Here is a 72,089-nt window from a genome sequence, read left to right on the forward strand (position 1 = left end):
GGTGGGACTAGAGGTTCCACGCCAACCAACACAGAACCCGCAGCATCAACAGCAACGAGGGGGCCAATAAGGAGGATTGAGCCTGGAGCCATCTTATCCTTGGTCCACGCTGTCAGCAAACAGGTCAGAAAGGGGAGAAAGGCAGTAGCGACTTCCCTGGACGCATCCCACGATATACTTCAAGTCAGAGGTGGTCCGAAACAAAGGTGCAGGAAGGCGAGTCAGCAGTCATCCTTATATCAGCCAGAGGGATACCTGGTTCCACCTGGTTCATCATAGCATCGCCCGGGTTGTCTCACAACTACCAACTGAAAGTGAGTAAAAACCCTGAAAGACATTGCTGCCTGTGTGTGAGTTCTTCTGCGACCTGTGGCACTACACTCCTACACCCGAGCTCCTGGGGCCAGCCTCACTCTCGGGAGGCTATAACACCAGACTGCATTTACCATCAGCCCCAGACGCTCTCTAAACTGCAGTGGCTGTCACCCCCTGACCGCAATTACCGAGAGTGGTGTCACGATTCCCATTGAAGTTAACCTGACGTTCCTGTTGCCGGAAGATTTCCAGCACGTGAAGACCCTGAGGCGACCTGCAGGTGAGGGGCTTCACAGTTGCGATATCGGTAACGATATCACAGCTTGTAAAGCGGCCTTTTCCATCCACACTGTGGTTTCTCTGGTGCTTCTGAGCTACACAAACAGGCACAGGCGTCGACCAGCTGTGTGGGGTTTTTTTTGTGATCAGGCTGGCAGGAGTTCATTTTTACTAGCCTGTTGCTTACCTCAGGGATCACATGTTGTGGGAAGACCTATCACAGCTACTCCCTGCCTTTTTAAGATGGAGAAATCTGTCTTACCATGCCAACATTAACTTTTGTTACACTGGTCCATGTGCTGTTGTATCCCAGTCCCGCTGGTGATTGTAGTGCTTTATACGTGGACTTTTTGTGGACTTCTCTTGTTGTTGTCTCCCTGTTCTTATTTTCCTCCTTATCACTTGTTGTCTAAAACCTGTGTGTGTGTGCGTACTGAGTGAAGGAGTTTTGGTTCCCCTGTTTGTTCATTCCTGTCTTGACCCTCCTCTGGGGTGAGGGAGAGGGGATATTAAATCAGAGCTGGTCAGGAGCAGGGCTAGGAAAGTGACCCAAACATCATCACCATCAGACGTATCCCTGGGATCAGGGACAGCTACAGCCCCCCTAGCCTGAGGGCCAGTGTAGGAGCCCCGATCCCCGATTCTCCTATCATGACCCGTGACAGTAGGTTTCTGACATGTTACCATCACCAGGTCAATGAAAAGGTTTTCTTCCTATCATTTTTGGCTTTTTCTGGGAGTCAATAAACATATAAGGAAATCTTCCCACCTTTCTTCCTTACCACTTTGCAAAGATATGCTTAACTGAGTTTATGTATGCACTAAAGAGTAGTGATGGGGAACCCGAACTGTAAAGTTCGGGGTCCGTACCGAACACAGTGTTCGTTCACACGATCCCAAACACGAGTTTTCCTGGGAAGCTCGTGTTACAGTTCAGGTCCAGTTCGGGTCCAGGGGCTGTAAAAAAAGGCACATATGTAAAAAACATTATGATTATACTTACCGGTCCTGCGGCTGTCTCCTGGCCGCTTCTGCTTCCGGGTCCGATCATTAACTTCCGGTGGTATTCATTGCACTGCTCGTCACTCAGCAGTTTTTGGCTTTTTTCGCCCATGTTCATGGTGACGTTAGGGTTCACCAGAGTCCATGAGCTATGGACTCAATTGAACTTTGACTGTGACTGTGCGAGTCTCGCATCGGTATCACCCGGTACAGTGCACACTCCTTACAGGAGCGGGTCGGCTGAATGTATTTCCATGCAGCTGAGGCGCTCCTGTGAGGAGAATGTGCCTCATGCTGGGTGATACTGATGCGAGACTCGCAGGAGTCATACGCAAACCTCAGCTGTGCACTCGGGTGACGGCTCTGAAAGCTCTCAGCTGAGTCTGTGTGAGCAGACCTGTGCTTGTCTTCTCACACAGATGTAGCAGAGCTGAAGATGCTTGCCCACCTTTGGACTATGTTGGAGGGTTTTTTAGGGGTAATATAGATGGAGTCCTAAATATCTTGTGTTTTATTTCTAATAAAATATTTTTTTTCTCTGTGTTGTTGTTTTATTTTACTGTTAAAATAACAGACAATCATAGACGCTGTCACAAAGTGGGCATCTCTGATTGGATGCTGGAGTAACCTGAAACCAGCCCATACATTCTAGCATCTAGAATCAAAGAAGTCGATCCAGCACGGTGCATTTGATTAAAAATAAAAGTCCTTTATTGAAAAACCATTAAAAAGTCCATTATGCCATGCTAGGAGGACGCGTTTCGGACGGGTTGTCCTTACTCAGTCTCAGCACATCTCACAATGAGTCCATACTAAAAACATATGGCACAGGACATGATGTCAGCAATCAGTACAAAATTTACATATGCAGGAAAAAAAAATCCAATTCATTCATTATTATATGTGCAACCAAACAAGGAAACATACAAATAAATTCTCAATAGAAATACATTAGGTCATTTCTTATATTTAGTCCCATAGGAACCCTCGTTTCCATGTCAAAAATCCATTTTATCTCTTTATATTGTAACATTTTTTTTATATCACCTCCTCTCCTAGGTAGCAAAACTTTTTCAATGCCACTCACCTGCAAACTACCTAGATCACCACCGTGGACACTGAGAAAATGCTGAGAGGCTCCTGAGTAGAGATGAGCGAACCGGTCCCGGTTCGGCTCGAGGCCGGTTCGCCGAACGGGGGTCCCGTTCGAGTTCGGTTCGTCGAACGTTCGACGAACCAAACTCGAACGTATAGGCTATAATGGGAGGCAATCACAAACACATAAAAATGCATTATAAATGTACACAAACAGTTAATAAACATTGCCATAACACTTACCGGTCCTCGCGATCCCTTCTGCACTCTGTCTCCTGCCGCTATTCCATCCGATGATCGCTGAATCCTCCCGGTGACCTGCACTGCCAGCAGAGAAGCAGGACCTATCGTGACGTCAAAATAGCCATGTGACCAGTCACGTGGCTATTATCTCATTGGCTACAGACTGGTCACATGACTATGACACGTCATGTAGGACCTGCGAGTGCATCTCTCCGGTACACGGTGCACATATGTGTATCGCCGTGTACCGGCGACATGCTCTAGCACACGGTCGACTCCCCGTTCCGTTAGGGACCGGCTGACACAGCCGGTCATTAACGGAGATCACCGTTGCCATAGCAACGCAGTTAGCGGTGACGTCACCGCTAACCGCGGCTCCGGGAGCACCGTTGCTATGGTAACGCGTCTGTCAGCGTTACCGCTAGCAGCCAGCAGTGAAGGCTGCACGCTGCTTCCCGATTGTAGTGAGCATTGTAGTTAGGATGGAGGTTCCCCAGCCCCAAGTGATGCCCCTCACTACAATCGTCACTACTACTACACTACTACTACTACACTAGAAAGAAAGAAGACAGAAGAGCAGGATCGTGGAGGGCTGACAGGGGTAATAAAGATGGAGTCTCTAATGTGTCTCTAATGTGTCTGTGTATTTATTTCTATTAAAGTATTTTTTCTCTGTGTGGTGTCTTTTTTAACCCTTTATTGGAGATTCTTAATGGCCGGGTCAAACGTGCCTGACATTAAGAATCTCTGGCTTAATACTGGCTGGTAAAACAAAGCCAGTATTAACTCATGATTACCCAACAAGCCACCCGGCTCCAGGGCTGTTGGAAGAGTTGGATATAGCGCCAGATGATGGCGCTTCTATGAGAGCGCCATTTTCTGGGACGGCTGCGGACTGAAATCCGCAGCAGAGGCGCCCACAAACCTCGGGCTAACCTGTGCTGCGGATTCCAATCCCCAGCTGCCTAGTTGTACCCGGCTGGACACAAAAATAGGGCGAAGCCCACGTCATTTGTTTTTTAATTATTTCATGAAATAAGTGAAATAATTAAAAAAAACGGGCTTCCCTATATTTTTGGTTCCCAGCCGGGTACAAATAGGCAACTGGGGGTTGGAGGCAGCCCGTGGCTGCCAGCTGTACCTGGCTAGCATACAAAAATATGGCGAAGCCCACGTCATTTTTTTTGGTGGGCAAAAAACTTCTGCATACAGTCCTGGATGGAGTATGCTGAGCCTTGTAGTTCTGCAGCTGCTGTCTGCTCTTCTCCATACAGACAGACAGCAGCTGCAGAACTACAAGGCTCAGCATACTCCATCCAGGACTGTATGCAGAAGTTTTTTGCCCCCTGAAAAAATTATGTGGCTTCGCCATATTTTTGTATGCTAGCCGGCTGCCCCCAACCCCCAGTTGCCTATTTGTACCCGGCTGGGAACCAAAAATAAAGGGAAGCCCTTTTTTTATTATTTCATGAATTTCATGAAATAATTAGAAAATAAATGACGTAGGCTTTGCCCCATTTTTGTGTCCAGCCAGGTACAACTAGGCAGCTGGGATTGGAATCCGCACCACCGGTTGGCCTGAGCTTTCTGGGCCCCACTGCTGCGAATTGCAGTCTGCAGCCACCTCAGAAAATGGCATTTTCATAGAAGCGCCATCTTCTGGCGCTGTATCCAACTCTTCCAGCACCTGCCTGCTATACCTGGCTAGCATACAAAAATATGGCGAAGTTCACGTCCTTTTTTTGTAGCTTTTTGGCAAAAAAAAAAAAAAATGCTTCCCTGGATTTTCCATTGCCAGTGAAGGTAACACCAAGCAGTGGGGGTTAGCAGCCAGTAGCTGCTTGGATTACCCTTAGCTAGCAATACAAAAAATGCAGTGGGAGCTAACATATATATTTTTTTTAATTATTTATTTAAATAACTAAAAATAAAATGGGCTTCCCTGTATTTTGATTGCTGGACATCACAGTGCTGTAAAAATAAATCTTTAAAAAAATGACGTAGCGCTCCGTGGTATTTTTGATTCTCAGCGCAGATAAAGCAGACAGCTATGGGTTGCCACCCCCATCTGCCTGCCGTTACCTTGGTTGGCAATCAAAATACAGGGAAGCCCATTAATTTTTTCTATTTAAAAAATAGTTAAAAAAAAAAAATTACGTTGGGTCCCCCCATTTTTGATAGCCAGCTAGGGTAAAGCAGACGGCTGTAGCCTGAAAACCACAGCTGGCAGCTTTACCGTGGTTGGGGATCCACTGTGGAGGTCCCCTCAGGCTCTTTTTTATAATTATTTTATAAATATTAATAATTACACAATAAAAGTAGGGGACCCCCCAAATTGGATCACCAGCCAAGGTAAAGCGGACAGCTGTGGTCTGGTATTCTCAGGGTGGGAAGGTCCATAGTTATTGGGCCTTCACAGCCTAAAAATAGCAGGCCGCAGGCACCCCAGACGTGGCGCATCCACTGGATGCGCCAATCCTGGCGCTTCACCCCAGCTCATCCCGTGCCCTGGTGCAGTGGCAAACGGGGTAATAAATCGGGTTGATACTAGCTGTAAAGTCACCTGAGATCAAGCCCAGCAGTTTGTGATGTCATGGCGTCTATTAGATACCCAACATCATAAACTGTCAGTACTAACAAAAACAAAAAATCGACAAAAGAAATTTATTTGAAAAAACAGTCCCCAAAACATTTCCTCTTTCACCAATTTATTGTAAGAAAAAAAATAAAGGGGTCCCACGACGACTCTGGACCGTCTAGAATATGGGGGGGGAGACACTCAGGGAACGTATCCCCCATTTTCTAGGAGTGCGGACCCTTCATGTGAGGAGTGTGGGTGCAATGAATCTGCACTCACTCTCCCCGGGTCCACAGCAGCAGAGTCCATGTCGTAATGGTTGCTACCAAAGCTGCAATGCCCTGCTCATGAGGTAAGGGCATGCCTAATCAGGAGAACTACTGTAGAGGAAGCTCTGCTCACTGGTATATAGGTGCTCAGAGGTAATAATAGATAAAATTAGTGAGTAACCTCGGCACTCTATATCTCCCAGACTAAGTCAGTAAGTCACAACGGATAGTAATGCAAAATGACTCTTTATTGGTCCGTATTAAGAAAATTTTTTTTTCATAAGCATATATGTTTTTGTCCAAAACAAGTTACAAATGACGTTTCGGCCTGAGCCTTCGTCAGACTGGACTTATCTGCATGTAATCATGAAAAATGACAATAATCAGTATCACATAAGAGTGAGAGAACAATAACATAAACTCGAACAATGTAGAGGTACAATTGGGATGCAGCAAAAAAATTGCAACACAGCAAGAAATGAAACACATGATACAAATGTCATAATACAGTACAAGGACAATATAGTAATGACAAATATGGGGTCAGAGTAGGCTTAGACAGCTCTGGTACGAAAAAGATGTCAATCATGAAGTAACATGTGCAGTAGGTGTAGAGCTACACTATGCATGGCAGAGCTAATGGGTAGACCGACCATAGAAAAAGTAGAGAAAAAGTGGAGAAAAAGTGGAGAATAAGTGGAACATAAGAGGAGAAAAAGTGGAGAAAAAGTGGAGAAAAAAGTGGAGAAAAAGTGGAGAAAAAGTGGAGAAAAAGTGGAGAAAAAGTGGAGATTAAGAGGAGAAAAAGTGGAGAAAAAAGTGGAGAAAAAAGTGGAGCATAAGTGGAGAAAAAGTGGAGAAAAAGTGGAGAAAAAGTGGAGCATAAGAGGAGAAAAAGTGGAGAAAAAAAGTGGAGAAAAAGTGGAGAAAAAGTGGAGCATAAGAGGAGAAAAAGTGGAGAAAAAGTGGAGAAAAAGTGGAGCATAAGAGGAGAAAAAGTGGAGAAAAAGTGGAGAAAAAGTGGAGCATAAGAGGAGAAAAAGTGGAGATTAAGAGGAGAAAAAGTGGAGAAAAAGTGGAGCATAAGAGGAGAAAAAGTGGAGAAAAAGTGGAGAAAAAGTGGAGAAAAAGTGGAGAAAAAGTGGAGCATAAGAGGAGAAAAAGTGGAGATTAAGAGGAGAAAAAGTGGAGATTAAGAGGAGAAAAAGTGGAGAAAAAGTGGAGAAAAAGTGGAGAAAAAGTGGAGAAAAAGTGGAGCATAAGAGGAGAAAAAGTGGAGAAAAAAGTGGAGAAAAAGTGGAGAAAAAGTGGAGAAAAAGTGGAGAAAAAGTGGAGATTAAGAGGAGAAAAAGTGGAGCATAAGAGGAGAAAAAGTGGAGAAAAAAGTGGAGAAAAAGTGGAGAAAGTGGAGAAAAAAATGGAGAAAAAGTGGAGAAAAAGTGGAGAAAAAGTGGAGAATAAGAGGAGAAAAAGTGGAGAAAAAGTGGAGAATAAGAGGAGAAAAAGTGGAGAAAAAAATGGAGAAAAAGTGGAGAAAAAGTGGAGAAAAAGTGGAGCATAAGAGGAGAAAAAGTGGAGAAAAAGAGGAGAAAAAGTGGAGAAAAAGTGGAGCATAAGAGGAGAAAAAGTGGAGAAAAAGTGGAGCATAAGAGGAGAAAAAGTGGAGAAAAAGTGGAGAAAAAAGTGGAGAAAAAGTGGAGCATAAGAGGAGAAAAAGTGGAGAAAAAGTGGAGCATAAGAGGAGAAAAAGTGGAGAAAAAGTGGAGAAAAAAGTGGAGAAAAAGTGGAGAAAAAGTGGAGAAAAAGTGGAGATTAAGAGGAGAAAAAGTGGAGAAAAAGTGGAGAAAAAGTGGAGCATAAGAGGAGAAAAAGTGGAGAAAAAAGTGGAGAAAACGTGGAGAAAACGTGGAGAAAAAGTGGAGAAAAAGTGGAGAAAAAGTGGAGCATAAGAGGAGAAAAAGTGGAGAAAAAGTGGAGAAAAAAGTGGAGAAAAAGTGGAGAAAAAGTGGAGAAAAAGTGGAGAAAAAGTGGAGAAAAAGTGGAGCATAAGAGGAGAAAAAGTGGAGAAAAAGTGGAGAAAAAGTGGAGAAAAAGTGGAGCATAAGAGGAGAAAAAGTGGAGAAAAAGTGGAGAAAAAAGTGGAGAAAAAGTGGAGAAAAAGTGGAGAAAAAGTGGAGAAAAAGTGGAGAAGAAGTGGAGAAAAAGTGGAGATTAAGAGGAGAAAAAGTGGAGAAAAAGTGGAGAAAAAGTGGAGCATAAGAGGAGAAAAAGTGGAGAAAAAAGTGGAGAAAACGTGGAGAAAACGTGGAGAAAACGTGGAGAAAAAGTGGAGAAAAAGTGGAGAAAAAGTGGAGCATAGGAGGAGAAAAAGTGGAGAAAAAAGTGGAGAAAACGTGGAGAAAAAGTGGAGAAAAAGTGGAGAAAAAGTGGAGCATAAGAGGAGAAAAAGTGGAGATTAAGAGGAGAAAAAGTGGAGAAAAAGTGGAGAAAAAGTGGAGGAAAAGTGGAGCATAAGAGGAGAAAAAGTGGAGAAAAAAGTGGAGAAAAAGTGGAGAAAAAGTGGAGAAAAAGTGGAGATTAAGAGGAGAAAAAGTGGAGCATAAGAGGAGAAAAAGTGGAGAAAAAAGTGGAGAAAAAGTGGAGAAAGTGGAGAAAAAAATGGAGAAAAAGTGGAGAAAAAGTGGAGAAAAAGTGGAGAATAAGAGGAGAAAAAGTGGAGAAAAAGTGGAGAAAAAGTGGAGAATAAGAGGAGAAAAAGTGGAGAATAAGTGGAGAAAAAAATGGAGAAAAAGTGGAGAAAAAGTGGAGAGAAAGTGGAGAAAAAAATGGAGAAAAAGTGGAACACCCTTTGGTACCTTTCATGTGGCACTAAGGGGTGCTTAGCTTTGTATTTAGCCAAAAAAATGAAAAAAAAATGACATAGGGTTCCCCCTAGTTTTGTAGCCAGCTAGGGTAAAGCAGACGGCTGCAGCCTGCAGACCACAGCTGGCAACCTCACCTTGGCTGGTAATCCAAAACTGAGGGCACCCCACGCTGTTATTTTAAATTAAATAAATAATTGAAAAAAAAAACACGTAGGGGTCCCCCAAAATTGGATCACCAGCCAAGGTAAAGCAGACAGCTGGGGCCTGATATTCTCAGACTAGGGAGGTCCATGGTTATTGGAATCTCCCCAGCCTAAAAATAGCAGGCCGCAGCCGCCCCAGAAGTGGCGCATCCATTAGATGCGCCAATCCTGGTGCTTCGCCCCAGCTCATCCCGCGCCCTGGTGCGGTGGCAAACGGGGTAATATTTGGGGTTAATACCAGATGTGTAATGTCACCTGGCATCAAACCCTGGGGTTGGTGAGGTCAGGCGTCTATCAGATACCCGACATCACCAACCCAGTCAGTAATAAAAAAAAAATACACGACAAACACATTTTTATTTGAAAAAACACTCCCCAAAACATTCCCTCTTTAACCAATTTATTAGATTGAAAAACAAATCCAGGTCTGGTGTAATCCAAGGGGTTGCCATGACGATGCACACTGTCCCAGTCAATGAAGAGCAGGATGTTCCCCATTGGCTGGGAGAGCAGTGCAGTGACCTGAGCTAACATCAATGGGTCAGCCCAGGTCACTGCAGGGGGGTGACAAGTGCTGCTGTCAGTGAGGTACATTACCTGCGCTGATCTCCAGCACACTGACAGCCCCTGTCACTGAGCTCAATGACCGCCCGGCGCCTTCACACCAAGTATCGCGAGAGGTCCGTGACGTCACCGCTAGTCAGTCTCGGGTCGGAAGCGATAGGTGATGTGACAAGCGGCGGCCATGGAGGACAGTGACAGCGCTGAGGTCGGGATGGCGGGACTTCATCACCGCAGGTAAGCCGAGCGAGCGAGCGAGCGGGCGGGCGGGCGGGCGGGGGGGGGGGGGGATGTGGATGTGTGTGTGTGTGTTTGTGTATGTGTATGTATGTGTACATGCCGCGGGCAGGAGGGGGTGGAGCGAGCTGAGCGGGAAAGTGTGGGCTTCCTGCACGTAACTAAGATAAACATCGGGTTACTAACCAAAGCGCTTTGCTTGGATACCCGATGTTTATCTTGGTTACCAGCTTGTGGCAGGCTACCAGCGATGGCTCCTGCTCACTGTAGCTGTAAAAAGCCCTGCTTTTTGCTGCTAGAACCGTTCTCGAACGTATCTAGAACTATCGAGCTTTTAGCAAAAAGCTCGAGTTCTAGTTCGATCTCGAACAGCCCCAAAAATCACTCGAGCCTAGAACTGGAGAACCACGAACCACGAACCGCGCTCAACTCTACTCCTGAGGGACTCCTGGTTGATTTATTTAAGACATCGTACACATGTTCCGCTATTCTTTTTCTCAGTGTCCTAGTGGTGTGACCTATGTATTGCAGTCGACATTTGGTGCAAGAAATTACATACACAACATTTGTAGAACTACAATTTATCATTGTTCTGATGTCAAACTGTTTACCATTAGTGTATGAAATTTAGTAGAGAAAACTGGTTGCACATTGTGAGAATTTTCCCTCCTACTCTGCTTTAAGTATTGCTCTCTAGTTTTGGAGTACACTTTTATTTTGGATTTTTCAAGGTTTTTTTGGGAGTAACCCCTAGCAACAAATCTCTTGTCTATTTCCTTATATTCCTGCTCTAAAATTCTCACAATGTGCAACCAGTTTTCTCTACTAAATTTAGTAAGAATTATTATGACATAATACACATTGTGAGAAAATTCTTACCGGTTCTGACAGCGGATGAAACTCTGAACCACATATTGGAGGGAGGTGTTAAATTTGTTTCAAAGAAAAATGTTACACTGGGTGCAATGTTGTCCCCCAGTGATCATAATAATAAAACCAAAAAAACGGATAAGTCGAACTGGCTTTCAGTAAACGGCTCATATAAATGTGGTGGAAAAACCTGCGGTTTGTGTAAATATGCTATCAATACAAAGAATGTCTCATCATACACCAATGGTAAACAGTTTGACATCAGAACAATGATAAATTGTAGTTCTACAAATGTTGTGTATGTAATTTCTTGCACCAAATGTCGACTGCAATACATAGGTCACACCACTAAGACACTGAGAAAAAGAATATCGGAACATGTGTACGATGTCTTAAGTAAATCAACCAGGAGTCCCTCTCTCAGCATTTTCTCAGTGTCCACGGTGGTGATCTAGGTAGTTTGCAGGTGAGTGGCATTGAAAAAGTTTTGCTACCTAGGAGAGGAGGTGATATAAAAAAAATGTTACAATATAAAGAGATAAAATGGATTTTTGAAATGGAAACGAGGGTTCCTATGGGACTAAATATAAGAAATGACCTAAAGTATTTCTATTGAGAATTTATTTGTATGTTTCCTTGTTTGGTTGCACATATACAGTCAGGGCCAGAAATATTTGGACAGTGACACAAGTTTTGTTATTTTAGCTGTTTACAAAAACATGTTCAGAAATACAATTATATATATAATATGGGCTGAAAGTGCACACTCCCAGCTGCAATATGAGAGTTTTCACATCCAAATCGGAGAAAGGGTTTAGGAATCATAGCTCTGTAATGCATAGCCTCCTCTTTTTCAAGGGACCAAAAGTAATTGGACAAGGGACTCTAAGGGCTGCAATTAACTCTGAAGGTGTCTCCCTTGTTAACCTGTAATCAATGAAGTAGTTAAAAGGTCTGGGGTTGATTACAGGTGTGTGGTTTTGCATTTGGAAGCTGTTGCTGTGACCAGACAACATTGGTCTAAGGAACTCTCAATTGAGGTGAAGCAGAACATCCTGAGGCTGAAAAAAAAGAAAAAATCCATCAGAGAGATAGCAGACATGCTTGGAGTAGCAAAATCAACAGTCGGGTACATTCTGAGAAAAAAGGAATTGACTGGTGGGCTTGGGAACTCAAAAAGGCCCGGGCGTCCACGGATGACAACAGTGGTGGATGATCGCCGCATACTTTCTTTGGTGAAGAAGAACCTGTTCACAACATCAACTGAAGTCCAGAACACTCTCAGTGAAGTAGGTGTATCTGTCTCTAAGTCAACAGTAAAGAGAAGACTCCATGAAAGTAAATACAAAGGGTTCACATCTAGATGCAAACCATTCATCAATTCCAAAAATAGACAGGCCAGAGTTAAATTTGCTGAAAAACACCTCATGAAGCCAGCTCAGTTCTGGAAAAGTATTCTATGGACAGATGAGACAAAGATCAACCTGTACCAGAATGATGGGAAGAAAAAAGTTTGGAGAAGAAAGGGAACGGCACATGATCCAAGGCACACCACATCCTCTGTAAAACATGGTGGAGGCAACGTGATGGCATGGGCATGCATGGCTTTCAATGGCACTGGGTCACTTGTGTTTATTGATGACATAACAGCAGACAAGAGTAGCCGGATGAATTCTGAAGTGTACAGGGATATACTTTCAGCCCAGATTCAGCCAAATGCCGCAAAGTAGATCGGACGGCGCTTCATAGTACAGATGGACAATGACCCCAAGCATACAGCCAAAGCTACCCAGGAGTTCATGAGTGCAAAAAAGTGGAACATTCTGCAATGGCCAAGTCAATCACCAGATTTTAACCCAATTGAGCATGCATTTCACTTGCACAAATCCAGACTTAAGACGGAAAGACCCACAAACAAGCAAGACCTGAAGGCTGCGGCTGTAAAGGCCTGGCAAAGCATTAAGAAGGAGGAATCCCAGCGTTTGGTGATGTCCATGGGTTCCAGACTTAAGGCAGTGATTGCCTCCAAAGGATTTGCAACAAAATATTGAAAATAAAAATATTTTCTTTGGGTTTGGTTTATTTGTCCAATTACTTTTGACCTCCTAAAATGTGGAGTGTTTGTAAAGAAATGTGTACAATTCCTACAATTTCTATCAGATATTTTTGTTCAAACCTTCAAATTAAACGTTACAATCTGCACTTGAATTCTGTTGTAGAGGTTTCATTTCAAATCCAATGTGGTGGCATGAAAAGCCCAACTCGCGAAAATTGTGTCACTGTCCAAATATTTCTGGACCTAACTGTAATAATGAATGAATTGGATTTTTTTTTTTTTCCTGCATATGTAAATTTTGTACTGATTGCTGACATCATGTCCTGTGCCATATGTTTTTAGTCTGGACTCATTGTGAGATGTGCTGAGACTGAGTAAAGATAACCCGTCCGAAACGCGTCCTCCTAGCATGGCATAATGGACTTTTTAATGGTTTTTCAATAAAGGACTTTTATTTTTAATCAAATGCACCGTGCTGAATCGACTTCTTTGAATCTTGGATACTAAGGGAGCGGGCTGACTCCAAATGGATCCCTGCATGGTGAAATGATGGTCTCCTAAAACAAATAGGTGAGCTGGACACACCCTTGTATATATTCTAGCATCTAGAGTATATGGGCAGATTCCAGGTTCCTCCAACAGCCAATCACGAGCGACCATTCTGCGTGACAGAGTCTGAGATTGGCTGTTGGGTCCCTTACACATATATTAGTGTAAAAACAAATAAATAATTACAAAAATGATACAGCACAGTATTTTTGATTCTCAGCGCAGGTAAAGGGTACAGGCTGCCACTTTTATCTGCCTGGCTTTACCTTGGCTGGCAATCAAGATACAGGGAAGCCCATTAATTTTTTTTTTATTCTGCCAGCTCAGATTGGCTTTTGTTTTCAGTGGCTGAAGTGTAGTACAAGCTCACCAAGCAATTACATGAGTAGAAAAAAAAAAGCAAAGAAATAATAATTATTATTATTATTATTATTATTATTATTATTATTAAAAAATAACCATAGTAGTTTGTGATACAAATAGGCTAAATGGAGGAGTCTGGGTTTTGCCTTCAAATAAAGATATTAGAAACAACAGGAAAATTGAATATTTAATTCAAAACATTAGACATATAATTTGTACACCAAGGGTGTACATCCTATGGACCATGGGCAGCATACAGCCCAGGATGGCTATGACTGCGACACAACACAAAATTGTAAACTTAATTAAAGAAGTTGTCCACTACTTGTTCAACTCCTTCTCAATCCCTATGTTGGCCCACCTTAACATAAAAAAAATCTTATACTCACCTACTGTGATGCTGCCATTCCTGCTTTGTCACTGCTTGCTCTCCCAGGGCTCAAATGAGATTTTGACATCATGCGATTCTCTCACTCAATTACCACTGGCTTCATTGTCCTCACCTTTAGACATACGAGTAATCAACTGGAAGTTAAAGCTGCATCTGCCACTCACTTCCTGTTGACTCCAGGGGTGTAACGACCGTGGTCGCAGAGGTCGCCACTGCGACCGGGCCTGCAGGGTTATAGGGGCCCGGCAGCCGCTCTGCAGAGATGGCTCCTCTCTGTGAGAGCGGAGATGCGCTGTGTAGTGGCTGACTACCAGAGGGCCGGCCTGTGAGTAAGGGGGGCCCTGTGTCAGTATAGGGGCCACTGACCTGGAGAGGCCCAACAGGCGTTTCTGACCTGTGGCAGAGCAGAAGTGTTCCTGCACAGAAGACAGAATCCATCCTGCCAGGACCTGCGATGATGTCACGCCCATGTGACTGTGTGGGAGGAGACACAGGTTTGCCGGGAAGAAAGCATCTGAAGATATTGATTCCTGAAGGAGATTTGGCCATATGGCTGGTAATGAATAAAGGGGACATGAGGGGGAGGGGGGCTGCGTTGAGAGTGGCATTTGAGGGCTGCAGACTGTGACAAAAGGATGTGAAGGGGTGCAGAGTGTTTGAGAGGGGTAAGTTGGGGTACAGGCAAGGTGAGATATGTGGGGCAGGGTGTGTGATATATGTTGGTGTAGTGTGTGTGATATGGGGGGTGCAGGCTGTATGGGGAGCAGGGTGTGTGACATATGGGGGCAGGGGCGTAACTACCGTGGTCGCAGGAGTCGGAAGGAGAAGAGAGGTACTTGTTTTTTTACTTTGCTGGCTGCATAACACATAGAGGCCTGGAGGGGCCTGGCTGCATGACACATGAAGACCCTGGGGCAGCTGGCTGCATGACATGTAGAGACCCAGGGGGGACTGGCTGCATGACACATGGAGGCCCTGGTGGGGCTGTCTGCATGGCACATGGAGGCCCTTGGGGGGCTGGCTGCATGAAATATGGAAGCCCTGGGGGGGGCTGGCTGCATGATACATGGAGGCTTGGGGGTACTGGCTGCATGATTCATGGAGGTCTATGGGACTGCATAATAAACATGAAGGACACCTTACACATGGACTATAGGGTGTATTATACATGGAGGTCTATGAGGACGCATTATACAACATGTAGGACACCTTATACATGGACTAGGGGTGCATTATACCTGGAGGAGTATGGGGCTGCATAATACAAAATGAAGGACTCCTTATACATGGAATATAGGAGTGCATTATACATAGAGGAGTATGGGGCTGCATAATACAATAAGAAGATTTATGGAGCTGCGTTATAATACATTTAGGACTATGGGGGTGTGTTATAAAACATGGAGGACTATGTGGTGCAGTATAAAATATGGAGACCTATGGGGTGAATTACAATATATGGAGGACTATGGGAAATGCATTATAATACATGGAGGACTATGGGGGTGCATTCTAACATATGAAGGGTTATGAGGGACCCTTTATAATATATGGAAGGCTATGTGGGGGCCATTATAGTATTTGGAAAACTATATACTAGGGGGGACAAAGATACAAGCATGGGATGGCAATGTTTTGTGTTGAGGGAAAAAGGCTCTTTCCCTCGGCACCCAGCTTTCCCATGCTCTGCTGTACATCTTCTCTCAGCACACAGCTTTCCCATGCTCTGATATGGGAAAGCTGGGTGCTGAGAGAAAGATGTATAGCAGAGCATGGGTAAGCTGGGTGCCGAGGACAAGATGGATATCAGAACATGGGAAAGCTGGGTGCTGATAGAGGGATTTCAGATCATGGGAAACCTGGGTGCTGAGGGTAAGAGCCAAGTGTCAGTGTCATTATCTCGTAACCCGAGTGTCAGTGTCATTATCCCGTACCCCAAGTGACGGTGTACGTGGAGGGGGGCCCCGGTCCAAATTTTGCACCCATCAAACTCTAGTTACGCCACTGGCTGACTCCTTATATGTATGAAGGTGGGGACAGTAAAGCCAGTTGTGATAAGGCTCGTGTAAAGTAATACCCTCTGAGTTCCGAAAATGTGATTGCCAGCACTACTAAACAGCGCTGGCACGGAAGGTGAATATAAGCTTTTTTGAGTAATGGACAACCCCTTTAAATTATGAGATTTTTGTGTTTGCGTGTTACAATATCATATAGAATAAACATGTATACTCTCTATTTGTACGCATGTGGGGAAGTGCAGCTTCTTATGTGTTAGCTTCCAAGCGCAGATAATAAAACTGACTCCATCATACATTACATATGCTCATGGTGATTTGGCGAAGTAGCGATTAACAATAACATTTCAACCTACCATTGCAACATTATAATTTATGAGTTTAATGTTATTTAGAAGTAATTAAGCTTTCTTATTTGATGATTAAGGGTAACACTACAGCTCAGCAAAACTATTCTGCTTCTATTTACAATTAACCATCTATTATGCTAGGCACCTTGATTCTCGAACAGTATCTCAAATGATAAATTTATCTTCCCAAATCTTACTAAAGCCACAATTGTAAATAAAAAAGTTGTGTTGCTCAGTATCATTCTCAAACTGCACGCTGTACAGGTACACACATGCCCCTTTACTTATAGAGCTGAGCGTGTTGTACCAGCCTACATAATTCCTCCTCCTGTGCACTAATCTCCCCAGTTTGGAGTTTAAATTGAATCCTGGTAGGCAAGCCACATGGGTAGGAATCAGAGGAGCCAATGGGAGGTTCTAGATAGCAATGAGTGAAGATTTGGAACAAAGAAATTATATTTCTCATCTGTCAGTCCATACGCAGAGGTTTGGAACTGTCGGAAGGAACAGGGGTGGTGTGATAAGAAGAAAGCACGGAAAAAGAGAACAGACTGAAAATGGATCAAAGAAGTCAAGAAGGAGTAATGACAAGGGAAGTAAGCTGAAAGAGGCAGGAGTCAAGAAAGCAGCTCCATAGGGTATGATCTACTGGGAGGTTGGAGGACAAAAGAAAAGCAAAACCACCATTTGGGTGAGGCTAAAAACAGTAAACAAGCCCCTATCACACCCTTGGCTGTAACCTAAAGCCTGCTTTACACCTTACGATTTTGCATACGATATCGTATGCGATCGTACCCACCCCCATCGCATGTGCGGCACATTCAATTTGTTGAACGTGTCACACAAACGATTTTTTCCTGTCACACGTACTTACCCTTCCAAACGATCTCGATGTGGGCGGCGAACATCCACTTCCTGGAGTGGGAGGGATGTTCGGCGTCACTGCGACGTCATGCGGCAGCCGGCCAATAGAAGCGGAGGGGCGGAGATGACCAGGATGTAAACATCCCACCCACCTCCTTCCTTCCGCATTGCCGGCGGGAGCCGCGGGACGCAGGTAAACTGCTGTTCATCGTTCCCGAGATGTCACACACTGCGATGTGTGCTACCTCGGGAACATTGAACAACCTCACGTTCAATTTTTAGGAATTGAACGACGTGCGTGCGATGAACATTTTAACGTTCAATCGCAATCGCATGTAGCTGTCACACGTTACAATATAACTTCCGATGCCGGATGTGCGTAACTTAAGACGTGACCCCGCCGACACATCGTAAGATATATTGTAGCGTGTAAAGCCCGCTTAACACCGCTAAAGTCCCCCATCCCTAAGAAGGCCCTTTGCAAGAATCTACACAGCATTTGCTCCAGGTTTGGTGGGATCATTACTTGCTCGGCTTCCGGTCTTAAAAAAATAAAAACTGTACTGATAATGCCAGATCTGCATAATAAGTAAGGCTTCCCAGGAAATATGAACCTTTGATGACATCATAGTCACATGACCAAAGCTCAATTTTTGGGCCAAGACAAGTCTTCTTCCAATGTGGCTGAGAGATTTCAAAAGTTTGGACATTCCTGTAGTACACAACTACATTACACATATACATACAACTAAGACACAAATATTTTGTTCTACCTCAACAGATTCATGACAAGTTGAAGAGGTTGTCTTCTCTTTTAACATTGATGGCCTATCCTTAGTTCAGCAGCTGCCTCGTCCTCTGATAGTGGCCGCGGCCGGGTACGGCACATGCACCTCCTATTGATTTGAATGGGAGGCGGATGTGCAGTACCTGGCCACATCCGCTATGAGAAGATGTGGTAGCTCTGGAACTGAGCATTTCTGGCTGCCTACAGATAGAATCTTCTAATCCCATCACTGGAGGCTGGACCACCTAACTCATTAGAGTGACAATGTATAGAAGAATCAGCCGTGCATAACAGCATTTTACATTAAAGTTTGTAGGAGTTAAAGATAATTGAATCACAGTTACTTAATTAGATTGGAAAATAAAAAGGTGCATGCATGCTTATCTACCTCTTCTGATCTGCATAGTATTCTTGAAGAACAACACAATATACAGCAGTATACTGGCTATTTAAACTATGAATGCTAGAGGCATAACTAAAAAATGTTAGCTAGAAAACTTGTAGAGTTACACCGTGTTTTTCCAAAAATAAGACCTCCTCCAAAAATAGGCCCTAGCAGAGATTTTCAGCCTTTATTTTTCGTAAGGCTTAACTATAAGCCCTACCCCGAAAATAAACCCTAGTCGTGGTTCAATAATGAAGTGTCTATGCAGCTAGAAAAGTTATAGAATACTGCAGGACACTTCATTGTAGACAGCAGACACCCTGGAATCATTCTCACCAGATGCCGAGCGGGAGGCCCTGCAGTGATCGCACACCCACACACATCAGATCACACACACAATCACCCATCAGATCGCACACACACACTCATCACATCCAGCAAAACCGATTTCTTCTCTCTGGCAGAATCCTGAGATGCAATGTGGTGGAGCGCAAGGACCTGCGGCTGAGGATAGAATGCTTACAGGACCTGTGACGTGTAACTTTCTCCCATCTTCTGCGACTGGGGAAATTGCGAACCGCCGGTGTGGTGAGTGACTAGTGAGTGTATGTGTGCAATCTGATTAATAATTGTGTGTGTATGTGTATGAGTGTGTGCGCGATCTGATGTATGTGAGAGTGTTGACCAGAAGGAGGTGAAGACAGCATGCAGCATACTTTCTGGGAAGACTGCTGGAGATTTCAGGGAGGACCTGGAAGCCATCCAGACTTTCAGGGTCTGATAAGTATGAGTCTCCTGGGAAGAGGGCTCTGCTTTTTGGGAGGTAAACATACCCCAAACCATGTTTCTCCAAGAATAAGACCTACTCCATAAATAAGACCTTGTGCTTTATTGGGGGCAAAAAAAGTATAAGACAGTGTCTTATTTTTGGAAAAACGCGGTATATGGACTAGCCAGACATTTCAAGCATTGAGTGAGTCACAAGCAGTAAAATACACTTTAACAATTAATTTGAAGATATCTTCTGACCAAAAATGAAAATAATTTAGCTTGAGTTTTCAGTTTTAACCTGGTCATAGAGTTTCTTAAAAATACTGTATTTTAAGATATAAATCTTAGAGTTTGTAATCTCTAATTCATGTTATAAGATTCTCTTTAATAAAAATTGAGAATATCCTTCATATTCAGCGCCAAAGCATCAAATGAATGCTAATGATTTGCAAATTAATAACTTTAATGTTGTGTCTATATGTAATTTTGCATTTGATCTATTGGAGATTGGTCATGTCATCTGGCACTCATCAGAGCCATTGCTATCCATCTGTGGTTATTGCTGAAGATTCCAGAGCATGTTTTCTTCTACATAAGCACAGGATACTATTACCAGAACAACTGATGTTCTGTAAGGGATTCATAGAGTGTCTCAGATCTGACTGCAAGAAAATCTAGGGCACTGCCCTTTCCCATGACCTTGACTAAAATTCCTGTCTACATTGACCAACAGAAAGAAAACATGAATGAAACCTGTTTTTCTTTTAAAATTCAAGCCCCCTACCACCACCCTGAATGGAAGGAATTGGCTATTTCTAATAATTTTCTTTTGTGCACGTGTAGATATTTATTCTTGATCCTAGACAATGATTATGAATATTTCGAAATTAAATATTTTTTCCTGCTGAATATTGTATATACACTACAGTACTCACAAAAAGTTAGGGATATTTGGCTTTCAGGTGAAATTTATGGGAAATATAAAAAGTTCACACTACAGTGATATTTTATTATAATGAAAGTTGGGAATTTAAGTAGAAGCATGCAATGGTGATTTCCTCATATCAAACCATTTTTTGAACCAAAACAACAACAGTGGTAGGTAGTGATGAGCGAACCAGCACAGGAAAAAATAAATTGGGATTGATGAGAGTTTGGGGCTGTAAAATGGCTATAGAAAGTGCTAGAGGGCTGTGGGGGAAGGTAAATTGTAGTAAGAGTAGGATAGTTATACTTGTCGTATTTCCTGGTGGTTCCCGGAGGATTATGCTGCAGTTAGAATCTATTCCGGGCCTGCTAATTAAGGTTCATGAATATTCACTGCTTTCCCGCCCAATCTCTGTGCCAGTGTCTGTGATTGGTTACGGACTGCTATACATGCCCCCTTCCCTGTGTTGCCATCTGTGATTGGTTGCAGTCAGTTTGCTGTATAGTGTAAAAGAGGACGCCGCCCAGTGCTCCCGAGGTCTCGCACATACCCAGTGGCACTATCGCGGGACAGCACTGTGTAAAGCGTGACCGCTGGTGAGGTGATTGTGCAGGCGCGAGATTATGGGAGGCGCTGTGATTGTCATCAGCAGCGTCATCCAAGTACCCACCCATAATCTCGTGCCCGCGCTTTTCCCTCTGCAGCCACTGTTATGCGCAAGCGCTGGCCATATGAACCACGTTACCTATTACCACAGACGCGAGATTATGGGCGGGTACTTGGATGACACTGCTGATGACAATCACAGCGCCGCCCATAATCTCGCACCTGCGGTAATAGGTGACGTGGGTTCATATGCCCAGCGCTTGCGCATAACGGTGGAGGCAGAGGGAAAAGCGCGGACACGAGATTATGGGCGGGTACTTGGATGACGCTGCTGATGACAATCACAGCGCCGCCCATAATCTCGTGCCTGCGCAATTACCGGCGTCCTCATGTATGGCAATGAGCAATGGGGGACGGCGTAAAGCGGCAGGAGGCGAATAACGGACGCAAGACAGCCCGCCCCCGTGACCATAAAAAAAACATTTGCATACAAAAAGGTAAGACTTTATAAAATATTTATTTAGGTCTCAAAGGGGGCACAATAGCAACAGGAACCTTGCTAGAATGCGGCCCAGGAGCTGCAGAAGGGGAATCTTTTTGGTTTATTGCGAAATTTCTGCTGACAGGTTCCCTTTAAATAATAAAACCATGCTGGTGTATTTGTCTATATTATTGGTAATTATATTTGGATTGTAATTTTGCAATCTCCTTTATTAGATACAGACTTTAAGTATAGCATTGAATAACTGGCATCTCAAAAATACTAAATCTATCTATCTATCTATCTACAGAACATTGGATGTCAGGGTACCGTCACACATAACGAGATCGCTAGCGAGATCGCGGCTGAGTCACGGTTTCCGTGACGCAGTAGCGATCTCGTTAGTGATCTCGTTATGTGTGACACCTACCAGTGATCAGGCACCTGCTGTGAGATCGCTGGTCATTGTAGAATGGTCCAGGCCATTTTTTTGCTCAAAGGCGATGTCCTGCTGGGCAGGACACATCGCTGTGTTTGACACTGTGTGACAGGGTCGCAGTGCCTGCTGAGATAGTTATACAGGTCGCTACTGTGACCTGTATCATTCCTGCATCGTTGGTAAGGTCTGACTGTGACATCTCACCTGCGACCTCCCAGCGACTTAACAGCGATCCCTATCAGGTCGCATCGTTTTCAGGATCACTGGTAAGTCATTGTGTGTGACTGGGCCTTCAGAGCAGTCTTGACCAGTCGTATGTGATTTTCATATATACAGTCACGTGAAAACTAGCTTCTTATTCTGCATCTCTTAAACGTAACCTGCCATGTAAAAAAAACAATTATAACCTGCAGATTTATGTTTAATAGCATTTTAAATCTATGCAGCTGCAGCACTGAAAGCCTGGTTACCAGGAAGAATTTAACTTTATTCTTCCTGGCACCCTCTGGCTTTCAGTGATATAAACATGGCCAGTGCGTCTTCAGTCACCGGTCAGTACAACCAGCTCAGCAGTGCATCAGTACAGAACCAGCTGTCAGGATGTGATTATTACAGCCACCACTTAATGCTTTCTGAGTTGTGACTGATCCCACACTGACTGCAACTTCATAACTGAAAGAAGAAAGCTTCCTGGAGGAAAAAAATTAGTTTCCTCTCAGTAGCCAAGCTTTCAATGCAGCAACTTTGCGACTTTAAAACATATTATCTTGCAGATTAACCCCATATCTACAGTCATCGGCGAAAATGTTGACACCCTTGATCTTTTCCCAGAAAGTGAAGTATTTCTCCCAGAAAATTATTGCCATTACACATGTTTTGTTATACACTTTTATTTCCTTTGTATGTATTGGAACATCACAAAAAAAACCTTAGAAAAAATGAAAATTGGATATAATTTCACACAGAACTCCAAAAATGGGCAGGACTAAGTTGTTGGTACCTTTCCAAAATTGGGGGTAAGCAACTCTGGTTCAAGCACGTGATGCTCGTTCAAACTCACCTGTGGCAATGAACGGGTGTGAGCAATATAAACCCACATCTGAAAACAGACAAAAAGGGGAGACGTTGATTCACTCTTTTGATTGTTTGTTTGTTCCACACTAAGCATGGAGAACAGAAAGAGGAGATCAGAACTGTCTGAGGACTACCCAACAAAAATTGTTGAAAAATATCAACAATTTCAAGATTACAATTTCATCTCCAGAGATATTGATGTTCCTATGTCCATGGTGCACAACATAATGAAGAAGTTTACAATACATGGCACTGTAACTAATCTCTCTGGATGTGGATAGCGGAAAAAAATGATAAAAGGTTGCAATGCTGGATAGTCTGGATGGTGGATAAGCAGCCACAATCAAGATCCAAAGAAATTCAAGTTATCTGGCAGGCTCAGGGTGCACTAATGTCAGCGCAACTGTCGACATTTGAATTAAAAGCTATAGCAAGAGACCCAGGAGGACCCCACTGTTGACATAGACACATAAAAAAGCTAAACTGTAGTTTGCCAAAATATATATGGGTAAGCCAAAATCCTTTGGGGAAAGCTTCTTTTGGACCGATGAGCTCAGGATCAAGAGTTTTTCGGTAAAGCATGACATTCTACTGTTTATCGAAAACAGAATGAGGCCTACAAAGAAAACAACACAGTAAAAAAAAAGATAATACATATGTATATTACATAATAAATAGTGTATATAGATCATATATTTATTTACAAGTACTTTACATTTCAACTTATTCCTTTCCCTGTTCTGATGCTTTGGAAAACAATCTACTGTACTGTCGAAAAGAAATATGACTTGGTCACAGCATGAATATGTTTGGATGAGGCATGCAGCCGTGTTACTGTGACAATCCATATTTTCTGGCATTTTATCATTTGCTGTATGTGGAGGTGATGAAGTGTACAATATTATTTTCATCTTGTTTTTTTCCTATGTGTTACACTCATTCAATGGCTACATACCAGGGACTGGTGGAGAATAGTAACACCACAGATATGCTGTGGCAATTTTGAGTTCATGTAGCATGACTAAAAATACAGCATTGAATCATGTCCTGGCTCCATGGTTCCTGGATGTTTTAGAACAGCTGATCCTGATCACCGGCCAAGTGGTCACCCCCAGATGAGTATGAGAAACTGAACAAGCACGTGTACAATTTCTTGTTTGGCAAATTGCGTAATAATTTTAAACACACTAATAAACACACTTTAAATAACACTAATAAAGTATTTAGTGTCAGAACTATGTATCCTGTAACCATTACTACATTTTTTATGTCTTAATATATTTTTTTCTATTTAATACTAATATGGAATTGATCTGTATAATTGTTTTTCTGACAAAATAATTATACAACTGTACTTATAGCTTCACTAGCCTGACTAATGTCTTAGCTCTTCCCTGATATTGATCTATTCCTTTCTAATCTTTCTTAATTCTTAAAGGTTTGTTGTTTTTTTTTTACCAAAATCACAAGTTACCTTGCAATCCTTAAAGGGAACCCGTCACCAGTTTTTTGCCCTATAAGCTGCGGCCACCACCACTGGCTCTTATATACAGCATGTTAGAATGAGGTATATAAGAGCCCAGGGCACTGGCTATAACATAAAAAACACTTTATAATACTCGCCTAGAATGTCGCTCCGGTGTACAACGGTCGGATGGGTGGCGCCGTTCTCCAGGACCGACGCCTCCCCTTTTGGCCATCTTGGACTTCCTTATTCTAAAACCGCGGAGCATGACGCATCTATGTCATACACACACGCTGGCAATGAGGTCCTGCGCAGGCGCAATACAATACTTTGATCTGCCCCGAGCAGGGCAGATCAAAGTGCGCCTGCGCAGGACCTCATTGCTGGCGTGTGTGTAAAGAAAGTTAAAGAATCCTGCTGGACACTCCATTATAGACAGCAGGAGACAAGACGGAAGAGAGAAGACCCTGCGATCATACACACCAGACGCTGACTGGGAGCAGGGGAGCGCATCAAGGTACTGCAGCGGAACACACACATCAAATCACACATACACACATCAGATCACATATATACACACACACATATGAGATCACATACACACACACACACACATACTACAGATTGTATACACACACACTCACCTCATCCAGCGATATTGCTTTCTTCTCGGCAACGTGCACCTGCGATGCTGTGCAGTGGATCTTCCAGGACCTGCGGGAGGATCACATGGCCGGAAGCATGTGGTATCACTGGATGTGGTGAGTGTATGCGCGCGATTATACTGGTATGTGCGATATCGTGAATGTGTGTGAGTGTATGCGATCGGATGTGTGAGTGTGTGTTCTGATGTGTGAGTGTCGGCTGGATGTAGGGGAGGACAGCATGCAGCACATCTGCCTGGAGCGCCCGCCGGAGATCATAGGAAGGAATTATGTGGAATCTGATGTATGTATGCTATCTGATGTGTGCATGTGTTCTGATGTATGTGTGTCGGCCAGATGCAGGGGGGGATGGCGTGCAGCACAGAAATCCCAGGGAGGATTGATATGGAATCTGATATGTGTGTGTGTGTGTGTCTGTCTATGTAAGTGTAAGCTATCTGATGTGTGTGTGTGTGTGTGTGTAATTTGATGCATATTTGTCGGCCAGATGCAGGGGAGGGCGACGTGCTGGGAGATCACGGAGATCTGGGAGCCACACAGACATAACTATGATGATCCTTGGGGGGGGGGTCCTGCTTTTTGTGGGGGGTAAACTTACCCCAAACCATGTCTCCTCGATAATAAGACACCCCCTGATAATAAGACCTAGTGCTTTTTTCAGGGCAAAAAAATATATAAGACAGTGTCTTATTTTCGAGGAAACAGGGTATTTCACAACTACATCAGGTGAGCACATCTGACATTACCTACCAATGTTTTTACGTTAGTACCCTATTAGAGCCTTTTGTCTTTTCAGTTTTCCTTTACATTAGAAAAAGTCAAGTGTCATAGCTGTTTCTGGCAGTCCCATTGACAATCAGTGAAGTGTAGGTTGAGCATGCACACCTTTGCTCCATTCCAGAGATCTGATCACAAGATCCCCAGCGATCAGAAAATAATTCACCTATTCAGAAGATTTAGGCAATAACCCTTTCATCAAATGAAGAATAGCATTTTATAATACACATTCCAGCTCCTGTAAAAACTATTCAAAAAAAATAATTGATTCCAGTAATGCTCCTCCTTCTATTCTCAAAGAATTTCAGCAGCAGCTGTCGAATGCATTTTTTTTTGTATCAGCCTAAAAAATTAAAGTGATAAAAACATCCTTCTACCCATCCTTTCTATGTCTTTTTTATTTCTTTATATCCATCTTGGAAAAAAGAAACACTGTTTCAGAATGATTGTACTTTTAGAAGTCAAAATAATAATATGACTGTGATATATTTATTTGACTTGACTCCGCTGTGCTGAAGTTTGTAGCGGTGCAACAGTTTCAATCACTGGAACTATAAAAAAAATAGCTGACAGTTTATAGTAACAAAATACGTATTTTTCTCTTCAAGTGCTTGTGTGTAATTCACTTTAATGATACTTTAGTTTTCTATAGTTCCTCTGTGCCTACAGGGTAGACACTATTGACTGATTCTCTTTGTACAGTAAGTTCCAAAAACAAACAACCACATAAAATGTCAAATTGGAAAACTGAAATTTCCTTTTCTTAAATACATCCAGTAAAATAAAACATATGAAGAATAAATCACGTAAAGTAAAAGAATGAAGGCCTGGCCTCAGATCATCAGTGCAAATTTTGCACATACGCCTCATGTGACTCAGGGAATGTCATGGACTATATGTTGACCAGAAAATGTAACCCCGCACTTTACAATTACTTTCCAAAGCACCTGCCTCCATTAAAGTCAATGGAGCTGTGAGCTATTAGGTTATTAATAGGAGCTGTGATTGGTTGCTATAGGAACAAAATAAATTGTTAGTATAAGAAGCTTATGTGTGAGGTAATAAGATGTCGGTGGGGAGACGGATAGAGAGAGACAGACAGAGACAGACAGACAGTCAAAGAGACAGAGAGAGGCATACAGGGAAATAGACAGAGAGAGACAGACAATCAAAGAGACAGACAGAGGCAGACAGACAGGGAAATAGACAGGGAAAGATACAGTCAGACAGAGACAGACAGACAGGGAAAGAGACAGACAGAGCTACAGACAGTCAAAGAGACAGAGGTAGACATACAGACAGGGAAAGAGACAGACAGACAGGGAAAGAGACAGAGACAGGGTAAGAGACAAAAACTGGAAAAGAGACAGAGACAAGGAAAAAGACAGAGAAAGAGACAGAGACAAGTAAAGAGATAGGGAAAGAGACAGGGAAAGAGACAGAGACAGACGGGAACGAGACAGATGTGTAAAGAGACAGATGGGGAAAGAGACAGACCTGAAACGAGACAGACCTTGAACAAGACAGACCTTGAACGAGACAGACCTCGAAAGAGACAGACTGGGAAAGAGACAGACTGAAAAAGAGACAGATTGATAAAAAGACAGGCAGTGAAAGAGACAAACATGGAAAGACAAAAACACAGAGACAGACAGACACACAGAGACAGGTAAAGAGACAGACAGAGAGACAGGCACACAAAGATAGACAGAGACAGACACAGAGACAGACAGACAGAGGCAGACAGAGACAGACTGGGAATGAGACAGATTGAGAAAGAGACAGACAGGGAAAAAGACAAACACAAAAAGAAACAGACAGAGACAGACAGGTAAAGAGACAGACACACAGAGACAGACAGGTAAAGAGACAGACAGACACAGAGACAGACACAGACAGACACAGACAGAAAGAGACAGAGACAAACAGACAGAGACTGGGAGAGACACAGAGAGACAGTTACTATCCTAGGCAAAGCCCAGGTACTACAGCTAGTTGCTTATAAAAATATCTACAATATTTTACTGTATATTAACCTTTTAATGACCAATGATGTATATTGCACGTCATGATCAGGTGTCAGTTCCCACATCATGGCGTTCTGTCACGGCCGGGCGGTCGGGCAGACCCAGGAGGTGGATCCACTGGACCGAACTCTCTGAGATGGTGGGAGGGAGTCCGGCAGCTGAAGCACTGATGGGCAGTAGAACAGTCCGTGCAAGTGAAGGCAGCGGAGGAGTCCCAGGGACCACGGAGTCACAGAAGGTGGTCTTGGTGACGTAGCTCAGGTTCGGAGGCCGAGGTGATATCAGGCGGGGTCCGGAACCTCTGGAGCAAGATGACGGGTCACCGCAGGGATCCGGGATGGTACGGACTGTCAGATGGCAGACGGACAGCGTGCGGGGATCAGGACACGGCAGACTGGATGGCGAAGCAGGCACGGCTCTACAAAGAGAGATAGGTGAGTACGAGCACAGTAACACCAGGAGACCTGACTCCTAGCTCAGGGAACACGAAGATCAGGCCCCGCCCCCTTGGACAATGACCCCTTATATACCCTGTACCTGTGCAACCTCATTTCCTGTTAATGGACGCTGGCCCTTTAAGAAAGGGTCAGTGACCGCGCGCGCGCCCTAATGCGCATGCGCGCCGCCCGGGTGCCAGAAGCCAGGGAAGGAGGCTGCGAGGAGGACGCAGGGGAGCCGGCCAGGTCCAGGGAAGCTGTCGGGCGCCGGGATCGGGGGCCCGGAGCCCTGGGACGGACGGAATCCGGTGACTGGGGAGCGGAGAGCGTGGCAGGTGAGCCGGGGAACGGGGGTGAGGACCCGGGGAGCGTGACAGTACCCCCCCCCCCAGGCCCCCCTCCCCGCAACCGGGACATGAAGGCACGGATAAGAGGAGTGCCCACGTTCTCCCTGGGCTCCCAAGACCTATCCTCAGGACCATACCCTTCCCAGTCCACCAGGAAGAACTGTCGACCTCGTACGGTCTTCATGGCCACGATATCCCTTACCGCATAGATGTCATCATCGGCAATAGGAGGAGGGGCCGGACTGGCAGCAGCGGAGAAGGGACCAAGGACAACCGGCTTGAGCAGAGAGACGTGGAAGGAGTTGGGTATCCTCATCGTGGCCGGGAGCTGTAGCTTGTAGGATACCTCATTGATCTTGCTGAGGACCTTAAACGGCCCGATGTAGCGAGGACCCAGCTTGTAGGAAGGTATCTTCAATCGGATGTACTGGGAAGCAAGCCAGACCAGGTCACCAGGAGAGAAACACGGAGGATCCAGACGTCTCTTGTCAGCGTGTTTCTTCATCCGCTGGGAAGCGCGCCCAAGGGACGCTTTGACAGAGTCCCAAATGGTAGCAAAGTCACGAACTGCAGTATCAGCAGCCGGAACATCCGATGAAGGGGATATAGGCAACGGGACGGAGGGTTGAAGTCCGTAAACTACATGGAAGGGAGATTTGGAGGACGACTCACTGATGTGGTGGTTATGTGAGAATTCAGCCCAAGGTAGAAGCGTGGACCAGTCGTCGTGATGGGCGTTGACGTAGTGACGTAAGAAGGAGGTCAAGATTTGATTGACCCTCTCCACTTGACCATTAGACTGAGGATGGTAAGCAGAAGAAAAGTCCAGAGTCACACCCAGATGTTTGCAGAGCGCCCTCCAGAAACGGGAGGTAAACTGAGTTCCTCGGTCGGACACGATGTGGGATGGGAAACCATGCAAGCGGAAGATGTGATGTATATAGGCTTCCGCGAGTTCCTGAGCAGAGGGCAGTCCAGCCATAGGGACGAAGTGAGCCATTTTGGAGAACCGGTCCACCACGACCCATATGACTGTGTGTCCAGAGGATAATGGCAAGTCCGTAATAAAATCCATCGCTATGTGTTGCCACGGAATTGTGGGTATCGGCAGAGGCAGAAGACGGCCATAGGGCAGGTGTTTGGGCGTCTTGTTCCTGGCACAAGAGGAGCAGGCAGAGACAAAAGCAGCGACGTCCGTGCGAAGGGATGGCCACCAATAATGGCGTACAATCGCACCCCATGTTCTCTTCTGGCCTGCATGACCGGCTGTTTTCGAGGCATGACCCCAGTGTAACACCTTTTGCCTGTCAGTCTCAGAGACATAGGTCTTTCCGGGCGGTATCTGGGCCAGGGTGACAGGGGCCACCGGAATAATCTTGCTAGGAGGGATGATAGGCTGGGTAGTCTCTTCCTCCTGCTCCATGGGCATGAAAGACCTAGACAAGGCATCCGCACGTACATTCTTGTCTGCGGGTCGGAAATGGAGCTGGAAGTCGAACCTGGCAAAGAATAAGGACCACCTGGCTTGCCGTGGGTTCAGTCGCTGAGCGGACCGTAGGTATTCCAGGTTCTTGTGGTCCGTGTAGATAATCACGGGGTACACTGCTCCTTCCAGGAGGTAGCGCCATTCCTCCAGAGCCAGTTTGACCGCCAATAGTTCTCGGTCACCGATGGTGTAATTACGTTCAGGTGCAGAGAAGCTCTTGGAGAAGAAACCGCATGTAACCATCTTCCCGGAGGAGGACTTTTGCATGAGCACTGCTCCGGCTCCCGAGGAGGAGGCATCCACCTCCAAGGTGAACTGGCGGTTTAACTCCGGACGGTGGAGTACAGGAGCGGAGGCAAATGCTCGCTTCAGTGAGCAAAACGCGGCGTCGGCCGCAGGTGACCAGTCCTTTGGATTAGCCTCCTTTTTGGTCAAAGCGGAGAGAGGAGCAGTCAGGGCAGAGAAGTGAGGGATGAACTGGCGGTAGTAGTTGGCAAATCCCAGGAACCGTTGGATTGCCTTTAGTCCAGAAGGGGGAGGCCAGTTGAGTATGGAGGACACCTTCTTAGGATCCATTTGCAGTCCAGTACCCGAGATGATGTATCCCAGGAAAGGGAGAGAAGACTGCTCAAAGACACACTTCTCATATTTGGCGTATAGACGATTCTCTCTCAGTCGTTGTAGGACCAGCTGGACGTTCTCTCTGTGGGTCTGGAGGTCCGGAGAGTAGATAAGGATGTCATCCAGATACACTACTACACAGACGTAGAGGAGGTCCCGGAAGATGTCGTTCACCAATTCTTGGAAGACTGCTGGTGCATTACATAGGCCGAAGGGCATCACGCAGTATTCATAGTGCCCATCGCGAGTATTAAACGCGGTCTTCCATTCGTCCCCAGAGCGGATACGAACTAGGTTGTAAGCACCCCGAAGATCCAGTTTGGTGAACACACGGGCTCCTCTGAGCCGGTCGAACAATTCGGGGATGAGCGGCAGAGGGTACTTGTTCTTTACGGTGATCTGATTCAGACCCCGGTAGTCGATGCAGGGGCGTAGGTCACCCTCTTTCTTCTTAACGAAGAAGAAGCCCGCTCCCGCAGGAGAGGAGGATCTCCGGATGAATCCCTTAGCCAGGCTCTCTGTGATGTAGGTAGACATGGCCCTGGTTTCGGCTGGGGACAACGGATATATCCGTCCTCGAGGTGGTGTTGTTCCTGGGAGCAGGTCGATGGCACAATCGTAGGGACGGTGTGGCGGAAGTACCTCAGACTCCTTCTTGTCGAAAACGTCTGCGAAGGACCAATAGGCCGAGGGCAGTTCCGGTAGGTTCTCTGGAACCGGAGGTCGTCGGATGTGTGGTATGGACTTCAGACACTTCTCATGACAAGAAGGGCCCCATCGGGTGATTTCGCCAGTACCCCAGCTGACTGAGGGTTCGTGTGTCCGCAACCAGGGAAGTCCCAGCAGGATTTGATGGGACATGTGTGGAAGGACGTAGAGAGAGATGTTCTCGGTGTGCAGGGCACCGATACGTAGTTCGACCGGTCTGGTGACCCAGGAGATGGTATCAGAGAGGGGTCTCCCATCCACAGAGGCTATCACGAGGGGTTTGTCAAGTGGAGTAACAGGCAGCTGGTACTTGTCCACCGTGGCCTGCTGAATGAAATTGCCTGCTGCCCCGGAATCGAGGTATGCCTCAGCCGTGAACCGTGTCTCTCCCGTTGACACTTGCACAGTCCACATAACCGGGTCTGAGAGAGTCCCAGCACCTAGGGTGGCCTCTCCTACCAACCCTAGGCTTTGGAGTTTCCCGGCCTCTCTGGACAGGCGCGTAGCAGGTGTGTGCCCTCTCCGCAGTAAAAGCAGAGGCCCTTGGCGAGCCGCTCTGCTCGACGCTGTTCAGACTGTCGTACTCGGTCAATCTGCATGGGCTCGTGGACGGGAATCCCAGCTGTTGATGACTGAGGTGCGGAGGGCTTCTGGGGAGGTGAGGAATGCCGTACCGGTCGTCTCTCACGAGACAGCTCTTTAGAGCGCTCCTGAAAACGAATGTCCACTCGAGTAGCCAGGGCAATCAGGGCATCTAGGGTGGAGGGCAAGTCACGACCCGCCAACTCATCTTTGATGCGACTCGAGAGTCCCTCCCAGAAGGCGGCTGTCAGGGCCTCATTATTCCACCCGAGTTCAGAAGCCAAAGTGCGGAAACGGATGGCGTATTGGCCCACCGTCAGTGTTCCTTGACGTAGGCGGAGAAGTGATGAAGCAGACGCAGAGGCGCGTCCCGGCTCGTCAAAGGTACTGCGAAAGGCCTGCAGGAACTCTCGAAGGTTCTTGGTCACAGGGTCCTCCTTCTCCCACAAGGGGTTCATCCACGCCAGTGCCTCGCCCTCTAGGTGGGACATTATAAAGGCGACCTTGGCTTGGTCGGAGGCGAATAGATGTGGCAGCTGCGTGAAATGAAGGGAACATTGGTTGATGAAGCCCCTGCAGGTCTTGGGATCTCCAGAATAACGAGGTGGTGAAGCCAACCGGAGTTGGGAAGCACCCGACGAGGCTGCCACTGGTGCGGGAGCCGTGGATTGTCCATTGGAGGACCTGGGTGCCGCAGGCGTCATGGATGCTTGTAACGTGTACAGGCGGGTGTCCACGGAGGTCATAAATTGCAGCATGCGGGTCTGGACTTCACGCTGGCGTTGGAGTTCCTCTTGCAGGGCCAATAGTGCTGCAGCGGGATCCATGGCCCGATCTTACTGTCACGGCCGGGCGGTCGGGCAGACCCAGGAGGTGGATCCACTGGACCGAACTCTCTGAGATGGTGGGAGGGAGTCCGGCAGCTGAAGCACTGATGGGCAGTAGAACAGTCCGTGCAAGTGAAGGCAGCGGAGGAGTCCCAGGGACCACGGAGTCACAGAAGGTGGTCTTGGTGACGTAGCTCAGGTTCGGAGGCCGAGGTGATATCAGGCGGGGTCCGGAACCTCTGGAGCAAGATGACGGGTCACCGCAGGGATCCGGGATGGTACGGACTGTCAGATGGCAGACGGACAGCGTGCGGGGATCAGGACACGGCAGACTGGATGGCGAAGCAGGCACGGCTCTACAAAGAGAGATAGGTGAGTACGAGCACAGTAACACCAGGAGACCTGACTCCTAGCTCAGGGAACACGAAGATCAGGCCCCGCCCCCTTGGACAATGACCCCTTATATACCCTGTACCTGTGCAACCTCATTTCCTGTTAATGGACGCTGGCCCTTTAAGAAAGGGTCAGTGACCGCGCGCGCGCCCTAATGCGCATGCGCGCCGCCCGGGTGCCAGAAGCCAGGGAAGGAGGCTGCGAGGAGGACGCAGGGGAGCCGGCCAGGTCCAGGGAAGCTGTCGGGCGCCGGGATCGGGGGCCCGGAGCCCTGGGACGGACGGAATCCGGTGACTGGGGAGCGGAGAGCGTGGCAGGTGAGCCGGGGAACGGGGGTGAGGACCCGGGGAGCGTGACACGTTCTATGTACGTCCTGGATTTGAACTGTCACTGTGTGAAAACATACAGCGACAGCTCCATGCCGGCAGCATTCTCTTACAGCTGCCTGTCAGAACAAGAGATGAGGTAACCAATTTAAGTGGTCCTCACTTTCTGATTGAAGCGATCTGCTGGAAGTGCTGAAATATCAGAACTTCCTAGCATGACCATAACAGGAGCTTGGCTTAGCTGACAGACAAGTTCCTTTGGTAACAGGCAGTGATGGTGCCAGTGGTTAATTAACACACCAGAGAGTGATCCATTTAGAAGATTGTGAAAGGGAGGGGTTACCCTCTCTCACCCCCATCGACAACCCCGTGCAGAAATCACGGTGATTCGATGATTGCCATGGCACCCAGAGGTCAAACAATGATCTCCTGGTGTGCTAGGTATGATGACCTGTTAGGCCCAGCCATAGGCAGGGTCTAACAGGCATTCTATCTGTGTAATCTGACAGGTCTCATGTAGTGCAATATATGTCTATTGTAGTGCATGAGACCAGTGACCAAACTAGAAAAAGTTAAAGTACCATAGAGGGACTAAAGAAAAGAGTAAAACATGTAAACAAAAGCAAAAATTATATTAAAAGAAAACCCTATTATACCAATAAATACAAATATTTATGTAAAATCAAAATAAATAAATTAATAAAGTTCACATATTTGCTATTGCCGCATCCAGAACAATATGATATATAAAACTGTCACACTATTTAACTCCTACAATTAAAAATTGGTAAAAAAAACTATGCTTTTACATCATCCCTCTAGAATAAAAGTGCACCCAGTCGTCCTGTCCCTGCAGCTGAAAAACACCCCTATAGCATGATGCTGCTGCCACAATACTGTTTGTACTCTGCTGTAGAAGAGCTATATCAGTCACCTGATCATTTTGTCGGCATTCCCAGTGGGAGGAGCTTGTCCTCCAATGCCTCATTCCCAGGAGCTCACCATGTTATCAGGACGTCCCCTCCATCATCACACTGCCAGTTATAGATATGCTCTGCACCGGGTGGTTCCTGTAAGTGCTCTAGATTTTGTCCATTACCTCCCTCGACCCTTCCTGACTTCCGTTCTCCCTGACCTCCCTGTCTCCCATCCCCTCTGTTTTGTCTTACCTTCCATGCCTCTCTCCTGCTCGTTGTTCCGTACCTGTGCCCCCTTATTCGGCTTGCTCTCCCTGTTACCAACCTCTGGCTTGTCCCGGACCCTAACGCCGCCTCCTCCCTTGTCCTACGCTCCCTCTCTTGGCTCTAACCTGGTTGGTACGACTCCTCTTAGCAACCTTTCAGTTAAATAGGACGCCGTGTGCCTGGGCTCCCTCTAGTCGTTATTCTTGGTACAAACAGCTCTGGTTTCATTTTCTGGTGGATCTCATTACACACACTGTGTGCTGGCTCCCCTAGTAGTGACATCACAGCTGCCACCACCATGTTTTACTTTTGGGATTGTATGGGCAGGTGATGAGCATTTCCTGGTTTTCTCCACACATACCATTTAGAATTATCACCAAAATGTTCTATCTTCATCTCATCAGACCAGAGAATCCTATTTCTTATAGTCTTGGAGTCCTTCATGTGTTTTTTTGCAAACTGTATGCAGGCTTTCATATGTCTTGCACTGAGGAGATGCTTCCGTCAGGCTACTCTGCCATAAAGGCCCAACTGGTGGAGGACTGCAGTTGACTTTTTTGAACTTTCTCCCATCTCCATACTGCATCTCTGGAGCTCAGCCACAATGATCTTGGGTTTGTTCTTTACCTCTCTCACCAAGGCTCTTCTCCCACGATTGCTCAGTGTGGTTGAACAGTCAGGTCTAGGAAGAGTTCTTGTGCTCCTAAACTTCTTCCATTTAAAGGAGTTGTCCGACATTAGCTTAACAAAAATTTTTGAGTTTATCTGTGCTGTATTGTTATATAAATCACACCTACATTGTTATTTTTTGTTTTCTAACTTTTGTTCCTCTTGAATTATCCCTTTATTCTCTGCAGCTCTTGTTTACATTCAGATCCAGCAAACATGACCACTTCCTGTGCTAAACCTCAGTCAGAGCTGTCACCGCCCACCCCAGTGTCCAGCCCCACCCTCTGCCCGCCCCCTGCACACACATTCCCTGTCAGTATTCTTCCCCAGCACCTGACCTGGTATCACTACAGCATTGCAAATAACAGCCCCACATCGGGCTCTGCACCGCACACGCACACATATGGCTCTGCCCACGCACACATATGGCTCTGTACCGCACACGCACACATATGGCTCTGTACCGCACACGCACACATATGGCTCTGCACACGCACATGCACACATATAGCTCTGCACACGCACACATATGGCTCTGTACCGCACACATATGGCTCTGTACCGCACACGCACACATATGGCTCTGCACACGCACATGCACACATGGCTCTGCACACGCACACATATGGCTCTGTACCGCACACGCACACATATGGCTCTGTACCGCACATGCACACATATGGCTCTGCACACGCACACATATGGCTCTGCACCGCACACGCACACATATGGCTCTGTACCGCACACACACACATATAGCTCTGCACCGCACACGCACACATATGGTTCTGCACCGCACACGAACACATATGGCTCTGCACCGCACACGCACACATATGGCTCTGTACCGCACACGCACACATATGGCTCTGCACACACACACACATGGCTCTGCACCGTACACGCACACACATGGCTCTGCACATGCACACATATGGCTCTGCACCTCACACGCACACATATGGCTCTGCACACGCACACATATGGCTCTGCAACCCCCCCCATCCCCATCCCCATCGGGAACACATGTGGAGTACATACTCACCCCTCCTCGGTCCCCACCGCTCCTGCACGTTCGCCAGCTGTCTGTGCTCTGGACATATCAGCACAGTAGTGACGTCACCGCTGTGCTGAAGAGAGCACAGACAGCCGGAGGGACAGTGATGAGAAGCAGCGCTGCGCTGCTTCTCATCAGCACTTTCAAATGTACCGGCATCTGTGATCTGTGATGCCGGTACATTTGAATGTGCGATCCTGGGCAGGGGGCCCGGTGCTGGCGCTGACACCACGGCAGCCGCCGCTAGGCCCCTCCCCCAGGTCACGGACCCCACAGCAGTGCAGGGGGAGGTTACTGGAGGTATGGAGGAATGTGTGGGAGGGTGCAGGGAAGGGGACGGGGCTCATCACACTGTAGACACCCAGCAGGGAGGCGACAAGCTGTTCCACATTTGCATGTCAACATGGCCCTGCCCATGTTGACATGAAATGACCGGAAGCAGCAAAATCGCGGCAGGAGCGGTCACATGACCACTCTGAGCCGGGGGAGAGGGGCTGACAGCAGGGCAGGTAAGTGGTCTCTATCTACTTACCTGCCCCAATGTAGCCCAATAGCGAAATAAAAAAAAAAAATGTCAAATAAGCCGGATAACCCCTTTAAGGATTATGGAGGCCACAGTGCTCTTAGGAACCTTGAGTGCTGCAGAATTTCTTTTGTAAGCTTGGACAGATCTTAGACAGATCTGTGTCTTGCCACAATTTTGTCTCTTAGCTCTTTGGGCAGTTTCTTTGACCTCATGATTCTCATTTGGTCATAGACAGTAGTGTGCGTTTCCAAATCAAGTCCTATCAGTTTAATTAAACACAGCTGGACTCCAATGAAGGAGTAGAACCATCTAAAGGAGGATCACAAGGAAATGGACAGCATGTGACTTAAATATGAGTGTCTGAGCAAAGGGTCTGAATATTTATGAATTCACTGGCTGTGTGGACAGTGCAATAAAATATAACCTTTATTATTAACCCCTTCACCCCCGGCCACTAAAACACCCTAATGACCGGGCCATTTTTTGCAATTCTGACCAGTGTCACTTTGACAGGTTATAACTCTGGAACACTTCAACGGATCCCGGCGATTCTGACACTGTTTTTTTGTGACATATTGTACTTCATGTCAGTGGTAAATTTAGGCCGATATTTTTTGTGTTTATTTGTGAAAATTTATGAAATTTTGCGAAAATTATGAAAATTTCGCAATTTTCAAACTTTGAAAATTTATGCCCAGAAATCTGAGAGATATGTCACACAAAATAGTTAATAAATAAACTTTCCCACTTGTCTACTTTCCATCAGCGCAATTTTCGAAACAATTTTTTTTTTCATTAGGAAGTTAGAAGGGGTCAAAGGTCACAAGCAAACAAAGAGTAGTCATAAATGGTACATTCTCTAAATGGGCTATAGTCAGCAGTGGGGTGCCGCAGGGATCTGTGCTTGGACCGATTCTTTTTACTCTCTTTATTAATGACCTTGTGGATGGGATTGATAGTACAGTGTCAGTCTTTGCCGATGACACCAAACTATGTAGGATATTAAAAACTGACCTGGATAGTACAATATTACAAAAAGATCTGGATAAGATGTCAGAATGGGCAGATACTTGGCAAATGAGATTTAATGTTGATAAATGTAAAGTAATGCACCTAGGACGGAGTAATCCTATAGCTGCGTATACATTAAATGGAAGTAAACTCGGGACTACAGAACAGGAGAAGGACTTGGGTATTCTCATTACAAATAAGCTGAGCAGCAGCACTCAATGTCAGGCAGCAGCTGCAAAAGCAAACAAGATTCTAGGGTGTATAAAAAGAGAGATTAGATCCCGTGATCCCAACGTATTGTTACCCCTCTATAAATCACTTGTAAGGCCACATCTGGAATACGGGATCCAGTTTTGGGCTCTACATTTTAAAAAGGACATTCAGAAGTTAGAGTCAGTTCAAAGGCGGGCAACTAGACTATTACAAGGAATGGAAGGCCTCCCATATGATGACAGGTTGAAAAAGTTAGATATGTTTAGCTTAGAAAAAAGACGTCTCAGAGGAGATCTCATTTATATGTATAAGTAACTATGTCATCAGCAATTTCCCATTTTTCCAACAAAATTTACAAAATATTTTTTTTTAGGGACCACATCACATTTGAGGTGATTTTGAGAGGCCTAGGTGACAGAAAATACCCAAAAGTGACCCCATTCTAAAAACTGCACCCCTCACACTGCTCAAAACTACATCCAAGAAGTTTATTAACCCTTTAGGTGCTTCACAGGAACCAAAGCAATGTGGAAGGAAAAAATGAAAATTTTACTTTTTAACACAAAAATGTTACTTTAGCCATAAAATTTTCATTTTTACAAGGGAGAAAAGAGAAAGTGCACCCTACAATTTATTGTGCATTTTCTCCTGAGTCCGCTGATACCCCATATGTGGTAAAAATCAATTGTTTCGGCGCACGGCAGAGGTCGAAAGGGAAGGAGCGCCATTTGAATTTTTGAACGCAAAATTAGCTGCACTCATTAGTGGACGCCATGTCGGGTTTGAAGACCCCCTGAGGTGCCTAAACAATGGAGCTCCCCCACAAGTGACCCCATTTTGGAAACTAGAGCCCTCAAATAATTTTTCTAGATGTTTGGTGAGCACTTTGAACACCTGGGGGCTTCACAGAAGTTTATATCGTTGAGCCGTTAAAAGAAAACATTTTTTTTTTACCACAAAATGGTCGCTTCAACTAGGTAGCTTTTTTTTTCGCAAGGGTATCAGGAAAAAATGCACCATAAAATGTATTGTGCATTTTCTCCTGAGTGCGCAGATACCCCATATGTGGTGGAAATCAAATGTTTGGACACACGGCATGGCTCGGAAGGCAAGGAGCGCCATTTGAATTTTTGAGTTCAAAATTAGCTGCACTCATTAGCGGATGCTATGTCGGGTTTGAAGACCCCCTGAGGTGCCTAAACAAGGGAGCTCCACCACAAGTGACCCCATTTTGGAAACTAGAGCCCTCAAATAATTTTTCTAGATGTTTGATATGCACTTTGAACCCCTGGGGGCTTCACAGAAGTTTATAACGTTGAGCCGTGAAAAGAAAAAAATTTTTTTTACCACAAAACGGTTGCTTCAACTAGGTAGCTTTTTTTCACAAGGGTATCAGGAAAAAATGCACCTTAAAATGTATTGTACATTTTCTCCTGAGTACGCACATACCTCATATGTCATGGAAATCAAATGTTTGGACACACGGCATGGCTCGGAAGGCAAGGAGCGCCATTTGAATTTTTGAGTGCAAAATTAGCTGCACTCATTAGCGGACGCCATGTCGGGTTTGAAGACCCCCTGAGGTGCCTAAACAATGGAGCTCTCCCACAAGTGACCCCATTTTGGAAACTAGAGCCCTCATATAATTTTTCTAGATGTTTGATGTGCACTTTGAACCCCTGGGGGCTTCACAGAAGTTTATAACGTTGAGCCGTGAAAAGAAAAAATTTTTTTTTTACCACAAAACGGTTGCTTCAACTAGGTAGCTTTTTTTTCACAAGGGTATCAGGAAAAAATTCACCATGAAATTTATAGTGCATTTTTTCCTGAGTACGGCGATACCTCATATGTGGTGGAAAGTAATTTTTTGGGTGCATGGCGGGGCTCAGAAGAGAAGGAACACCATTTGACAGCAAAATTGGTTGGAATCATTAGCGGACGCCATGTCACGTTTGGAGACCCCCTATGGTGCCTAAACAGTGGAGCTCCCCCACAAGTGACCCCATTTTGTAACTAGACCCCCTCAAGGAATTTATCTAGATGTTTAGCGAGCCCCAAGGGGCTCCACAGACGTTAATAATGTTGAGCCAGGAATACAATTTTTTTTTTTTTCACCACAAAACTGTCACTTGAACCAGGTAGCTTTTTTTTCCACAAGGGTATCAGGAAAAAATGCACCATAAAACATATTGTGCAATTTCTCCTGAGTACGCAGATACCTCATATGTGGTGGAAAGTAATTGTTTGGGCGCATGGCGGGGCTCAGAAGAGAAGGAACACCATTTGACAGCATAATTGGTTGGAATCATTAGTGGACGCCATGTCACGTTTGGAGACCCCCTATGGTGCCTAAACAGTGGAGCTCCCCCACAAGTGACCCCATTTTGGAACTAGACTCCCTCAAGGAATTTATCTAGATATTTGGTGAGCCCCTTATACCCCCAGGGGCACCACAGAAGTTGATAATGTTGAACCGTGAAAATTATTATTTTTTTTTTAACCACATATTTTTTGCATCAATCAGGTAGTTTTTTTTTTTACAACGGTATCAGGAAAAACTGCGCCATAAAACGTATTGTGCACACAGTACTCACAGTACCCAGAGGATCACTGACCAGAAGAGCTGCAGGAGGAACAGATGGCAGAGAGATGGACAGCTTTACAGGAGCAGCAGGCAGGACGTTGGGCAGATCAGCAGAATGCCCAGGAAGGACCCAGCGATGGAGGCAGATGTGATCGGGCCAGTTAAGACCTCGGACGACGGTGAAGACAGGTAAGAGGACGTCGGGAGAGAGCAGGGGGGGAGAGGGGGGGGAGAGCAGGGGGAGAGAGCCGAGGGGGAGAGGGGGGGGAAAGCAGAGGGAGAGGGGGGGGAGAGCAGAGGGGGAGGGGGGAGAGCAGAGGGGGAGACCGGAGAGGGAGCTGCAGAAGCAGAATAGAGATAATGGGGGAGGCAGTCAGATCGCGGGAGGAGCAGATCGGGATGTCGGGGGGGCAGATCGGGGCGTGGGGGGGCAGATCACAGGGGAGCACGGGCAGGGGCCAACACGGGAGTGCGAAGGGGGCAACACAGGAAAGCGCACGGGCTGCAAGGTGAGCACAGTACTCACGTGCAGCAGGAGCGGTGACCTCAGCTATGGCGGCGGCAGCGGCAGCAGCGGTGTCGTGGTACCACAAGTACCAGCCACTCCATGCTGCAGACATGTTGGGGGATAGCTCGCAGGCCAGCACAGGCCTGGGGAGGGCAGCCACCTACAGATCAGACCGCCCCACTGCACACTGATTGGAGCGATTGCGCGTCATAGCACGATAGCTCCAATCAGTGCTGCAGGGGCTGGGGGTGACATTTTAGAGCTCCGGCTATGATTTGTTGAAGCTGCTATAGCAGATCATAGCCGGATCTCACAGTATCGCAGTAATTCTGGCATTATTTTTGCCGAAATTAGTGCGAACTATGTGGTTGGCGGTTCAGATTTGAACAGCCAATCACATCGATCGTCGATAGGGGATGGCGATGCCACCCCCCCTGTGGTCAAGCAAAGGTCCCCTGCTGTAAGAAACAGCAGGGGACATCATTTGAAAGCCATTGCTATGGCCACGGCAATCAAATGAAGTTTAGGCCGTAAAATTACGTCCCTGGTCGTTAAGTCACGTTAAAATAGGACGTAATTTTACGGCCCGCGGTCGTGAAGGGGTTAAATACTATTAAAACATTTTTGATAACAATTCCACACAATTTTGAAGCCTATCTGAAACACACAGTTAAAAATAACCGGGTTCAGATACAAGAATAGCAGGTAGACTGGTAGTTGTTATCTCTGTCAAAGCTGCTACAGTTAATTCTATAAAATATGTCCAGGCCTGAACAATAATTATGCTTATGCAGACTCATATATGCTACTGCAACACAATAAGGCCACAAGACTTCAAAGCCTGTCCCTTTGGTATAGGGAGAACCATACACACCCCAAAACTATAGGCTACCAGTTCACTATCGCCTATTAAATATATTTATAGGCTAGTATAATGATGTGTTAGATGTCCCAGAACGACTGGGGAAGAAGTCAATTTAGACTCTCTTCTATATACTAGAAAAGGATATTATGTGTGCAGGAGTAGGACATCTGTCCCCGAATTCACACTTCTGCCAATTATCCTTTACTTAGTCCTATTTTAATGAATGTTAGGGGTGTTGGTTCCTATAATGAAAATTCCCTATCCACAATCAGGCCACAAGACTTCAAACTCTGTCCCTTTGGTATATGGAGAACCATACACACCGCAAACTATAGGCTACCAATTCACTACCGCCTATTATATATATTTGTAGGCTAGTATAATGATATTCTAGATGTCCTAGAACGACTGGGGAAGGAGTCAATTTAGGCTCTCTTCTATATACTAGAAAAGGATATTATATGTGCAGGAGTAAGACATCTGTCCCCGAATTCATACTTCTCCTCAATATCCTTTACTCAGTCCTATTATAATGAATGTTAGGGGTGTTGGTTCCTATAATAAAAATTCCCTATCCAGGGTCAGGTTTACATCAATAAGACCTGTGGTAGAGCTCATATTCTTTATCTCCCCCCCCATATCCAGTTATTCAAGTCAGCCACTAGATTGCTGCTGGGGTGTAGGAAATGATGCTATAACCTACAATATTAAACAACTCCTCCAGCTCATTAGTAGAGATGAGCGAACCGGTCGCGGTTCGGCTCGAGGTGCATAAGAACTGCATAGGAAACAATGGCATGCAATCACAAACACATAAAAACACCTAGAAAACACCCTCAAAGGTATCCAAAAGGTGACAAATAGTGATGAGCGAGTACTAAAAAGCTCGGGTGCTCGAAGCTCGGGCCGAGCCTCCCAAGATACTCGTGTACTCGGCCCGAGCAACGAGCCCAATGTTATCCTATGGGAGACCCGAGTATTTTTGTGAAATGACCCCCCGGCAGCATGGAGAAACCCTAAAAATGTCACAAAAGTCTCAGAAGAGTGCTCAAATGACATGGCAACAGCATGGGGAAGACCCCTTGAAGCATTTATCACTGAAAAGTAACAGCTGTGAACAATTTTGTCCGCGTTTTACGCCATTTTTACGGACTCACCAGAAAACCTTCCAAAATGACCCCAAAATGATTTTTCATGGCGGAAATGTTAAGGGCACATACCCAATAGTGAGATAGAGCTGGTGTATGTTACTTTTTGAGATTAATACATGAAAGATTTTACGTGAAAACATTGTGTGGCACTCCGATGTCCCTGAGAAGAGACGTACATGAAGGCCTCTTGAGTCTAATGTGCCCATTTTGAGGAAGTGAGTCTTTGTAGTATTTTCCTTTGCCAGGGCAGTCCAAAATTGTGAGGTTCACCAATGCCCCTGCATACAGACGTGCATGAGGGCCTGTAAACCTGAAGTGCCCATTGGAAGGAAGTGGGTCTATTGTAGTATAGCCCTTTGGCAGGGCAGCCAAAAATTGGGAGGCTCCACGTTGTCCCTGGATAGAGACGTGCATGAGGGTCTGTAAACCTGAAGTGCCCATTGGAAGGAAGTGGGTCTATTGTAGTATAGCCCTTAGGCAGGGCAGCCAAAAATTGGGAGGCTCCACGTTGTCCCTGGATAGAGACGTGCATGAGGGCCTGTAAACCTGAAGTGCCCATTGGAAGGAAGTGGGTCTATTGTAGTATAGCCCTTAGGCAGGGCAGCCAAAAATTGGGAGGCTCCACGTTGTCCCTGGGTAGAGACGTGCATGAGGGCCTCAAAACATTAAGTGTCCATTGTCAGGAAGTGGGTGTATTATAGTATAGCCCTTAGGCAGGGCAGCCAAAAATTGGGAGGCTCCACGTTGTCCCTGGGTAGAGACGTGCATGAGGGCCTCAAAACATTAAGTGTCCATTGTCAGGAAGTGGGTGTATTATAGTATAGCCCTTAGGCAGGGCAGCCAAAAATTGGGAGGCTCCACGTTGTCCCTGGGTAGAGACGTGCATGAGGGCCTCAAAACATTAAGTGTCCATTGTCAGGAAGTGGGTGTATTATAGTATAGCCCTTAGGCAGGGCAGCCAAAAATTGGGAGGCTCCACGTTGTCCCTGGGTAGAGACGTGCATGAGGGCCTCAAAACATTAAGTGTCCATTGTCAGGAAGTGGGTGTATTATAGTATAGCCCTTAGGCAGGGCAGCCAAAAATTGGGAGGCTCCACGTTGTCCCTGGGTAGAGACGTGCATGAGGGCCTCAAAACATTAAGTGTCCATTGTCAGGAAGTGGGTGTATTATAGTATAGCCCTTAGGCAGGGCAGCCAAAAATTGGGAGGCTCCACGTTGTCCCTGGGTAGAGACGTGCATGAGGGCCTCAAAACATTAAGTGTCCATTGTCAGGAAGTGGGTGTATTATAGTATAGCCCTTAGGCAGGGCAGCCAAAAATTGGGAGGCTCCACGTTGTCCCTGGGTAGAGACGTGCATGAGGGCCTCAAAACATTAAGTGTCCATTGTCAGGAAGTGGGTGTATTATAGTATAGCCCTTAGGCAGGGCAGCCAAAAATTGGGAGGCTCCACGTTGTCCCTGGGTAGAGACGTGCATGAGGGCCTCAAAACATTGTTCCCATTGCAAAGGAGCGGGTCTCCTGTCGTTGTAATGTCCATTCTGCAAAGAATGGGCGAAAAAATTTACCACTGGGGGTATACCTGAAACAAAGGCCTAAGTATTGCAATTTGTAACGGTCATCATGGTGGCGCATGAGGAGAAGGAGGAGCAGTCCAGTGATTATCCAAAGTCCAGAAGTGTGTACCCATGGGTGAGTGGAGGTACATGGCAAACTTTAAATTCCGCTCTCATTTGCTGGTGGTGTGGTGAAGTCTGGCCCAATCCAACCCTTGTTCATCTTGATCAGAGTCAGCCTGTCAGCATTTTCAGTTGACAGGCGGGTGCGTCTATCTGTAATGATTCCACCTGCGGCACTAAAAACACGCTCTGACAAAACGCTAGCGGCAGGGCAGGCCAGGACTTCCAAGGCGTAGAGAGCCAATTCATGCCACGTGTCCAGCTTGGATACCCAATAATTGTAAGGCACAGAGGAATGTCGGAGTACAGTTGTTCGATCTGCAAGGTACTCCTTCAGCATCTGGGCAAACTTAGGATTTCTTGTGGCACTACCCCGCACCTCAGGGGCTGTGGTACGTGAGGGGCTGAGAAAACTGTCCCACATCTTAAAGACTGTTCCCCTACCTCTGGCGGATTGGACTTGTGCCTCTCTCGGCTGTACGCCTCGGTTGTCCACTGATTCCTGACCTATGCCGCTAGCGTTTTGTGAGGGGAATGCTTTGCCTACTTCCGTGACTATGGCCTTCCGGAACTGCTGCATTTTGGTTGACCTCTCCTCCACGGGAATAAGAGACAAAAAGTTCTCCTTGTAGCGTGGGTCTAACAGTGTTACCAACCAGTAATGATTGTCGGCCAAGATGTTCTTAACGCGAGGGTCACGAGACAGGCAGCTTACCATAAAGTCAGCCATGTGCGCCAGACTCTTAACAGCCAGGACTTCAGTAGCCTGACCAACAAGATGACTGAACATGCTGTCCTCCTCCTCCTCCTCCTCCTCCTCATCTACCCTGTCCTCTGGCCAGCCACGCTGAACCGAGGATATGACTGGTGTGCATGTCATATCCTCAATTTGGCCGGAGAGTTGCTCCATGTCTTCATCCTCCTCCTTGTCATAGTCCTCCACTGCACGTTGTGATGAGACGAGGCTGGGCTGTGTGTTATCATCACCCACACCCACTACTGTTTCTTGCTGCAACTCATCGCGCTCCGCCTGCAATGCATCATGTTTGTTTTTCAGCAGAGACCGTTTTAGAAGGCAGAGTAGCGGTATGGTGACGCTAATAATGGCGTCATCACCACTCACCATCTTGGTGGAGTCCTCAAAGTTTTGGAGGATGGTACATAGGTCTGACATCCATCTCCACTCCTCAGGTGTTATGTGTGGAATTTGAACCATTTCCCGACGGCTTAGGTGATGCAGGTACTCAACAACTGCCCTCTTCTGCTCACATATCCTGACCAACATGTGCAGAGTTGAATTCCAACGCGTGGGGACATCACACACCAGTCTGTGAGCCGGAAGATGCAAACTGCGCTGAAAGCCGGCAAGGCCGGCTGAAGCAGTAGGTGACTTTCGAAAATGTGCAGACAGGCGGCGAACTTTTACCAGCAGATCAGACAGCTCTGGGTATGACTTTATAAACCGCTGAACCACGAGGTTGAGCACATGGGCCACGCATGGAACATGTGTCAGCTGGCCTCGCCTCAAAGCCGCCACCAGGTTCCGGCCATTGTCACACACGACCTTTCCTGGCTTTAGGTTCAGAGGTGTGAGCCAGTGATCTGCCTGCTGTTTCAGAGCTGTCCACAGCTCTTCTGCATTGTGGGGTTTGTCACCTATGCAGATTAGCTTCAGCACAGCCTGTTGCCGCTTCGCCGAGGCAGTGCTGCAGTGCTTCCAGCTTGTGACTGGTGTGGAGGGTACAGTGGATGAGGATGCGCAGGAGGAGGAGGAGGCTGAAGAGCATGACATTCCGGAGCTGTAGAGTGTGGGTGAAACACTGACTGAGGTAGGGCCTGCAAACCTTGGTGTGGGAAGGACGTGTTCCGTCCCTCGCTCAGACTGGGTCCCAGCTTCCACAATATTAACCCAGTGTGCCGTCAACGAGATGTAGCGGCCTTGCCCACAAGCACTTGTCCACGTGTCTGTGGTTAGGTGGACCTTGGGTGAAACAGTGTTGTTCAGGGCACGTGTGATGTTTTGTGACACGTGGTTATGCAACGCGGGGACGGCACACCGGGAGAAATAGTGGCGGCTGGGGACCGAGTAACGTGGGACAGCTGCCGCCATCAGGTCACGGAATGCTTCTGTCTCCACCAGCCTAAAAGGCAACATTTCCAGCGCAAGCAGTCGCGAAATGTTAGCATTTAGAACTGTGGCATGTGGGGTGTTGGCAGTGTATTTGCGCCTGCGTTCAAAGGTTTGCTGAATGGATAACTGAACGCTGCGCTGGGACAAGGACGTGCTTGATGATGGTGTTCTTTCTGCGTAGGCAACTGCAGGTGCAGGAGTGGAGGAGGCTTGTTCGCAGGCAGCATGGACAGGGGATTGGCTCGCATGCACAACCAGCGAAGACGTAGCAGTGACATCAGCAAGCACTGCTCCTCGACTCTGTTGTACTTCCCACAAAGTCGGGTGCTTGGCTGACATGTGCCTGATCATGCTGGTGGTGGTCAGGCTGCTAGTTTTGGTACCCCTGCTGATGCTGGCACGGCAGGTGTTGCAAATGGCCTTTTTTGAATCATCTGGATCCAACTTAAAAAACTGCCAGACTCGGGAAGACCTAACATTTGTACAGGCACCTTGTGTCGTCGTGTTGTTCCGGGGAACGGTTGCCTGACTTCTGCCTGGGGCCACCACCCTGCTTCTTACTGCCTGTTGTGATGCTATGCCTCCCTCCCCCTGTGCACTGCTGTCCTCGCTCTGCATATCCTCCTGCCAGGTTGGGTCAGTTACTGGATCATCCACCACGTCGTCTTCCTCTTCCGCACCCTGCTCCTCCTCCTGACTTCCTGACAATTGTGTCTCATCATCGTCCACCACTTGTTGAGACACGTTGCCAACTTCGTGAGAACGTGGCTGCTCAAATATTTGGCCATCTGTACAGACGATCTCCTCATGACCCACTTCAATATGAGCTGGCGAGAGGCCAGAATGTGTGAATGGAAACGTGAACAGCTCTTCCGAGTGTCCAAGTGTGGGATCATTAATGTCCGAGGAGGACGTGTACTCAGCCTGGTGGTAGGAAGGAGGATCAGGTTCAGAAATGTGCGGTGCAGTATCACGGCTACTGACACTTGACCGTGTGAAAGACAGAGTGTTTGTGGTGGTGCCAATCTGACTGGAAGCATTATCTGCTATCCAACTAACAACCTGTTGACACTGGTCTTGGTTCAAGAGCGATGTACTGCTGCGGTCCCCAAGAATTTGGGACAGGACGTGCGAGCGACTAGATGTGGCCCTTTGTTGTGGCGAAATTAGAGCTTGCCCACGACCTCGGCCTCTGCCTGCACCACCATCACGTCCACTTCCTTGTTCCTTGCCAATGCCCTTGCGCATTTTGCAATGCTGTGCTGACGTGTATATTCACTACTTGTGCATTATATCAAAGTTTGTGGAAATTGCACACAAGTGCACCTGTACGCTGCCACCGACAGGCACACACGTGCGGTTTTAAAAACCAAGCACGGACGCAATAAGAACCTAACAGGTTTTTTTGGGGAGCGACAATTACAGACAAGTCAGACACTATCTGGACTGTTTTAGACTGTGTACACCAGCCCCAGATATGATGAAGGCTGGTATACGGTCACCACTAGGAATGGCTATATATACCCTGCCTGCCTGCCTGCCTGTATACTGGTACAATAGTCCTGACAAGGACTCTTCTGGTCACTAGCCTGTATTCAGACCTGGCTATACCCTGCCTGTATATAGCAACAATAGTCCTGAGAAGGACTCTGCTACTGTACTCCGACCTGGCTATACCCTGCCTGCCTGTATACAACTAGAATAGTCCTGAGAAGGACTTTTGGTCACACTGTTTGCAGCTCTGCAACTGAAAAAGCTATAAAGGGCCGCAAAGCTTTCCCTGAATCAGCGACACTCTCCCTGCACTCACTGTCTGGATAGCTGTGAGCAGAGCACAGCGCGCCGGCCGGTATAAAGGCTCGGTCACGCTGTGCAGGCCGGCCAATCACTGCAATTCCACAACTAACAGGGCTGTGGCATTGCAGTGGTCTGCCAGCCAATCCCTGCATGAGGGCTGGCTCTCAAAAGAGCGCCAACATGCAGGGATGAAGACCACGAGTACAGCACGAGTATCGCGAGATTACTCGGTCCCCGCTGAGCAGCCCGAGTACAGCGATACTCGTGCGAGTACCGAGTAGTTACAAGCATGCTCGCTCATCACTAGTGACAAACAACTCACAACACAACACAAACACATGGGAAAGTGACAAGGACATATACTCATGCGAAAACAAAAGAGCTGGACAAGGAAAAAGAGGAGGACACACAGATATAGGCATGGCACGCCCTTCTAAAATCATGTAAAACACTGCAAGGTGACTCCAAGCGGAGTCTCCCTTTTTTTCCAAAAATTGGGCCCCACACAGACACCTTATCAGTGGCAGCACTTGTGCCCTAGTTGCAAACAGGATGTTTTGATTTGCATCAAGCACATTCAAAAATACGCTATTTTTAACCGTCCCCAGGATGACACCGGGGTAGGTAAAAGTCTTTCCTGATCCCAGCTCTGTTCATCTTGACTTCTTTTAAAAACAATGTAAGCAAGGGTTACTCCAAGTGGAGTCTCCCTTTTTTTCCAAAAATTGGGCCCCACACAGACACCTTATCAGTGGCAGCAGTTGTGCCCTAGTTGCAAACAGGATGTTTTGATTTGCATCAAGCACATTCCAAATCCACAAGCATTTACTCTCCCCAGGATGACACAGGGGTAGTAAATTCATTCTGGATCCATGACTTGTTCATTTTGATGAACGTCAGTCTGTCCACATTGTCACTGGACAGACGCGTGCGCTTATCTGTCAGCACACACCCAGCAGCACTGAATACACGTTCAGAGACAACGCTGGCAGCTGGACACGACAAAATCTCCAAGGCGTAACTGGAGAGCTCTGGCCATTTTTCTAAATTTGAAGACCAAAAGGAGCAAGGCTCCATTTGCAAAGTCATGGCATCGATGTTCATTTGGAGATACTCCTGTATCATCCTCTCCAGCCGTTGACTATGTGTCAGACTTGTTGTCTCTGGTGGCCTTGCAAAGGAGGGTCTAAAAAAATTATGAAAAGATTCCATAAAATTGCTGTTACCAGCACCAGATACGGTCCTACTGGTACGTGTAGACTGTTGAAGATGACGAGACCGTCCCATGTTTGTCAAGTTGCATCACTCCCTGCACGGTTGTTTGGTGGAAAAGCCGAGCTAAGATCGAGTAACAGCTTCTGCTGATACTCCTGCATACGTGCGTCCCTTTCTATGGCTGGAATTATGTCACAAAATTTGGACTTGTACCGGGGATCTAATAGTGTGGCAATCCAGTAGTCATCATCACTTCTAATTTTGACAATACGAGGGTCATGTTGGAGGTAGTGCAACAAGAAGGCACTCATGTGTCTTGCGCAGCCATGCGGACCAAGTCCACGCTGTGTTTGTGGCATAGAGGTGCTAACCGTTCTTTCTTCCTCTGACATCTCCCCCCAACCTCTTTCAACAGAAATTTGACCAAGGTCTCCCTCATCTGCTGAGTCTTCCATGTCCATGGACAGTTCGTCCTCCATTTCTTCATGTTCTCCTGCACCTTCCTCAACATTCAGCCTGCTACTATGCGCCCTTGTTGATCCCTGTCCCCCATGGTCCCATGCCTGCTGCGTTGGTGATGATGAACGTCTGGACCTTGGTGATGTTGTTGTCCCTTGCGCATATGAATCCTCCTGTAGTTCCTCCCCTTCCTGTTGTCCCACCCCCTGACTCTGAATAGTGTTTAGCGTGTGCTCCAGCATGTAAATGACTGGAATTGTCATGCTGATAATGGCATTGTCAGCGCTAAGCATATTCGTCGCCATGTCGAAACTGTGCAGAAGGGTGCATAGGTCCTTGATCTGAGACCACTACATCAGGGTGATCTGCCCCAACTCTGCATCTCGTTGGCCCAGGCTATACGTCATGACGTATTGCACCAGGGCTCGGCGGTGCTGCCACAGTCGCTGTAACATGTGGAGAGTTGAATTCCAGCGTGTCGCCACATCGCATTTCAGGCGATGAACCGGCAGGCCGAAAGACTTCTGGAGCGATGCAAGTCGCTCAGCTGCAGCGCTTGAATGGCGGAAGTGAGCAGACAGTTTTCGTGCCCTGTTCAGAAGGCCATCTAGGCCGGGATAGTGTGTTAAAAATTGCTGGACGACAAGGTTCAATACGTGAGCCATACAAGGTATGTGTGTCACCTTGCCCAGGGGAAGGGCCGCACACAGGTTTGCAGCATTGTCGCACACGGCCTTACCAGGCTGCAGGTTGAGTGGAGACAACCATTTATTAAACTCGGACCGCAGAGCTGACCACAACTCCTCAGCTGTGTGACTCTTATTCCCAAGACATGTCAAGCTAAAGACCGCCTGATGCCGTTGCGCTCTGCTGCCAGCATAGTAATGAGGGGTGCGTGATTCCTTCTGCGCAGTGAGAACGCTGGTGGCCTGACCAGGCAGGCTTGAGGCAGAGGTGGAGGACCCAGATGAGGTGGAGGAGGCAGAAGCAGTGGCGGACCTTGGACAGACAGAGGATTGACACACAAGTTGTGGGGACGGCAAGACTTGTGCAGCAGACCCTTCACCATCTATCACCATAGTTACCCAGTGCCCAGTCAGCGACATGTAACGTCCCTGTCCATGCTTACTGGTCCAAGTATCGGTGGTGAAATGCACCCGTTCACACACAGAGTTTCTCAAGGAAGCGGTGATGTTGTGTGCGACATGCTGGTGTAGCGCGGGCACACCTTTCTTAGAGAAGTAGTGGCGACTAGGCATCTGGTACTGGGGCACAGCGACAGACATAAGGTCTCTAAAATCCTGTGTGTCCACTAGGCGGAAAGGCAGCATTTCGGTAGCCAAGAGCTTACAGAGGGATAGAGTCAACCTCTTAGCTTTGTAATGGGTCGCAGGAAGTGGCCTTTTATTTGACCACATCTGAGGGACAGAGATCTGGCTGCTGTGTGTAGACGGTGTTGAGTAGGGTGTCCCTGGAAAAATGCAGGTTTGTGAGGAAAGTGCAGGTGGAGACATGATGTTGCCTTCATCCAACGTTGGTGCTATCGATGTCTGAGAGAGCTGTACACACTCACTTGTTTCCCCTTCCAAACCAACTGATGACCTACCAAGCAAACTGCCTGTTGCGGTTACAGTGGTGGAAGTTGTGCGTGGAAAAACAGGTGTGACAGCTGTCCCCACAGTCCTAGAAGATGAAGAGCGTGCGGATGCACTGGAAGGGGCAGGCGGCGGATGGTTCGCTCCGCTAGGCCGCATTGCAGCACGGTGAGCTTCCCACCGGGACATATGATATTTATTCATGTGACGATTCATGGAAGAAGTTGTCAAACTGCTGAGGTTTTGACCTCTACTAAGAGAACCATGACAAATTTTACAGATCACATAATTTGGGCGATCTTTTGCTATGTCAAAAAAGGACCAGGCTAGGCAAGGCTTAGAGGGCATGCGACCTGTTGATCCACCCCGACTAGTGCTCAGAGGCAGAGTGGTGGCTGAGGATGCAGTTGTAGACGTGCTACCAGTACTCCAACTCTGTCCAGGAAGGCGCAAGGTAACTTCGTCATCAGTTGCATCCTCCTCCACCACCTCTGTTGACCTCCTCGAGTGCCTGACTGTGGGTTGACAGTAGGTGGGATCTAGAACTTCATCATCAATTGTTGTGTTTGCACTCCCCTCCCCCTCAGACCGAGCCTCTTCTTGCCCTGACCGAATATTTAAATTGTCATCCCAATCGGGTATCTGCGTCTCATCTTCATCAGTATGTTCCTCATTGTCTATAACCACAGGTGTTACAGTTTGTGACAAAGGGTCAACATTATGCTCAGAAACTTGGTCCTCACGGCCTGAATCAGAGTCACAAAGGTTCTGGGCATCACTGCAGACCATTTCCTGTTCTGTACTCACTGTAGCTTGGGAGCAGACCTCTGATTCCCAGGCTATAGTGTGACTGAACAGCTCTGCAGACTCAGCCATCTCAGTTCCACCATACTGTGCAGGGCTGATGGAGACTTCAGAGCTGGGAGAAAGAAAGTTTGATTGGGATGACAACTCAGAGGACTGGTGTTTTTTGGATGCGGTACTTGAAGTGGCTGAGAAGGCACTTGTTGGACCACTTGAAATCCATTCAAGCATTTTCCTTTTTTGGCCATCATCTACCTTTGTTCCTGTTGTTCGTGTCCGTAAAAAAGGGAGCACATCGGATTGTCCACGGTAAGTAGTAGACATCTTACTTTTGCTGGTAGATGGTCTATCTTCAGCAGATAATGGAGCTTTGCCACCTTCCCCACGGACAAACCCTTTTTTTCCTTTTCCACCACGCCTCTTCCCCTTTCCACCAGCATCTGTCATTTTGCCACTCATGTTGATTGCGACAAGATTGTGCACTGAAAATGTGGTAATAAAAATTGAGAGGTGGTGTAGATTGCAGCGGTGGTCTAGCTTTATTAACAGCAGAATTATAAAGAATAAATATCCCTGACAATGCAACTACGGCCCTTAAACTGGCAGCATAAATTGCTAGTATAATGGCTTAGTAACTATCAGTTGGAGTGTGCAATGCAGGCAGACGTGCTGCAAATATCTGTGCACTAGTGGGACTATACAGAAGTCCAATAGCCACGTTTAGGATGCCACTAGGTACACTCAGTGTTTGCTAGTATAATGGCTTAGTAACTATCAGTTGGAGTGTGCAATGCAGGCAGAGGTGCTGCAAATATCTGTGCACTAGTGGGACTATACAGAAGTCCAATAGCCACGTTTAGGATGCCACTAGGTACACTCAGTGTTTTCTAGTATAATGGCTTAGTAACTATCAGTTTGAGTGTGCAATGCAGGCAGACGTGCTGCAAATATCTGTGCACTACTGGGACTATACAGAAGTACAACAGCCACGTTTAGGATGACACTAAGTTCACTCAGTGTTTGCTAGTATAATGCCTTAGTAACTATCAGTTTGAGTGTGCAATGCAGGCAGACGTGCTGCAAATATCTGTGCACTACTGGGACTATACAGAAGTCCAATAGCCACGTTTAGGATGCCACTAGGTACACTCAGTGTTTGCTAGTATAATGGCTTAGTAACTATCAGTTTGAGTGTGCAATGCAGGCAGACGTGCTGCAAATATCTGTGCACTACTGGGACTATACAGAAGTCCAACAGCCACGTTTAGGATGACACTAAGTTCACTCAGTGTTTGCTAGTATAATGTCTTAGTAACTATCAGTTTGAGTGTGCAATGCAGGCAGACGTGCTGCAAATATCTGTGCACTAGTGGGACTATACAGAAGTCCAACAGCCACGTTTAGGATGACACTAAGTTCACTCAGTGTTTGCTTGTATAATGGCTTAGTAACTATCAGTTTGAGTGTGCAATGCAGGCAGACGTGCTGCAAATATCTGTGCACTACTGGGACTATACAGAGGTCCAACAGCCACGTTTAGGATGACACTAAGTTCACTCAGTGTTTGCTTGTATAATGGCTTAGTAACTATCAGTTGGAGTGTGCAATGCAGGCAGAGGTGCTGCAAATATCTTTGCACTAGTGGGACTATACAGAAGTCCAATAGCCACGTTTAGGATGACACTAAGTTCACTCAGTGTTTGCTAGTATAATGGCTTAGTAACTATCAGTTTGAGTGTGCAATGCAGGCAGACGTGCTGCAAATATCTGTGCACTACTGGGACTATACAGAAGTCCAATAGCCACGTTTAGGATGCCACTAGGTACACTCAGTGTTTACTAGTATAATGGCTTAGTTATAATGAGTTGGAGTGTGCAGAGGACAGGAGGGTACAGTGCCAGGATTGTGGGGCTCTGGGTAGAGGAATGGAAGCCTGCCTTTCTATTCCCTCCTAATAGGGAAATGCAGCGAGGAAATCTCTGACCTTAGCTACACAGACGCTGTCTCTGTTTTCAGGACCTGTCACCTATGGCTCTGACCCTGCCGGTACGAGCCCTTAAAAGGACTGATAGAAAGTGCTATCCCTAAGCTGTCCAGCGCTGTGTATGGAGCACATACAGCAGTATCGGCGATAGGACAAAGGACGGAGCTGCGCCAGTGATGTCTGACACCAAGGACGCAGAAGAGATAATGGCGTCCGGACGGGCAGATACTCGTTTTTATAATGCAGGGACATGTGACATGGACATCCTATCACACATGCTGTTGCTTCTCTGGCTAAAAGTCCACTTAGCTGTGTGTGTGTCTGGGATTGGCTGACATAATGGCCCTCCCCACTACACGCGCGCTCTTAGGGAAGGAAGACAAGGAAAAAAAAGAAAAAATGGCGATCGCCATTATACAAACAGCAGTGATCTGAAGGCGCTGTTCCCGCACACTATACACTGAAATTTCATAATAGTGTGAGTCACAGAGTGATTTACACTATTACAGCGGAAAGCCAGCTAGGAATTAGCTGTTTTTTTGCTGCTAGAACCGTTCTCGAACGTTTCTAGAACTATCGAGCTTTTGCAAAAAGCTCGAGTTCTAGTTCGATCTAGAACAGGCCCCAAAATCACTCGAGCTTAGAACTGGAGAACCTCGAACCGCGAACCGCGCTCAACTCTACTCATTAGACCAATCTCTATTATATAGTTAATGCAGTTTCAATTTTACTGCCTATTCTCATTATATTTACTGACTAGCTGTACTACCCGGCTTCGCCCGGGTTAATAACTGCTGTTAACAAAATAGAATGTATTAAAAAAAATGTATTGTGCACACAAAAAACACAAAACAAATAGATAGAAATGTAATTATTAAATTGTTGCCTATATTAACCAATCAGAGCTCAGATTAATTAACTGTAGCAAAATAGAAGCTAAGCTAAGATTGGTTGCTATTGGCAGCCTGATAAATCTCCAGGCAACAGAAAGCCCTCCCCCTGACAGTATACATTAGCTCACACATACACATAATAGACAGGTCACGTGACTGACAGCTGCCGTATTTCCTATGTGGTACATTTGTTGTTCTTGCAGTTTGGCTGCTTATTAATCAGAATTTTATTTTTGAAGCATAATACCAGACTTGTGTGTGTTTTAGGGCGATTATGAGGCGAGGTTGGTGTATGTGTGGTGAGATGTGTGCTGAGGGTGGTATATGTGTTCAAGCACGTGGTAGTGTGTGGCGCATTTTGTGTGTGTGTTCATATCCCCGAGTGTGGTGAGTATCCCATGTTGGGGCCCCACCTTAGCAACTGTACGGTATATACTCTTTGGCGCCATCGCTCTCATTCTTTAAGTCCCCCTTGTTCACATCTGGCAGCTGTCTATTTGCCCCCAACACTTTTTGTTTAACTTTTTCCCCATTATGTGGATAGGGGCAAAATTGATTGGTAAATTGGAACACGTGGGGTTAAAATTTCGCCTCACAACATAGCACCCAGCGCTGCCCGGTATAGTAACTGTCTCTTTGTTTTTCTCCCATTCTCTGTCTGTCTCCTCCTCTGTATATATCTCTCTGTCTCTCTCTTTATCTCTTTGTCTGTCTGTCTCTTTCTCCATCTCTCTCAATCTCTTTCCCTGTCTGTCTATCTATCTCTTTCCCTTTCTGTCTTTCCCTCTCTTTCCCTGTCTGTCTATTTCCCTCTCTTTCCCTGTCAGTCTGTTTCTTTGTCTGTGTCTGTCTCTTTGTGTCTGTCTCTTACCCTGTCTGTCTGTTTCTTACCCTGTCTGTGTCTGCCTCTTTCGGTCTGTGTCTGCCTCTTTCCCTGTCTGTGTCTGTCTCTTACCCTGGTTGCATTGTGACTCACCAACATTCCATATAAGGGCGTGGCTGCGCATTCTTCTGAAGTTCTGGCTGAACTGTGGCTCCCAGCTCCATTCGCTTTAATGGAGGCAGGTTTTTTGGCGAATAACTGTAAAGCGTGGGGTTAAAATTTCCCCTCAAAACATAGCCTATGATGCTCTCGAGGTCCAGAAGTGTGAGTGTGCAAAATTTTGTGGCTGTAGCTGCGACGGTGCAGATGCCAATCCCGGACATACACACATACACACATACACACACACATTCAGCTTTATATATTAGATAGCCTCAATACCTCAATTCGTTTCCTCTCGCCTATGATGGTGAGATTCATCAGCAGGTAAACAGAACACTCTGGTCCCTAATCCCAGACCATGTGTTAAAGCTGTGCCAAAAATGTCTCTGTATGTCAGCACCACATGTTTGATAGACACCACATGTGCAGACCACAGGCACCAGCTCGCTTAATAGAGTGTCAGCAACTCATATAGTTAGTGTTTCACAGCCCTACCTCATATGCATTGGTTCAGGACGTGACACTGCATGGCTCAGATATGCCTCAGTGTGACCCCTATGTCAGTAGCACGCGCCAAATCTGACGCTGCCTCTGATATAGTGGAGTGCCCACCCCCTCCTTTCTGACACGCAGTTAGGGTGAACCAATCACACAGGCCGTCTCACCGCACCAATAGTGGATGGCCACATCACCCCGAAGTGCCATAGTGTCATCACAGGGGCTTCATAGCGTTGCTAGGATACAGAAAGAAATCCTGTCATGTGACTATCACATGACTAGCAGAGATTGACAGGAACAGCGATATTTAAACGCAAGCTGCCTCAAATCAAAACAGCAAATAAACGCCTTCTTAGACATGCATAGGGACTACAGGGAAGATTCCAATACAGACAGGGAAGTTATGAACATGTAAACTATTTAGTTTAATGCACTGCTACACATCGTTCATAGTTGGTAATGCTAATGGGGCATAAATCATTAAATGGCCAAGGTAACCAATTTATATTTTCTTAGGACACATATCAGGCACCTAATCTAATAGTGGGGAATTTACTTATGTCAAATCAATTTATCAATCCAAATTCAATTGGAACACTAAATAAAGGGAATAAAGGAGACTCATTAAGGCCATTTGGGGACACCCTTTTCAACCTATATATCCACTGTGTCTCCTTCCTCTGTACCCTATTGTCCATATCGCCTCTCCTACCAGACTCCCTCACTTTTTCAACTCCCTGGAAGGAAATTTATCCACTGTTCCCTCTATGGTGTTCCCACATATGTTTTGAAATAGTGGTATCCTCCTTCCTTCTGATGTTACCTATATGTTCCAGGATCCTCTGTTTAAATTGACGAATTGTCTTCCCCACATACATTTTAGGGCATGTACACTTAGCCAAGTATACTATGCCCATAGTATTACAATTTATGACTTCATGATTGGTGTAAGTCACTTCACTATGAAAGCTATGACTTTTGTTGACATACGTACATGCCTTACACGAACCACATCTAAAGGTACCAACAACTGGGCTTTTGTTCAGCCATGTGGTAACTTTAGCAGATTTTCCTAGGTGACTATTAACCAGTCGATCCTTTAAATTCCATCCCCTCCTATACGTAATTGATGCCCTCTCAGGAACAAACTCGGTCAAATCTGGGTCCAGTCTCAAGACTTCCCAGTGTGTTTTCAATACCTCATAGCTTGACTCCATTTATCATCAAATGTCCCAATGAAACGTATGGTTTTGTTATCCTCCACTTTCTTCTTCGGAACTAGTAAGGATGCCCTAACCGCTGCTTTAGCATGATGGTATGCTGTTTCAACAACCCTGGCGGGATAGCCCCTCCTCTCAAATCTACCAGCCAATTCACCTGCTCTCACATCGTATTCCCGAAAGGAAGAGCAGTTCCTTCTTAAACGAAGGAACTGCCCTTTTGGTATCCCTTTCTTAAGGAAATGGGGATGATGGCTGGTCCATTGGATCAGGCTGTTTGTCGCTGTAGTCTTTCTGAAGATGGTTGTTTCGAGGTTTCCTAAATGTCCAATGGTAATCAAAATATCTATAAATGAAACTTCCTTCCTGCTCATGGTTACGTGAATTTGAGCCCGATATTATTATTGCTCAGAGCAACCATGAATGACTCCCATTGTTCGTCTGTCCCTGTCCAGATAATTAGGACATCATCGATGAACGTTAGCCACATCGATATGAATGAAGTCCATTCAATGGTGCTCTCACTGAACACCTGCGTCTCCGCCCAACAGCCCAGGAACATATTTGTGTACGTGGGGGACAAGGGCTCCCCATCGCGATGCCCCTGAGCTGGAGGTAGACACGCCCATCAAACAGGAAGTAGTTTCTAGATAACACAAACCTCAGGAGTTCCATCACAAACCTATTGTGTTTCCACATGTGTGTCCCTCTCGTCTTCAGAAAATATTCCACGGCCTCACAGCCATATTCATGTGGAATCGAGCTATATAAAGCCTCAACATCCAGAGTTATTAGAAACACACCATCCTCCAGCTGCACATCGTCAAGTCTTCGGAGGACGTCCATTGTGTCCCAGACATACGACGGTAATGCCAGCACAAAGGATCTCAATACAGTATCTATATATGTGCTGACATTTTGTGTTAAACTGTCGATGCCCGAGACAATTGGACGCCCCCTCAGAGGTGGATAACCTGAATATTTATGACCTGATATTTCAGCTTTTGTTGTTTAATAAATTTGAAAAAATTTCTACATTTCTATTTTTTTCTGTCAAGATGGGGTGCAGAGTGTACATTAATGAGAAAAAAAATGAACTTTTTTTGAATTTACCAAATGGCTGCAATGAAATAAAGGGTGAAAAATTTAAAGGGATCTGAATACTTTCCGTACCCACTGTATGGGCGGTTCTGCTGTTTTGAAACCTCAGGGGCTCTGCCAATGTGACATGGCACTTGTGAACCAAAAAATTCAAGTCTGCACGCTAGCATGGCACTACTTTCTTTCTCAGCTTTGCACTGTGCATAAAAAGTAGTTTCCAAAAATACATTGGGTACTGCCATACTCAGGAGAAACTGTGTAACAAATTGTGTGGTGCATTTTCCCCTGTAACCCTTGTAAAAATTAATAATTTGGGCCTTCAGCATCATTTCTTTTACAAAAATTTAATATTTCATTTTTAGAGTCCAATATTATAGAATTCTGTTAAGCACCAATGGCTTCAAGATGCTCACCACACCCCTATATAAATTCCCTGAGGACTGTAGTTTCCAAAAGGGTGTCACTTTTGGGAGGTTTCTGCTGTTTTGGAACCACGGCAACTCTCCAAATGTGACATAGTGTCCGCAATATATTCCAGACAATTTTGCACTCCAAAAATCAAATAGCGCTTCTTTCCTTCTGAGCCCTGCCATATGCCCAAACAAGAGTTTCTCACCTGTCGTGGGTGTGTCATGGGTGACAGACAGGCATGCGACAGAAGGTCGCAGCGCTTGGCTGCACAAACAGCTCCCTGACCATCTATTATTCTTGTTTGGTGTATATGGTATCCTATGTATTTCTTCTGTTGATGATTTATCCCTTTCCCTTTATGACTTTGCAGAGTTCCTCAGCACTTTCCTTGGTGCCCTTTAAATTCTTTCATTTCACTTTGATCTGTGCTGGTGATAGCTCCATCTTCCTACATATCCTGAGTGCATTTGCATTCATCTGGAGTCACTTTGTTGTGTGTTGCAATCCTTCTCATGGAATTTTCTTGAAGATAAGTTGTTTGTTATCCCTGTGTGTCCTTCAGCTCTTAGTGGTGTTGATCAAGAGCTCATCCTATCCACTCTCTACCTAGGGCCCAAACAAGGGTCAGACTAAGGCCAGGTATCCTTCTCGGTGCATAGGTGCAGAACCTATCTAGGGTGATGAACCTATTTTTCAGGATACTTCCCATACCTAGCGAGATATTATCACCAGCCCCCCCCCCAAAAAAATAAAAAGAAATGAACACTTAGGGGTTTTTTGTTTTTACATCCACCCCATCACTGTTCTGGCTGAGTGGCTTTAGGGTCTGTCTGTGGAGGTAGCAGACCTTGGCGATTAAGTTGGCTTTCGAGGAATGGCGTCATTGGTTGGAGGGGGAAGTCCATCCCATTACAGTAATCACAGACCATAAAAACCTGTCATATCTCTAATCTGCGAAACATCTCAATCCTAGGCTGGTTGGATGGTTTTTGATTTTTACAATTTTTAATTTTACTGTTATTAACCATCCAGGGGTTAAAAATGTCAGGGCAGATGCTTTATCCCAAAATTTCCTTGGTGGTGGTGATCATGTGAACTCTGTCCCCATTTTGCAGAAGGGGTGATTATCTCAGCTCTGTGCCCAGACCTGGAGGGGGAGGTGTTGGAGGCTCAGGGGCATGCCACGACCTCTTGCCCTCCTGGGAGGTTGTTAGAGCAACCTAAATTGCGGGGTAAAATATTTGGAGACCATCACAATACTGTACTTATCTGTCATCCAGTTAGTAAAGCAACCTTGGACCTCCTTTCTCGTGTTTGGTGGCCAGGGTTGCATCAAGGTGTGGTTGAGTATATATCTGCCTGCAGTATTTGCGGACGTTCCAAGGTAACGTATACTCGTCCATCTGATTGTTTGCTGTCATTGGCTACACCTAGTAAACTTTGGATGCATTTATCCATGATTTTCATTACTAACTTACCTTTGTCTGCAGGTAAAACTGTGGTCTTAGTGGTTGTGCATAGGTTCCGTAAGATGGTACATTTCATCTCGTTCCCGCCACTTCTGAATGATAGTACTCTTGCTCAGGTGTTTATCAATGAGATTGTGAACCTTCACATGATTCCTTCCAATGTGGTCTAAGATTGAGGAACCCAATTTGTTACCAAGTCTTGTAAAGCATTTTGTGCTCGACTCGGGGTGCAGTTGTCTTTCTCTTCTGCCTTCCACCCTCAGTCCAATGGTCAGACAGAGCATACAAATCAAAATTTGAAAACTTACCTTTGGTGTTTTGTCTCCGAGAACCAGGAGGATTGGGCATCTTACTTACCCTTGGCCAAATTTGCTATAAACAATCGTCATCAGGAGTCTACTGGCAAGTTACCTTACTTTGGTCTATACGGTTTTCATTTGCAATTTGGTAACTTTAGTTGTAGATGGATTTTGGGAGTTCCTGAGGAGGAATGTTTTGCCTCATCATTCACTTCTGTATGGCAAGGGGTTCAGAGTATTATGAAGCTGATGGGAGACAGATACAAACGTGTGACTGACAAAAAAATGGTTCTCAGGTCCAGACCTGAGTGTGAATGATTGTATGTGGTTGTCTACCAGAAATATCAAGTTGAAGGTTCCTATAATGTGGTGTGCTGCTCTAATCGTACTAGGTGTCATGGCGACTTCAGACTCTGTTCATACTGCAGTCTGACACAACACCTGGTGCTTCTGTTTTGCTCAGTCAGGGCCGGGTATCCACCAGTTTTGTGTGAGGAGACTCACACTACGTCACAAATGATTGGTCACTCCATAAAAATTTTATTTCAGAGCTTAAGATATAAAATAATTATGAACAATAAAAATTAACAATTAATAGATCCCAAAATGATTTTCCTTTTGCCTTTACCACATCAAAACTTGGGCTCAGCATGAAAAATCCTATAAGATTTACTCAATTTCATGCAGGAAGCAAAAACCTTGTTATAAAGGAGTAGTGATGGGTGAACCCGGACTGTAAAAGTACAGATCTGTGAGGGTTCAAAAGAACCCAAGCACTGACCTTGGGCCCATAGTTCCCAGGGAACTCCGGGTAACGATAAAGGTCCTGCAACCCAGGTAATAAAAAAGAAAAGAAAAGAAGAATAAAGCAAGCACTTCATACTTACCTGCCTCCGCGCGGCTGTACACTGTTTCCAGGGCTGCTCATTCTACTACCAGGGCCACTCATAATCTTTATGCATATGCACTGTTTTCCAACGCACAGGCAGTCCTCACATCTCTGATTGGTTGCAGTCAGACAGTGTCCCACCCTATGTGACCGCGTGACGGACTGCATTCAATCACACACGTTGTCTGCATTTAGATTGGTGTAAAAATAAATTAAAAAATTGGAGTTACCCCATATTTTGATACCCAGCCATGATAAAACATTCGATTACAAGTTCCAGCCCCCAGCCGTGTGTGTTATCTTGGCTCTGTATCAAAATAAGAAAAAACGCATGCGGCTTTTTTTTATCAAAAAAATAATTTAATTGATAATTTTAAAAAAAGGTGTGCAGTCCCCTCCCATTTTGATACCCAACTGGGAAAAAGCTAACAGCTGCGAACTGGTATTCTCATGCTTAGTAGACCCATGGTTATTGGGCCTCCAGCCTAAAAATAGCAGTTCACAGCCACCCAGTTTGTCGCATACATTCGATGTGACAATCCCAGAACTTTATCCGGTTCATCCCCATTGCCGGTGTGGTGACAGTTAGGGTAATAAGGAGTTAATGACAGCTCACAGATGCCATTAAGCGCTAAATTAGTAGTGGAAGGCGTTTATGAACCCCCTCCCCTGTAAGTGAAAAGAAAACAACACAAACACTGAAAAAATCCTTTATTTGAAATAAAATATAAAAAAACACCACCCTCTTTCACCCCTTTATTAACCCCCAAAACACCCAAATCTGACATAATCCACACGAGGTCCAACTATGATTCCAGTTCTGCTACATTTGAAGTGACAGTGATTACACAACATGAGACCTGTCAGATTACACTGATAGAATGCCTTCTAGACACTGCCTATAGTTGTGTCTAACAGGCCACCCTTCCTGGCACACCAGGTGATCAAAGTTTGATCTCTGGGTGCCATAAAAGCCATTGGCTCCCTATGATTTTGTTGCACGGGTGCCGATGGGGGTGCGAGAGTGAGCCTTTTCCCTTTCACAATCTTCTAAATGCTGAGATCGCTTTCGATCATGGCATCTAGAGGGTTAATAAGCCAGGGATGGTGTGCACACTGGTTCTAGCTGTTACTGAAGAGCTTGGCTGTCGTTCGATAATGCTATGATGAAAGAACGAGGACAGCTGAAATGGGCTCCGGGACCTCTTCATATGCCAATCAGCTGTTAGAGACCATTGTCGGCACAGGGTTGTCACTGTGTTTTCACACAGTGAAAGTTTAAATCAATGATGGACAAAGCACATCATAATGTGTGAACTGACACCTGCTCATGATGTACCATGTACATCATTGGTCGTTAAAGGGTTAATTTAGACTTCTTGTTTGTTCATTTACTTTTGATTGTTTCTTGGTTAAATTTCAGTGTCTTTCCTTAAATACAGGCAGATATGTACCCATCATGCAATAGCATCAGAGAGGCAATTAATTGGCACCAGTTCTATTCTGCAGCTGGACAAGTACCCCCAAACATTAAGTCAATATTATTAAGAACTATTTTCAGCCTAAAGAAGAAGAGTTCTGGAAGTGATTATCTGGACCCCCACTGATCTCAACATCATCAAGTCTGTCTGGGATTACTGCAGTTTTTCCATACCTGCCTAACACTTTTGCACAGTACTGTGTAAAAGCGGGAAATAAATCGAGGGAAAATTCCTAACTGTAAAATGACAGGTTTGACAACATGTCATGGGGCATTACACCATTGGAGTACGTCAGAACTTTGAGAATTTCATCTAAATAATAAATTGGTGAACAAGGGAGTGTGTGGAGCGATGGATTTATTAAAAAAAAACCTATTTTTTTCTCATGTGTGTTTTAACTTTACACTTGCCAGGTTAGTAATAGGGGTGTCTGATAGACACCTCTCCATTACTAATCCCTGGGCTTGATACTAGCCGTCAATTCACATCTGACATCAACTCCAAAAGTATTACCATAATTGCCATGCCACTGCAACAGGGAAGAGCAGGGTAAAATGCCAGAATTTACACAACTAATGAATGTGCTATGTCTGGGGCAGTTGTGGGCTGGAATTTTTAGGCTGGAGGGACCAAATAACCATGGTCCCTCCCAGCCTGATAAAATCAGCCTCAAGTTGTCTGCTTTACCTGCACTGGTTATCAAAAAAAAGGGAAGATCAACGTCATTGTTTAAAAATTTGTATTCCCTATCCATGTTTGTTTGCAGGACAATTGCCCCCATTTTGTTTCATTTTCCAGCCCCCAGTCCCTTACTATGACCATTTTACAGCCATTTTACAGCAGTGAAGTTTGGGTCCCACTGACTTATGTGGAGTTTGGAGTTCGGGGTCAAGTTTGGGTCAAGTCTGTGTTCCAAACCTAACTTTTAACTAAAATTGGCAAACCCGAACTTCCACGGGTCCACTCATCCCTAGTGTATACCTAATATTATACAGCACATCTAAATGAATCTGTGACATTGGAAATTACATTACATAATTATAACCTTGCAGGTTTCCCTGAACAATTACTGAAATAAAAGTCATGTTGCTGTGGCGCCCTGGACAAGCCAGGGGCCACAGAGAACAACACCTACACACCCCACACTCCCGGTCAGGCACACCGAAGTCAGACACAAACCCTTGTTGCCTTCCTCCAAGGGCTGATGTTCACACCAGGGGGTGGGCCAGGCGGTTGGCCCCGCCCACCAAGGAGTTCACAGTCCTGGAGGCGGGAAAAGCGGACAGATTAGTTTTGGAAGTGAAAGTGGAAGGAAGGAAAGTAGTAGTGGAGCAACTAACTGACAGCGTCCGGGTGTATGGCCCGGGCGGTACAGCAAGGTTGGCAGACGGTGGTGACCATCTGCAGGAGTGGCCTATCGGAGTCTACCGTAAGGACCGTGGACGGGCGGTGGCCCGGCGGTACCGGACCGGTACACAAAGAGAAGTCAGCACCATCTGGCAGGGGCTTACGGACCCCGGCAAGGCTAGGAGTCGCCGTGAATTTGCCAAATCCGTCAGCAAAGGGAACCTCCTGGGTTTCCCAGCAGCCAAGTCCCGACAGAAGGCAACAGTCCAACCGTGAGAGGGAAACACAGCCACCGCCAAGGCTACCGTTCCCAGGGCCAGAGCCTGCGGGCAAAAGGGGCTCCTCCAGCCCATATCCAAGCTGGGGAGCGGGTTACCGGTGGGAACCCATTGGAACCGTTTACAGTACATAGGTGCAGGGAAAGGCAGTCACCATCAACCTGCCGGGAGAAACAACACCGCAGCCGTCTGTGGGACCCGCCCATCCAGCCGTGTGTTTTACCGAGAACTGTGTCCTCATCATTGGCTGAGTGAGTACCACCGTGCCGTGCGGCACAACGATGCCCCTGCGACCCTGCACCTCACCAGGCCCCGTAACCCGCCTGCCATCCATCCCTACCCCATCACCAGGCCCCGGTACAACCAACCCCCTACCCACGGAGGGGAGAACTAACAACAAAGCTGCTCCCTGTCACCGCTCCCGGGATCCCCGTCCAAAGCAGCGGTGGTGTCACCAACTTCACCACAACCGTGGGTGGTGTCACGGACAATAACCCAATCCCCACCATCCAATCAAACCCCCTTTCACTCACGGGCGAGGAACGCCGCTCGAGTCCCCGGGATCCGGCCCACCGCTCGAGCCACCACAGAGCAGCGGCAGCAGCAGCCGGTCCCGAGCAGTGGGAGAGCGCAGCGTCCCCTCCTCCGCCCGCGACAACTTGGCGTCACAAACAGGATCCTACCGTTCTACCAACTGGTGGAAGTGCGTCTTGTTTGACCGCCGAAAAATTTGTTAAGCTGCCATCTTGGGCGCGAAGAATTCCCGCTCGAGCGTCTCCTCGAGTAGTGGAGGCGCGAAGGCCAAAACCCCGCCCCTGTAGAGGAGGAGCCGGAAAGAGACTAAGGGGGACTGATGGCATCTGGCCGCATGTAGCTGCGGCTGTGGAGGCAGGGACGCCAGGACTCTGCAGCGATACCGGGTTCCTGGAAAACTTTATTGCCGAGATGCACAGCCCGACTACCAACGATGAGGCCCCTGCGCCCGGCACGGCGACGTGGTTGAGGGACCGGACTGCCCCGCTGAGTAACCGTCTGCAGGCCCACATGCAGCTCCTCCTGGAGGAGTGGGAGACCGACATGGCGGACGTGGTGGCTGCTATGCGGAGACGCGAGGTGGAGGAGGATTTGGAAGGGAGGGTGAGTGACCCACGCCCCTGTACCCCTAGTGGGTCGGTCATCGCGGCCGAGGGACCCAGTCCATCCTCGCTCACCCTGCCTCCTCCCCCACTACTCGTGCTAGCTGCTGCCGCCCCGCCACTAGGCCCGCTACCCGTTCAACCGGTAGCGATACCCTGATAATCCACCTCGGTGGACCGACTGCCTGCAGACACGCGGAGCCGGCCTGAATTATCCCTGTAGGAACCGCCAGGATCGCGGCCCCTTAGTGAAGACATATCAGAGGCCCCGGCCAGGATGCCACCAGGCGCTGTGCCCGAGCCCGGGACCGTGGAGTGGATGAAGGCCAGAATAATTGAGTTCAACCAATGCCAGCAGAGCGAGATATGCCTTATGATGGAGCAGTGGACCAATGAGGTGGAGATGCTGATTGCGACTGCCCCGATGTACGGGATGGGAACAGATGTGACGGAGCCGACAGGTGACCAACGTCCCTATCTCCTACCAGGACCGGCCACTGCGGCTGAGGGGCCCGCCCCAGTCTCGACCCACGCATCGTCCTTACCATTACTTATGCGGCGCCTCAGCGTGAACCCACCTGATTTGCTACCCCACACTACCGCAGAAGAATCTGATGTGCTGGATACTGGGAGCCGGGAGGCTGCGGCAGCTGGCGGCAACCCACCTGGTGCAGAGACAAGTGATGGTGACTCCATCTCCGGTACTGAGCCCACCCCTGGAAGTGAGAAGGCAAGTGAGCGTCTCCGTTACGTGGGAGAACCGGTAGTTTATTACACCGCACGCAACGGTGGGAACGGATACCGGGCACCCCTTTCACAACAGGCCTGTCACTGCATGTTTGATATGCTGGTGGCGGAGGATAAGTCCAACTCAGAAGAATCCGAGTGATGGCAGCGGAGTCCCGTTGCAGTTTTTCCCCGTTGGGACCATAAAAGTACCGTTTGAAAAAGAATGAAAAAGAATAATCTACCGGAGAAGAGTTACCAGATTGTCAGCTTGATTGCACCGGTCGTTGCCGGCAACTGGTCCCCGTTGGGACCCCCTTTTCAAATTATGCGTAGAAACTACTACGAACAGGCCCGAGAACTAGCAGGGCAGCCACAAACTTCTGGCATGTAAATAATAATGTTTTTGTGGCTTTTACCGTTGCCGCCTCCTCCGGAGAGGAAGATTGGAGGAAGGGCCCGCAGTGGAGCAGGCTGGGGCCCAGCCACCACCGGAACCGGTGGCGATCCTCTGGGGGTTTCAGGGGTTCCCCATGGACGTGGGTCCCCTGAAAAGGACAGAACCCACTCGGGCAACTTGTGCTGGACTGGGGTCAAGGGGTGCTGCCTGTTTGCTTAGGGGCAGCATCAGGGCCAGGTTGCTTGGGTGGGAGAGAGCGGAAGCCGTAACCGTTAAGTAACGTTAAAGTAAGAGTACTTCCCGATGTGGGAAGATGTTATTTTACTCCTAATCACTGTTTTACCGTTATCTTTTTCAGTTGTGAAAATAAAACCGGTGATGGACGGGCAGCCCGCGGACGGTCTGCATTTTACTAAGGGGGAATGTGGCGCCCTGGACAAGCCAGGGGCCACAGAGAACAACACATACACACCCCACACTCCCGGTCAGGCACACCGAAGTCAGACACAAACCCTTGTTGCCTTCCTCCAGGGGCTGATGTCCACACCTTGGGGTGGGCCAGGCGGTTGGCCCCGCCCACCAAGGAGTTCACAGTCCTGGAGGCGGGAAAAGTGGACAGATTAGTTTTGGAGGTGAAAGTGGAAGGAAGGAAAGTAGTAGTAGAGCAACTAACTGACAGCGTCCGGGTGTGTGTCCCGGGCGGTACAGCAAGGTTGGCAGACGGTGGTGACCGTCTGCAGGAGTGGCCTATCGGAGTCTACCATAAGGACCGTGCACGGGCGGTGGCCCGGCGGTACCGGACCGGTACACAAAGAGAAGTCAGCACCATCTGGCAGGGGCTTACGGACCCCGGCAAGGCTAGGAGTCGCCGTGAATTTGCCAAATCCGTCAGCGAAGGGAACCTCCTGGGTTTCCCAGCAGCCAAGTCCCGACAGAAGGCAACAGTCCAACCGTGAGAGGGAAACACAGCCACCACCAAGGCTACCGTTCCCAGGGCCAGAGCCTGCGGGCAAAAGGGGCTCCTCCAGCCCACATCCAAGCTGGGGAGCGGGTTACCAGTGGGAACCCATTGGAACCGTTTACAGTACATAGGTGCATGGAAAGGCAGTCACCATCAACCTGCCAGGAGATACAACACCGCAGCCGTCTGTGGGACCCGTCCATCCAGCCATGTGTTTTACCGAGAACTGTGTCCTCATCATTGGCTGAGTGAGTACCACCGTGCCGTGCGGCACAGCGCTGCCCCCGCGACCCTGCACCTCACCAGGCCCCGTAACCCGCCTGCCATCCATCCCTATCCCATCACCGGGCCCCGGGACAACCAACCCCCTACCCACGGAGGGGAGAACTAACATCAAAGCTACTTCCTGTCACCGCTCCCGGGATCCCCGTCCAGAGCAGCGGTGGCGTCACCAATATCACCACAACCGTGGGTGGCGTCACGGACAATATCCAATCCCCACAATCAAATCCACCCTTTTCACTCACGGGCGAGGAGCGCCGCTCAAGTCCCCGGGATCCGGCCCATCGCTCGAGCCACCACCGAGCAGCCGCAGCTGATGCAGCAGCAGTGGCCGGACCCGAGCAGTGGGAGAGCGCAGCGTCCCCTCCTCCGCCCGCGACATTGCCATCACAATGCCATTTGAAGATGTCAATACTAACTTTATGTAGGACATGGCTACCCCCTCTGTAGGTTTTCTTATAAATGTAGCTAAAAATGTAATTATGTTTTTCATTTATGTAACCTATATTTTAACAGTGGAATTTCTTTGCAATGGCTTTGTTACTGGTGTTTACAATATAAATGGCATGCATCATTAAATAGATCTCTTAAACCGACAAGGCTAGTGTACATACAATGAAAATCCATGTGATGAAGGCTTTAAAAACCCAATCTCTGCTTACCTGACTTGATTGACAGCTGCTCAGTGTGCCTCCCGCTGCTGAGAGCTCAGACTACTGAGTACAAGCTGCAGGTGTTATTCAGGCTGGGAGTGCAGAGATCGAAAACACATTGGCCTTGATTCATCAAAACCAGCCAATGTGTGTAGGAGCCATATACTTCTGATACAATAAAAGTTGCATGCCTCTTAATGACTTTGGTGCATTTGATGGGTCTCTGACTGGAGTAATATTTCTGGTGTGGGTAATGTCACAGCTTCCCATGAATTAAATGAGCCAAGATGTCATGCCTGCACCACACCCCTGTCCTTTCTCAGCTCTGCCCATATTGTGAGAAACTGGTGTGAAAATGCCAAAAATCACACATCTTTGTGCAGCAATGAGTTGTGCAAAAACTTTACAACTTTTTAAAGCAATTTAAACAAGAAAAGTAGTGAAAGTGCCCTGATGAATTAAGGCCGTAGACTTGTGAACGCTATCACTCTTTAGCTGGACTCATAGAATGCCTATTATAATAGCAGGATTAGACAGCCATTCTGTGGTGGATTCTCACAAACGCTAAGATCTGTATAATTATGTACATGTGACGCCCTGGCGCCGCCAGGTGGTCACACACAAAGTAGACCCCCACACAACACCATCCCTTATAGGGTTACACCGAGCTGACAAAACCCTAGTCACTCCCCCCCAGGGTAGGAAAGGCACACCAGTGGGCGGGACCAGGTGGAAGAAAAACACCCACCTAGGGGTCTAGAGAATCCGGGGCGGGAAAAAGAGAGAGTTGAGACTTGGGAGTTGAGAGTTGAGGAGAGAGGAGAAAGAGAAGGAAAGTTCAAGTAGAAGCCAGAGAGGAAGGCGTCGGGGTTGGAGCCCCGGCGTGCTGGCTAGGTGGCAGACGGTGGTCCATGTCTATCAGGAGACGGGAAGACAGCTGCCAGAGATCCGAGGTGGACCGGGACAGGGTAGGAGTCTGCCGGTACCGACACAGAGGGGGTACCTGGACCCTGAAGCAAGGACCGGAACCACCGGCTTTGTTAATTCACCAGTTGAGGACAGGATTATAGGTCCTGTCCCACCCAAAGTCCCAAAAGAGCAGACCAGCATGTTTTACCATGGCGGAAATGGGAGGACCCTAAGCGGGTTTTTTTAAATTATTTATTTAAATAATTATTTGAAAAACACTGTAGGATCCCTTCTATTTTGATAGCCAGTCAAGGTAAATATTACGGGGGCTGTCTGATTATAAAAACCAAAGGGATATCAGACAGTCAGGGTCCACCGTGCAAAGTCTCTGCTGCAGACTATGGCAGAGGATAAGGGGGTATCTTGTACTACGGAAGCAGTACTGACACTGATAAGTCTCAGTGACACTAGAGCCAAGCACGGCGTGTACTGTTAAAGTCACAGCGACTACCGTATTTAGCATTAACATAAAAGGGATAGGTTAATGAGTGAGGAAGAGTATATAAGTGTGCCGCTATAAATAGTAGTAGCACAAGTGCAGAGTGCAATACCTCTGTTAAACTCAGAGGCATATAGTTAGGAAATAAAGCAATTCCTCCCTTACTCGGAGGGTGTGTGGTATGGTCTCTGTTAATGATCACAGAGACAAAAGCAGTGAGTGTGAAATGGCACCTACCTAGGTCCGTTCCTCTAGTGGTGCCAGGAGACGGACAGCAGCATAAGCCGCACAAAGCTCCTACCTGCGTTCGCTCCACTAGTGTGCGAGAACACGAACCACTAGATATGGCACCTGCCTAGCTCCGCTCCACTAGTGGTGCAAAAGAGACAGACAGCAGCACAAGCCGCACAAAGCTCCTACCTATGTTCGCTCCCCTAGTGTGCGAGGATGCGAGCAACTGCCAGACGCAGTATAAGGAACGTTACCCTAGCGGTAACGTCCACCTACGAGTAGAATCACAAGGCCCAGACACCTGCCTATGTCCGCTCCACTGAGATGTAAGGATACGGACTGCAGCCGAAGCTGTAAGGTACAAGAACGCTACCCTGCCGGTAGCGCTCACCTAGCATAGACAGAGAGATGCCTAGAGGGACGTGCACAGAGCGTCTACTCTCATGCATGAACCAAGAGGACTGAGCGCCGGGCGGCGTGCGTCAGGATCTTATATAGACTCACCCTCTTTCTTCCGAACAAAGAAAAACCCAGCTCCCGCGGGAGAGACAGACTTACGAATCAACCCCTTCTCTAAACTCTCTCTTATATAGGTCGACATGGCCTCCGACTCAGGTGTTGACAGGGGGTAAACCCTGCCCTTAGGTAGAACCGAACCTGGGATAAGGTCTATAGCGCAGTCATACGGCCTATGGGGTGGAAGAACCTCAGCACCCTGTTTGGAGAACACGTCAGCGAAATCCAAATAGGGTGT

Source organism: Anomaloglossus baeobatrachus, chromosome 3 (genome assembly GCF_048569485.1).
Source record: "Anomaloglossus baeobatrachus isolate aAnoBae1 chromosome 3, aAnoBae1.hap1, whole genome shotgun sequence".
NCBI classification, from domain to species: Eukaryota; Metazoa; Chordata; class Amphibia; order Anura; family Aromobatidae; genus Anomaloglossus; species Anomaloglossus baeobatrachus.